Source organism: Ranitomeya imitator, chromosome 7 (assembly GCF_032444005.1).
Source record: "Ranitomeya imitator isolate aRanImi1 chromosome 7, aRanImi1.pri, whole genome shotgun sequence".
Lineage (NCBI taxonomy): Eukaryota > Metazoa > Chordata > Amphibia > Anura > Dendrobatidae > Ranitomeya > Ranitomeya imitator.
The window spans coordinates 224,277,587-224,348,613 of record NC_091288.1 but is presented as its reverse complement, the minus strand read 5'-3'; the positions used below and the strand labels follow the sequence as shown (position 1 = coordinate 224,348,613).

At 49.8% G+C, this 71,027-nt stretch overlaps 1 protein-coding gene across 1 annotated transcript; it reads right to left on the bottom strand.

Moving 5' to 3' along the window:
- Positions 1-32,085: 32,085 nt before the first annotated feature.
- Positions 32,086-56,980, bottom strand: PHGDH (phosphoglycerate dehydrogenase). The gene is made up of 12 exons (XM_069735183.1): positions 56,489-56,980; positions 51,041-51,192; positions 46,519-46,584; positions 46,397-46,451; positions 46,128-46,226; positions 45,555-45,687; positions 42,462-42,610; positions 39,465-39,617; positions 37,128-37,260; positions 36,838-36,962; positions 32,755-32,950; positions 32,086-32,291 (listed from the first exon to the last, which is right to left on the bottom strand). Exons 1-12 carry the CDS (start codon positions 56,756-56,758, stop codon positions 32,164-32,166), a joined length of 1,659 nt encoding a protein of 552 aa, XP_069591284.1. The 5' UTR covers positions 56,759-56,980; the 3' UTR covers positions 32,086-32,163.
- Between the last annotated feature and the right edge of the window lie 14,047 nt (positions 56,981-71,027).

Below are 71,027 nucleotides of genomic sequence, written 5' to 3'. Positions count from 1 at the left end.
GGGGTCTACGGACTGTGTACTCCCAGTATGGAGTCCTGTTATTAGTAGTATGGGGTTTACAGACTGTGTAGTCCCAGTATGGAGTCCTGTTATTAGTAGTATGGGGTCTACGGACTGTGTAGTCCCAGTATGGAGTGCTGTTATTAGTAGTATGGGGTCTATGGACTGTGTAGTCCCAGTATGGAGTGCTGTTATTACTAGTATGGGGTCTACGGACTGTGTAGTCCCAGTATGGAGTCCTGTTATTAGTAGTATGGGGTCTACGGACTGTGTAGTTCCAGTATGGAGTCCTGTTCTGAGTAGTATGGGGTCTGCGGACTGTGTAGTCCCAGTATGGAGTCCTGTTATTAGTAGTATGGGGTCTACAGACTGTGTAGTTCCAGTATGGAGTCCTGTTATTAGTAGTATGGGGTCTACGGACTGTGTAGTTCCAGTATGGAGTCCTGTTATTAGTAGTATGGGGTCTATTGGCTGTGTAGTCCCAGTATGGAGTGCTGTTATTAGTAGTATGGGGTCTACGGACTGTGTAGTCCCAGTATGGAGTCCTGTTATTAGTAGTATGGGGTCTACAGACTGTGTAGTTCCAGTATGGAGTCCTGTTATTAGTAGTATGGGGTCTGCGGACTGTGTAGTCCCAGTATGGAGTGCTGTTCTGAGCAGTATGGGGTCTACGGACTGTGTAGTCCCAGTATGGAGTCCTGTTATTAGTAGTATGGGGTCTACGGACTGTGTAGTTCCAGAATGGAGTCCTGTTATTAGTAGTATGGGGTCTATTGGCTGTGTAGTCCCAGTATGGAGTGCTGTTATTAGTAGTATGGGGTCTACGGACTGTGTAGTCCCAGTATGGAGTCCTGTTATTAGTAGTATGGGGTCTACGGACTGTGTAGTTCCAATATGGAGTCCTGTTATTAGTAGTATGGGGTCTACGGACTGTGTAGTTCCAGAATGGAGTCCTGTTATTAGTAGTATGGGGTCTACGGACTGTGTAGTTCCAGTATGGAGTCCTGTTATTAGTAGTATGGGGTCTACGGACTGTGTAGTCCCAGTATGGAGTGCTGTTCTGAGTAGTATGGGGTCTATGGACTGTGTAGTCCCAGTATGGAGTCCTGTTATTAGTAGTATGGGGTCTACGTACTGTGTAGTCCCAGTATGGAGTGCTGTTATTAGTAGTATAGGGTCTACGGACTGTGTAGTTCCAGTATGGAGTGCTGTTATTAGTAGTATGGGGTCTATGGACTGTGTAGTCCCAGTATGGAGTCCTGTTATTAGTAGTATGGGGTCTACGGACTGTGTAGTTCCAGTATGGAGTGCTGTTATTAGTAGTATAGGGTCTACGGACTGTGTAGTTCCAGTATGGAGTGCTGTTATTAGTAGTATGGGGTCTACGGACTGTGTAGTCCCAGTGTGGAGTGCTGTTATTATTAGTATGGGGTCTATGGACTGTGTAGTCCCAGTATGGAGTGCTGTTATTAGTAGTATGGGGTCTACGGACTGTGTAGTCCCAGTATGGAGTGCTGTTATTAGTAGTATGGGGTCTACGGACTGTGTAGTCCCAGTATGGAGTCCTGTTCTGAGTAGTATGGGGTCTACAGACTGTGTAGTCCCAGTATGGAGTCCTGTTATTAGTAGTATGGGGTCTATGGACTGTGTAGTCCCAGTATGGAGTGCTGTTATTAGTAGTATGGGGTCTACGGACTGTGTAGTCCCAGTATAAAGTCCTGTTATTAGTAGTATGGGGTCTACGGACTGTGTAGTCCCAGTATGGAGTCCTGTTATTAGTAGTATGGGGTCTACAGACTGTGTAGTCCCAGTATGGAGTCCTGTTCTGAGTAGTATGGGGTCTGCGGACTGTGTAGTCCCAGTATGGAGTCCTGTTATTAGTAGTATGGGGTCTACAGACTGTGTAGTTCCAGTATGGAGTGCTGTTCTGAGCAGTATGGGGTCTACGGACTGTGTAGTCCCAGTATGGAGTCCTGTTATTAGTAGTATGGGGTCTACGGACTGTGTAGTCCCAGTATGGAGTCCAGTTATTAGTAGTATGGGGTCTATTGGCTGTGTAGTCCCAGTATGGAGTGCTGTTATTAGTAGTATGGGGTCTACGGACTGTGTAGTCCCAGTATGGAGTGCTGTTATTAGTAGTATGGGGTCTACGGACTGTGTAGTCCCAGTATGGAGTCCTGTTATTAGTAGTATGGGGTCTACGGACTGTGTAGTTCCAGAATGGAGTCCTGTTATTAGTAGTATGGGGTCTACGGACTGTGTAGTTCCAGTATGGAGTGCTGTTCTGAGTAGTATGGGGTCTACGGACTGTGTAGTCCCAGTATGGAGTCCTGTTATTAGTAGTATGGGGTCTACGGACTGTGTAGTTCCAGAATGGAGTCCTGTTATTAGTAGTATGGGGTCTATTGGCTGTGTAGTCCCAGTATGGAGTGCTGTTATTAGTAGTATGGGGTCTACGGACTGTGTAGTCCCAGTATGGAGTCCTGTTATTAGTAGTATGGGGTCTATTGGCTGTGTAGTCCCAGTATGGAGTGCTGTTATTAGTAGTATGGGGTCTACGGACTGTGTAGTCCCAGTATGGAGTGCTGTTATTAGTAGTATGGGGTCTACGGACTGTGTAGTCCCAGTATGGAGTCCTGTTATTAGTAGTATGGGGTCTACGGACTGTGTAGTTCCAGAATGGAGTCCTGTTATTAGTAGTATGGGGTCTACGGACTGTGTAGTTCCAGTATGGAGTGCTGTTCTGAGTAGTATGGGGTCTACGGACTGTGTAGTCCCAGTATGGAGTCCTGTTATTAGTAGTATGGGGTCTACGGACTGTGTAGTTCCAGAATGGAGTCCTGTTATTAGTAGTATGGGGTCTACAGACTGTGTAGTCCCAGTATGGAGGGCTGTTATTAGTAGTATGGGGTCTACGGACTGTGTAGTTCCAGTATGGAGTGCTGTTCTGAGTAGTATGGGGTCTATGGACTCTGTAGTCCCAGTATGGAGTGCTGTTCTGAGTAGTATGGGGTCTACGGACTGTGTAGTCCCAGTATGGAGTCCTGTTATTAGTAGTATAGGGTCTACGGACTGTGTAGTCCCAGTATGGAGGGCTGTTATTAGTAGTATGGGGTCTACAGACTGTGTAGTTCCAGTATGGAGTCTTGTTATTAGTAGTATGGGGTCTATGGACTGTGTAGTCCCAGTATGGAGTGCTGTTCTGAGTAGTATGGGGTCTGCGGACTGTGTAGTCCCAGTATGGAGTCCTGTTATTAGTAGTATGGGGTCTACAGACTGTGTAGTTCCAGTATGGAGTGCTCTTCTGAGCAGTATGGGGTCTACGGACTGTGTAGTCCCAGTATGGAGTCCTGTTATTAGTAGTATGGGGTCTACGGACTGTGTAGTTCCAGTATGGAGTCCTGTTATTAGTAGTATGGGGTCTATTGGCTGTGTAGTCCCAGTATGGAGTGCTGTTATTAGTAGTATGGGGTCTACGGACTGTGTAGTCCCAGTATGGAGTCCTGTTATTAGTAGTATGGGGTCTACGGACTGTGTAGTCCCAGTATGGAGTCCTGTTATTAGTAGTATAGGGTCTACGGACTGTGTAGTCCCAGTATGGAGGGCTGTTATTAGTAGTATGGGGTCTACAGACTGTGTAGTTCCAGTATGGAGTCTTGTTATTAGTAGTATGGGGTCTATGGACTGTGTAGTCCCAGTATGGAGTGCTGTTCTGAGTAGTATGGGGTCTGCGGACTGTGTAGTCCCAGTATGGAGTCCTGTTATTAGTAGTATGGGGTCTACAGACTGTGTAGTTCCAGTATGGAGTGCTCTTCTGAGCAGTATGGGGTCTACGGACTGTGTAGTCCCAGTATGGAGTCCTGTTATTAGTAGTATGGGGTCTACGGACTGTGTAGTTCCAGTATGGAGTCCTGTTATTAGTAGTATGGGGTCTATTGGCTGTGTAGTCCCAGTATGGAGTCCTGTTATTAGTAGTATGGGGTCTATGGACTGTGTAGTCCCCTTATGGAGTCCTGTTATTAGTAGTATGGGGTCTACAGACTGTGTAGTTCCAGAATGGAGTCCTGTTATTAGTAGTATGGGGTCTATTGGCTGTGTAGTCCCAGTATGGAGTGCTGTTATTAGTAGTATGGGGTCTACGGACTGTGTAGTCCCAGTATGGAGTGCTGTTATTAGTAGTATGGGGTCTACGGACTGTGTAGTTCCAATATGGAGTCCTGTTATTAGTAGTATGGGGTCTACGGACTGTGTAGTTCCAGAATGGAGTCCTGTTATTAGTAGTATGGGGTCTATTGGCTGTGTAGTCCCAGTATGGAGTGCTGTTATTAGTAGTATGGGGTCTACGGACTGTGTAGTCCCAGTTTGGAGTCCTGTTATTAGTAGTATGGGGTCTACGGACTGTGTAGTTCCAATATGGAGTCCTGTTATTAGTAGTATGGGGTCTACGGACTGTGTAGTCCCAGTATGGAGTGCTGTTATTAGTAGTATGGGGTCTACGGACTGTGTAGTCCCAGAATGGAGTGCTGTTATTAGTAGTATGGGGTCTACGGACTGTGTAGTCCCAGAATGGAGTGCTGTTATTAGTAGTATGGGGTCTACGGACTGTGTAGTTCCAATATGGAGTCCTGTTATTAGTAGTATGGGGTCTACGGACTGTGTAGTTCCAGAATGGAGTCCTGTTATTAGTAGTATGGGGTCTATGGACTGTGTAGTCCCAGTATGGAGTCCTGTTATTAGTAGTATGGGGTCTACGGACTGTGTAGTCCCAGTATGGAGTCCTGTTATTAGTAGTATGGGGTCTACGGACTGTGTAGTTCCAGAATAGAGTCCTGTTATTAGTAGTATGGGGTCTATTGGCTGTGTAGTCCCAGTATGGAGTCCTGTTATTAGTAGTATGGGGTCTACGGACTGTGTAGTCCCAGTATGGAGTCCTGTTATTAGTAGTATGGGGTCTACAGACTGTGTAGTTCCAGAATGGAGTCCTGTTATTAGTAGTATGGGGTCTATTGGCTGTGTAGTCCCAGTATGGAGTCCTGTTATTAGTAGTATGGGGTCTACGGACTGTGTAGTCCCAGTATGGAGTGCTGTTATTAGTAGTATGGGGTCTACGGACTGTGTAGTCCCAGTATGGAGTCCTGTTATTAGTAGTATGGGGTCTATTGGCTGTGTAGTCCCAGTATGGAGTGCTGTTATTAGTAGTATGGGGTCTACGGACTGTGTAGTCCCAGTATGGAGTCCTGTTATTAGTAGTATGGGGTCTATTGGCTGTGTAGTCCCAGTATGGAGTCCTGTTATTAGTAGTATGGGGTCTACGTACTGTGTAGTTCCAGTATGGAGTCCTGTTATTAGTAGTATGGGGTCTACGGACTGTGTAGTCCCAGTATGGAGTCCTGTTATTAGTAGTATGGGGTCTATGGGCTGTGTAGTCCCAGAATGGAGTCCTGTTATTAGTAGTATGGGGTCTATTGGCTGTGTAGTCCCAGTATGGAGTCCTGTTATTAGTAGTATGGGGTCTACAGACTGTGTAGTTCCAGAATGGAGTCCTGTTATTAGTAGTATGGGGTCTGCGGACTGTGTAGTCCCAGTATGGAGTGCTGTTATTAGTAGTATGGGGTCTACGGACTGTGTAGTCCCAGTATGGAGTGCTGTTATTAGTAGTATGGGGTCTACGGACTGTGTAGTTCCAATATGGAGTCCTGTTATTAGTAGTATGGGGTCTACGGACTGTGTAGTTCCAGAATGGAGTCCTGTTATTAGTAGTATGGGGTCTATTGGCTGTGTAGTCCCAGTATGGAGTGCTGTTATTAGTAGTATGGGGTCTACGGACTGTGTAGTCCCAGTATGGAGTCCTGTTATTAGTAGTATGGGGTCTACGGACTGTGTAGTTCCAATATGGAATCCTGTTATTAGTAGTATGGGGTCTACGGACTGTGTAGTCCCAGTATGGAGTGCTGTTATTAGTAGTATGGGGTCTACGGACTGTGTAGTCCCAGAATGGAGTGCTGTTATTAGTAGTATGGGGTCTACGGACTGTGTAGTTCCAATATGGAGTCCTGTTATTAGTAGTATGGGGTCTACGGACTGTGTAGTTCCAGAATGGAGTCCTGTTATTAGTAGTATGGGGTCTATGGACTGTGTAGTCCCAGTATGGAGTCCTGTTATTAGTAGTATGGGGTCTACGGACTGTGTAGTCCCAGTATGGAGTCCTGTTATTAGTAGTATGGGGTCTACGGACTGTGTAGTTCCAGAATAGAGTCCTGTTATTAGTAGTATGGGGTCTATTGGCTGTGTAGTCCCAGTATGGAGTCCTGTTATTAGTAGTATGGGGTCTACGGACTGTGTAGTCCCAGTATGGAGTCCTGTTATTAGTAGTATGGGGTCTACAGACTGTGTAGTTCCAGAATGGAGTCCTGTTATTAGTAGTATGGGGTCTATTGGCTGTGTAGTCCCAGTATGGAGTCCTGTTATTAGTAGTATGGGGTCTACGGACTGTGTAGTCCCAGTATGGAGTCCTGTTATTAGTAGTATGGGGTCTACGGACTGTGTAGTCCCAGTATGGAGTCCTGTTATTAGTAGTATGGGGTCTACGGACTGTGTAGTCCCAGTATGGAGTCCTGTTATTAGTAGTATGGGGTCTACAGACTGTGTAGTCCCAGTATGGAGTCCTGTTCTGAGTAGTATGGGGTCTGCGGACTGTGTAGTCCCAGTATGGAGTCCTGTTATTAGTAGTATGGGGTCTACGGACTGTGTAGTCCCAGTATGGAGTGCTGTTATTAGTAGTATGGGGTCTACGGACTGTGTAGTCCCAGTATGGAGTCCTGTTATTAGTAGTATGGGGTCTACGGACTGTGTAGTTCCAGTATGGAGTCCTGTTCTGAGTAGTATGGGGTCTGCGGACTGTGTAGTCCCAGTATGGAGTCCTGTTCTGAGTAGTATGGGGTCTGCGGACTGTGTAGTCCCAGTATGGAGTGCTGTTATTAGTAGTATGGGGTCTACGGACTGTGTAGTCCCAGTATGGAGTCCTGTTATTAGTAGTATGGGGTCTACAGACTGTGTAGTTCCAGTATGGAGTCCTGTTATTAGTAGTATGGGGTCTATGGACTGTGTAGTCCCAGTATGGAGTGCTGTTATTAGTAGTATGGGGTCTACGGACTGTGTAGTCCCAGTATGGAGTCCTGTTATTAGTAGTATGGGGTCTACAGACTGTGTAGTTCCAGTATGGAGTCCTGTTCTGAGTAGTATGGGGTCTGCGGACTGTGTAGTCCCAGTATGGAGTCCTGTTATTAGTAGTATGGGGTCTATAGACTGTGTAGTCCCAGTATGGAGTCCTGTTCTGAGTAGTATGGGGTCTGCGGACTGTGTAGTCCCAGTATGGAGTCCTGTTATTAGTAGTATGGGGTCTACAGACTGTGTAGTTCCAGTATGGAGTCCTGTTCTGAGTAGTATGGGGTCTGCGGACTGTGTAGTTCCAGAATGGAGTCCTGTTATTAGTAGTATGGGGTCTATAGACTGTGTAGTCCCAGTATGGAGTCCTGTTATTAGTAGTATGGGGTCTGCGGACTGTGTAGTCCCAGTATGGAGTCCTGTTATTAGTAGTATGGGGTCTACAGACTGTGTAGTCCCAGTATGGAGTCCTGTTCTGAGTAGTATGGGGTCTGCGGACTGTGTAGTCCCAGTATCGAGTCCTGTTCTGAGTAGTATGGGGTCTACGGACTGTGTAGTCCCAGTATGGAGTCCTGTTATTAGTAGTATGGGGTCTACGGACTGTGTAGTCCCAGTATGGAGTCCTGTTATTAGTAGTATGGGGTCTACAGACTGTGTAGTTCCAGTATGGAGTGCTGTTCTGAGCAGTATGGGGTCTACGGACTGTGTAGTCCCAGTATGGAGTCCTGTTATTAGTAGTATGGGGTCTACGGACTGTGTAGTCCCAGTATGGAGTCCTGTTATTAGTAGTATGGGGTCTACGGACTGTGTAGTCCCAGTATGGAGTCCTGTTATTAGTAGTATGGGGTCTACAGACTGTGTAGTTCCAGTATGGAGTGCTGTTATTAGTAGTATGGGGTCTGCGGACTGTGTAGTCCCAGTATGGAGTCCTGTTATTAGTAGTATGGGGTCTACAGACTGTGTAGTCCCAGTATGGAGTCCTGTTCTGAGTAGTATGGGGTCTGCGGACTGTGTAGTCCCAGTATGGAGTCCTGTTATTAGTAGTATGGGGTCTACAGACTGTGTAGTTCCAGTATGGAGTGCTGTTCTGAGCAGTATGGGGTCTACGGACTGTGTAGTCCCAGTATGGAGTCCTGTTATTAGTAGTATGGGGTCTACGGACTGTGTAGTTCCAGTATGGAGTCCTGTTATTAGTAGTATGGGGTCTATTGGCTGTGTAGTCCCAGTATGGAGTGCTGTTATTAGTAGTATGGGGTCTACGGACTGTGTAGTCCCAGTATGGAGTGCTGTTCTGAGCAGTATGGGGTCTACGGACTGTGTAGTCCCAGTATGGAGTCCTGTTATTAGTAGTATGGGGTCTACGGACTGTGTAGTTCCAGAATGGAGTCCTGTTATTAGTAGTATGGGGTCTACGGACTGTGTAGTTCCAGTATGGAGTCCTGTTATTAGTAGTATGGGGTCTACGGACTGTGTAGTCCCAGTATGGAGTGCTGTTATTATTAGTATGGGGTCTATGGACTGTGTAGTCCCAGTATGGAGTGCTGTTATTAGTAGTATGGGGTCTACGGACTGTGTAGTCCCAGTATGGAGTGCTGTTATTAGTAGTATGGGGTCTACGGACTGTGTAGTCCCAGTATGGAGTGCTGTTATTATTAGTATGGGGTCTATGGACTGTGTAGTCCCAGTATGGAGTCCTGTTATTAGTAGTATGGGGTCTACAGACTGTGTAGTCCCAGTATGGAGTCCAGTTATTAGTAGTATGGGGTCTATGGACTGTGTAGTCCCAGTATGGAGTGCTGTTATTAGTAGTATGGGGTCTACGGACTGTGTAGTCCCAGTATAAAGTCCTGTTATTAGTAGTATGGGGTCTACGGACTGTGTAGTCCCAGTATGGAGTCCTGTTATTAGTAGTATGGGGTCTACAGACTGTGTAGTCCCAGTATGGAGTCCTGTTCTGAGTAGTATGGGGTCTGCGGACTGTGTAGTCCCAGTATGGAGTCCTGTTATTAGTAGTATGGGGTCTACAGACTGTGTAGTTCCAGTATGGAGTGCTGTTCTGAGCAGTATGGGGTCTACGGACTGTGTAGTCCCAGTATGGAGTCCTGTTATTAGTAGTATGGGGTCTACAGACTGTGTAGTTCCAGTATGGAGTCCTGTTATTAGTAGTATGGGGTCTATTGGCTGTGTAGTCCCAGTATGGAGTGCTGTTATTAGTAGTATGGGGTCTACGGACTGTGTAGTCCCAGTATGGAGTCCTGTTATTCGTAGTATGGGGTCTACAGACTGTATAGTTCCAGTATGGAGTGCTGTTCTGAGCAGTATGGGGTCTACGGACTGTGTAGTCCCAGTATGGAGTCCTGTTATTAGTAGTATGGGGTCTACGGACTGTGTAGTCCCAGTATGGAGTGCTGTTATTAGTAGTATGGGGTCTACGGACTGTGTAGTCCCAGTATGGAGTCCTGTTATTAGTAGTATGGGGTCTATTGGCTGTGTAGTCCCAGTATGGAGTGCTGTTATTAGTAGTATGGGGTCTACGGACTGTGTAGTCCCAGTATGGAGTGCTGTTATTAGTAGTATGGGGTCTACGGACTGTGTAGTCCCAGTATGGAGTCCTGTTATTAGTAGTATGGGGTCTACGGACTGTGTAGTTCCAGAATGGAGTCCTGTTATTAGTAGTATGGGGTCTACGGACTGTGTAGTTCCAGTATGGAGTGCTGTTCTGAGTAGTATGGGGTCTATGGACTCTGTAGTCCCAGTATGGAGTGCTGTTCTGAGTAGTATGGGGTCTACGGACTGTGTAGTCCCAGTATGGAGTCCTGTTATTAGTAGTATGGGGTCTACGGACTGTGTAGTCCCAGTATGGAGTCCTGTTATTAGTAGTATAGGGTCTACGGACTGTGTAGTCCCAGTATGGAGGGCTGTTATTAGTAGTATGGGGTCTACAGACTGTGTAGTTCCAGTATGGAGTCTTGTTATTAGTAGTATGGGGTCTATGGACTGTGTAGTCCCAGTATGGAGTGCTGTTCTGAGTAGTATGGGGTCTACGGACTGTGTAGTCCCAGTATGGAGTGCTGTTATTAGTAGTATGGGGTCTACGGACTGTGTAGTCCCAGTATGGAGTGCTGTTATTAGTAGTATGGGGTCTACAGACTGTGTAGTTCCAGTATGGAGTGCTGTTCTGAGCAGTTTGGGGTCTACGGACTGTGTAGTCCCAGTATGGAGTCCTGTTATTAGTAGTATGGGGTCTACGGACTGTGTAGTTCCAGTATGGAGTCCTGTTATTAGTAGTATGGGGTCTATTGGCTGTGTAGTCCCAGTATGGAGTGCTGTTATTAGTAGTATGGGGTCTACGGACTGTGTAGTCCCAGTATGGAGTCCTGTTATTAGTAGTATGGGGTCTACAGACTGTGTAGTTCCAGAATGGAGTCCTGTTATTAGTAGTATGGGGTCTATTGGCTGTGTAGTCCCAGTATGGAGTGCTGTTATTAGTAGTATGGGGTCTACGGACTGTGTAGTCCCAGTATGGAGTGCTGTTATTAGTAGTATGGGGTCTACGGACTGTGTAGTTCCAATATGGAGTCCTGTTATTAGTAGTATGGGGTCTACGGACTGTGTAGTTCCAGAATGGAGTCCTGTTATTAGTGGTATGGGGTCTATTGGCTGTGTAGTCCCAGTATGGAGTGCTATTATTAGTAGTATGGGGTCTACGGACTGTGTAGTCCCAGTTTGGAGTCCTGTTATTAGTAGTATGGGGTCTACGGACTGTGTAGTTCCAATATGGAGTCCTGTTATTAGTAGTATGGGGTCTACGGACTGTGTAGTCCCAGTATGGAGTGCTGTTATTAGTAGTATGGGGTCTACGGACTGTGTAGTCCCAGAATGGAGTGCTGTTATTAGTAGTATGGGGTCTACGGACTGTGTAGTTCCAATATGGAGTCCTGTTATTAGTAGTATGGGGTCTACGGACTGTGTAGTTCCAGAATGGAGTCCTGTTATTAGTAGTATGGGGTCTATGGACTGTGTAGTCCCAGTATGGAGTCCTGTTATTAGTAGTATGGGGTCTACGGACTGTGTAGTCCCAGTATGGAGTCCTGTTATTAGTAGTATGGGGTCTACGGACTGTGTAGTTCCAGAATAGAGTCCTGTTATTAGTAGTATGGGGTCTATTGGCTGTGTAGTCCCAGTATGGAGTCCTGTTATTAGTAGTATGGGGTCTACGGACTGTGTAGTCCCAGTATGGAGTCCTGTTATTAGTAGTATGGGGTCTATTGGCTGTGTAGTCCCAGTATGGAGTGCTGTTATTAGTAGTATGGGGTCTACGGACTGTGTAGTCCCAGTATGGAGTGCTGTTATTAGTAGTATGGGGTCTACGGACTGTGTAGTCCCAGTATGGAGTCCTGTTATTAGTAGTATGGGGTCTACGGACTGTGTAGTTCCAGAATGGAGTCCTGTTATTAGTAGTATGGGGTCTACGGACTGTGTAGTTCCAGTATGGAGTGCTGTTCTGAGTAGTATGGGGTCTATGGACTCTGTAGTCCCAGTATGGAGTGCTGTTCTGAGTAGTATGGGGTCTACGGACTGTGTAGTCCCAGTATGGAGTCCTGTTATTAGTAGTATGGGGTCTATGGACTGTGTAGTCCCAGTATGGAGTCCTGTTCTGAGTAGTATGGGGTCTACGGACTGTGTAGTCCCAGTATGGAGTCCTGTTATTAGTAGTATGGGGTCTACGGACTGTGTAGTCCCAGTATGGAGTCCTGTTCTGAGTAGTATGGGGTCTACGGACTGTGTAGTCCCAGTATGGAGTCCTGTTATTAGTAGTATAGGGTCTACGGACTGTGTAGTCCCAGTATGGAGTCCTGTTATTAGTAGTATGGGGTCTACAGACTGTGTAGTTCCAGTATGGAGTCTTGTTATTAGTAGTATGGGGTCTATGGACTGTGTAGTCCCAGTATGGAGTGCTGTTATTAGTAGTATGGGGTCTACGGACTGTGTAGTCCCAGTATGGAGTCCTGTTATTAGTAGTATGGGGTCTACGGACTGTGTAGTCCCAGTATGGAGTCCTGTTATTAGTAGTATGGGGTCTACGGACTGTGTAGTCCCAGTATGGAGTCCTGTTATTAGTAGTATGGGGTCTACAGACTGTGTAGTTCCAGAATGGAGTCCTGTTATTAGTAGTATGGGGTCTATTGGCTGTGTAGTCCCAGTATGGAGTCCTGTTATTAGTAGTATGGGGTCTACGGACTGTGTAGTCCCAGTATGGAGTGCTGTTATTAGTAGTATGGGGTCTACGGACTGTGTAGTCCCAGTATGGAGTCCTGTTATTAGTAGTATGGGGTCTACGGACTGTGTAGTCCCAGTATGGAGTGCTGTTCTGAGCAGTATGGGGTCTACGGACTGTGTAGTCCCAGTATGGAGTCCTGTTATTAGTAGTATGGGGTCTACAGACTGTGTAGTTCCAGTATGGAGTGCTGTTCTGAGCAGTATGGGGTCTACGGACTGTGTAGTCCCAGTATGGAGTCCTGTTATTAGTAGTATGGGGTCTACGGACTGTGTAGTTCCAGTATGGAGTCCTGTTATTAGTAGTATGGGGTCTATTGGCTGTGTAGTCCCAGTATGGAGTCCTGTTATTAGTAGTATGGGGTCTACAGACTGTGTAGTTCCAGTATGGAGTGCTGTTCTGAGCAGTATGGGGTCTACGGACTGTGTAGTCCCAGTATGGAGTCCTGTTATTAGTAGTATGGGGTCTACGGACTGTGTAGTTCCAGAATGGAGTCCTGTTATTAGTAGTATGGGGTCTACGGACTGTGTAGTTCCAGTATGGAGTCCTGTTATTAGTAGTATGGGGTCTACGGACTGTGTAGTCCCAGTATGGAGTGCTGTTATTATTAGTATGGGGTCTATGGACTGTGTAGTCCCAGTATGGAGTGCTGTTATTAGTAGTATGGGGTCTACGGACTGTGTAGTCCCAGTATGGAGTGCTGTTATTAGTAGTATGGGGTCTACGGACTGTGTAGTCCCAGTATGGAGTCCTGTTCTGAGTAGTATGGGGTCTACAGACTGTGTAGTCCCAGTATGGAGTCCAGTTATTAGTAGTATGGGGTCTATGGACTGTGTAGTCCCAGTATGGAGTGCTGTTATTAGTAGTATGGGGTCTACGGACTGTGTAGTCCCAGTATAAAGTCCTGTTATTAGTAGTATGGGGTCTACGGACTGTGTAGTCCCAGTATGGAGTCCTGTTATTAGTAGTATGGGGTCTACAGACTGTGTAGTTCCAGTATGGAGTCCTGTTATTAGTAGTATGGGGTCTATTGGCTGTGTAGTCCCAGTATGGAGTGCTGTTATTAGTAGTATGGGGTCTACGGATTGTGTAGTCCCAGTATGGAGTCCTGTTATTCGTAGTATGGGGTCTACAGACTGTATAGTTCCAGTATGGAGTGCTGTTCTGAGCAGTATGGGGTCAACGGACTGTGTAGTCCCAGTATGGAGTGCTGTTATTAGTAGTATGGGGTCTACGGACTGTGTAGTCCCAGTATGGAGTGCTGTTATTAGTAGTATGGGGTCTACAGACTGTGTAGTTCCAGTATGGAGTGCTGTTCTGAGCAGTTTGGGGTCTACGGACTGTGTAGTCCCAGTATGGAGTCCTGTTATTAGTAGTATGGGGTCTACGGACTGTGTAGTTCCAGTATGGAGTCCTGTTATTAGTAGTATGGGGTCTATTGGCTGTGTAGTCCCAGTATGGAGTGCTGTTATTAGTAGTATGGGGTCTACGGACTGTGTAGTCCCAGTATGGAGTCCTGTTATTAGTAGTATGGGGTCTACAGACTGTGTAGTTCCAGAATGGAGTCCTGTTATTAGTAGTATGGGGTCTATTGGCTGTGTAGTCCCAGTATGGAGTGCTGTTATTAGTAGTATGGGGTCTACGGACTGTGTAGTCCCAGTATGGAGTGCTGTTATTAGTAGTATGGGGTCTACGGACTGTGTAGTTCCAATATGGAGTCCTGTTATTAGTAGTATGGGGTCTACGGACTGTGTAGTTCCAGAATGGAGTCCTGTTATTAGTAGTATGGGGTCTATTGGCTGTGTAGTCCCAGTATGGAGTGCTGTTATTAGTAGTATGGGGTCTACGGACTGTGTAGTCCCAGTATGGAGTGCTGTTATTAGTAGTATGGGGTCTACGGACTGTGTAGTCCCAGTATGGAGTCCTGTTATTAGTAGTATGGGGTCTATGGACTCTGTAGTCCCAGTATGGAGTCCTGTTATTAGTAGTATGGGGTCTACGGACTGTGTAGTTCCAGAATGGAGTCCTGTTATTAGTGGTATGGGGTCTATTGGCTGTGTAGTCCCAGTATGGAGTGCTGTTATTAGTAGTATGGGGTCTACGGACTGTGTAGTCCCAGTTTGGAGTCCTGTTATTAGTAGTATGGGGTCTACGGACTGTGTAGTTCCAATATGGAGTCCTGTTATTAGTAGTATGGGGTCTACGGACTGTGTAGTCCCAGTATGGAGTGCTGTTATTAGTAGTATGGGGTCTACGGACTGTGTAGTCCCAGAATGGAGTGCTGTTATTAGTAGTATGGGGTCTACGGACTGTGTAGTTCCAATATGGAGTCCTGTTATTAGTAGTATGGGGTCTACGGACTGTGTAGTTCCAGAATGGAGTCCTGTTATTAGTAGTATGGGGTCTATGGACTGTGTAGTCCCAGTATGGAGTCCTGTTATTAGTAGTATGGGGTCTACGGACTGTGTAGTCCCAGTATGGAGTCCTGTTATTAGTAGTATGGGGTCTACGGACTGTGTAGTTCCAGAATAGAGTCCTGTTATTAGTAGTATGGGGTCTATTGGCTGTGTAGTCCCAGTATGGAGTCCTGTTATTAGTAGTATGGGGTCTACGGACTGTGTAGTCCCAGTATGGAGTCCTGTTATTAGTAGTATGGGGTCTATTGGCTGTGTAGTCCCAGTATGGAGTGCTGTTATTAGTAGTATGGGGTCTACGGACTGTGTAGTCCCAGTATGGAGTGCTGTTATTAGTAGTATGGGGTCTACGGACTGTGTAGTCCCAGTATGGAGTCCTGTTATTAGTAGTATGGGGTCTACGGACTGTGTAGTTCCAGAATGGAGTCCTGTTATTAGTAGTATGGGGTCTACGGACTGTGTAGTTCCAGTATGGAGTGCTGTTCTGAGTAGTATGGGGTCTATGGACTCTGTAGTCCCAGTATGGAGTGCTGTTCTGAGTAGTATGGGGTCTACGGACTGTGTAGTCCCAGTATGGAGTCCTGTTATTAGTAGTATGGGGTCTATGGACTGTGTAGTCCCAGTATGGAGTCCTGTTCTGAGTAGTATGGGGTCTACGGACTGTGTAGTCCCAGTATGGAGTCCTGTTATTAGTAGTATGGGGTCTACGGACTGTGTAGTCCCAGTATGGAGTCCTGTTCTGAGTAGTATGGGGTCTACGGACTGTGTAGTCCCAGTATGGAGTCCTGTTATTAGTAGTATAGGGTCTACGGACTGTGTAGTCCCAGTATGGAGTCCTGTTATTAGTAGTATGGGGTCTACAGACTGTGTAGTTCCAGTATGGAGTCTTGTTATTAGTAGTATGGGGTCTATGGACTGTGTAGTCCCAGTATGGAGTCCTGTTATTAGTAGTATGGGGTCTACGGACTGTGTAGTCCCAGTATGGAGTCCTGTTATTAGTAGTATGGGGTCTACGGACTGTGTAGTTCCAGAATAGAGTCCTGTTATTAGTAGTATGGGGTCTATTGGCTGTGTAGTCCCAGTATGGAGTCCTGTTATTAGTAGTATGGGGTCTACGGACTGTGTAGTCCCAGTATGGAGTCCTGTTATTAGTAGTATGGGGTCTACAGACTGTGTAGTTCCAGAATGGAGTCCTGTTATTAGTAGTATGGGGTCTATTGGCTGTGTAGTCCCAGTATGGAGTCCTGTTATTAGTAGTATGGGGTCTACGGACTGTGTAGTCCCAGTATGGAGTGCTGTTATTAGTAGTATGGGGTCTACGGACTGTGTAGTCCCAGTATGGAGTGCTGTTATTAGTAGTATGGGGTCTACGGACTGTGTAGTCCCAGTATGGAGTCCTGTTATTAGTAGTATGGGGTCTACGGACTGTGTAGTCCCAGTATGGAGTGCTGTTCTGAGCAGTATGGGGTCTACGGACTGTGTAGTCCCAGTATGGAGTCCTGTTATTAGTAGTATGGGGTCTACAGACTGTGTAGTTCCAGTATGGAGTGCTGTTCTGAGCAGTATGGGGTCTACGGACTGTGTAGTCCCAGTATGGAGTCCTGTTATTAGTAGTATGGGGTCTACGGACTGTGTAGTTCCAGTATGGAGTCCTGTTATTAGTAGTATGGGGTCTATTGGCTGTGTAGTCCCAGTATGGAGTCCTGTTATTAGTAGTATGGGGTCTACAGACTGTGTAGTTCCAGTATGGAGTGCTGTTCTGAGCAGTATGGGGTCTACGGACTGTGTAGTCCCAGTATGGAGTCCTGTTATTAGTAGTATGGGGTCTACGGACTGTGTAGTTCCAGAATGGAGTCCTGTTATTAGTAGTATGGGGTCTACGGACTGTGTAGTTCCAGTATGGAGTCCTGTTATTAGTAGTATGGGGTCTACGGACTGTGTAGTCCCAGTATGGAGTGCTGTTATTATTAGTATGGGGTCTATGGACTGTGTAGTCCCAGTATGGAGTGCTGTTATTAGTAGTATGGGGTCTACGGACTGTGTAGTCCCAGTATGGAGTGCTGTTATTAGTAGTATGGGGTCTACGGACTGTGTAGTCCCAGTATGGAGTCCTGTTCTGAGTAGTATGGGGTCTACAGACTGTGTAGTCCCAGTATGGAGTCCAGTTATTAGTAGTATGGGGTCTATGGACTGTGTAGTCCCAGTATGGAGTGCTGTTATTAGTAGTATGGGGTCTACGGACTGTGTAGTCCCAGTATAAAGTCCTGTTATTAGTAGTATGGGGTCTACGGACTGTGTAGTCCCAGTATGGAGTCCTGTTATTAGTAGTATGGGGTCTACAGACTGTGTAGTTCCAGTATGGAGTCCTGTTATTAGTAGTATGGGGTCTATTGGCTGTGTAGTCCCAGTATGGAGTGCTGTTATTAGTAGTATGGGGTCTACGGATTGTGTAGTCCCAGTATGGAGTCCTGTTATTCGTAGTATGGGGTCTACAGACTGTATAGTTCCAGTATGGAGTGCTGTTCTGAGCAGTATGGGGTCTACGGACTGTGTAGTCCCAGTATGGAGTCCTGTTATTAGTAGTATGGGGTCTACGGACTGTGTAGTCCCAGTATGGAGTGCTGTTATTAGTAGTATGGGGTCTACGGACTGTGTAGTCCCAGTATGGAGTCCTGTTATTAGTAGTATGGGGTCTACAGACTGTGTAGTCCCAGTATGGAGTGCTGTTATTAGTAGTATGGGGTCTACGGACTGTGTAGTCCCAGTATGGAGTGCTGTTATTAGTAGTATGGGGTCTACGGACTGTGTAGTCCCAGTATGGAGTCCTGTTATTAGTAGTATGGGGTCTACGGACTGTGTAGTTCCAGAATGGAGTCCTGTTATTAGTAGTATGGGGTCTACGGACTGTGTAGTTCCAGTATGGAGTGCTGTTCTGAGTAGTATGGGGTCTATGGACTCTGTAGTCCCAGTATGGAGTGCTGTTCTGAGTAGTATGGGGTCTACGGACTGTGTAGTCCCAGTATGGAGTCCTGTTATTAGTAGTATAGGGTCTACGGACTGTGTAGTCCCAGTATGGAGGGCTGTTATTAGTAGTATGGGGTCTACAGACTGTGTAGTTCCAGTATGGAGTCTTGTTATTAGTAGTATGGGGTCTATGGACTGTGTAGTCCCAGTATGGAGTGCTGTTCTGAGTAGTATGGGGTCTACGGACTGTGTAGTCCCAGTATGGAGTGCTGTTATTAGTAGTATGGGGTCTACGGACTGTGTAGTCCCAGTATGGAGTGCTGTTATTAGTAGTATGGGGTCTACAGACTGTGTAGTTCCAGTATGGAGTGCTGTTCTGAGCAGTTTGGGGTCTACGGACTGTGTAGTCCCAGTATGGAGTCCTGTTATTAGTAGTATGGGGTCTACGGACTGTGTAGTTCCAGTATGGAGTCCTGTTATTAGTAGTATGGGGTCTATTGGCTGTGTAGTCCCAGTATGGAGTGCTGTTATTAGTAGTATGGGGTCTACGGACTGTGTAGTCCCAGTATGGAGTCCTGTTATTAGTAGTATGGGGTCTACAGACTGTGTAGTTCCAGAATGGAGTCCTGTTATTAGTAGTATGGGGTCTACGGACTGTGTAGTCCCAGTATGGAGTCCTGTTATTAGTAGTATGGGGTCTACGGACTGTGTAGTCCCAGTATGGAGTGCTGTTCTGAGTAGTATGGGGTCTACAGACTGTGTAGTTCCAGTATGGAGTCTTGTTATTAGTAGTATGGGGTCTATGGACTGTGTAGTCCCAGTATGGAGTGCTGTTCTGAGTAGTATGGGGTCTACGGACTGTGTAGTCCCAGTATGGAGTGCTGTTATTAGTAGTATGGGGTCTACGGACTGTGTAGTCCCAGTATGGAGTGCTGTTATTAGTAGTATGGGGTCTACAGACTGTGTAGTTCCAGTATGGAGTGCTGTTCTGAGCAGTTTGGGGTCTACGGACTGTGTAGTCCCAGTATGGAGTCCTGTTATTAGTAGTATGGGGTCTACGGACTGTGTAGTTCCAGTATGGAGTCCTGTTATTAGTAGTATGGGGTCTATTGGCTGTGTAGTCCCAGTATGGAGTGCTGTTATTAGTAGTATGGGGTCTACGGACTGTGTAGTCCCAGTATGGAGTCCTGTTATTAGTAGTATGGGGTCTACAGACTGTGTAGTTCCAGAATGGAGTCCTGTTATTAGTAGTATGGGGTCTACGGACTGTGTAGTCCCAGTATGGAGGGCTGTTATTAGTAGTATGGGGTCTACAGACTGTGTAGTTCCAGTATGGAGTCTTGTTATTAGTAGTATGGGGTCTATGGACTGTGTAGTCCCAGTATGGAGTGCTGTTCTGAGTAGTATGGGGTCTACGGACTGTGTAGTCCCAGTATGGAGTGCTGTTATTAGTAGTATGGGGTCTACGGACTGTGTAGTCCCAGTATGGAGTGCTGTTATTAGTAGTATGGGGTCTACAGACTGTGTAGTTCCAGTATGGAGTGCTGTTCTGAGCAGTTTGGGGTCTACGGACTGTGTAGTCCCAGTATGGAGTCCTGTTATTAGTAGTATGGGGTCTACGGACTGTGTAGTTCCAGTATGGAGTCCTGTTATTAGTAGTATGGGGTCTATTGGCTGTGTAGTCCCAGTATGGAGTGCTGTTATTAGTAGTATGGGGTCTACGGACTGTGTAGTCCCAGTATGGAGTGCTGTTATTAGTAGTATGGGGTCTACGGACTGTGTAGTCCCAGTATGGAGTGCTGTTATTAGTAGTATGGGGTCTACGGACTGTGTAGTTCCAATATGGAGTCCTGTTATTAGTAGTATGGGGTCTACGGACTGTGTAGTTCCAGAATGGAGTCCTGTTATTAGTGGTATGGGGTCTATTGGCTGTGTAGTCCCAGTATGGAGTGCTGTTATTAGTAGTATGGGGTCTACGGACTGTGTAGTCCCAGTTTGGAGTCCTGTTATTAGTAGTATGGGGTCTACGGACTGTGTAGTTCCAATATGGAGTCCTGTTATTAGTAGTATGGGGTCTACGGACTGTGTAGTCCCAGTATGGAGTGCTGTTATTAGTAGTATGGGGTCTACGGACTGTGTAGTCCCAGAATGGAGTGCTGTTATTAGTAGTATGGGGTCTACGGACTGTGTAGTTCCAATATGGAGTCCTGTTATTAGTAGTATGGGGTCTACGGACTGTGTAGTTCCAGAATGGAGTCCTGTTATTAGTAGTATGGGGTCTATGGACTGTGTAGTCCCAGTATGGAGTCCTGTTATTAGTAGTATGGGGTCTACGGACTGTGTAGTCCCAGTATGGAGTCCTGTTATTAGTAGTATGGGGTCTACGGACTGTGTAGTTCCAGAATAGAGTCCTGTTATTAGTAGTATGGGGTCTATTGGCTGTGTAGTCCCAGTATGGAGTCCTGTTATTAGTAGTATGGGGTCTACGGACTGTGTAGTCCCAGTATGGAGTCCTGTTATTAGTAGTATGGGGTCTATTGGCTGTGTAGTCCCAGTATGGAGTGCTGTTATTAGTAGTATGGGGTCTACGGACTGTGTAGTCCCAGTATGGAGTGCTGTTATTAGTAGTATGGGGTCTACGGACTGTGTAGTCCCAGTATGGAGTCCTGTTATTAGTAGTATGGGGTCTACGGACTGTGTAGTTCCAGAATGGAGTCCTGTTATTAGTAGTATGGGGTCTACGGACTGTGTAGTTCCAGTATGGAGTGCTGTTCTGAGTAGTATGGGGTCTATGGACTCTGTAGTCCCAGTATGGAGTGCTGTTCTGAGTAGTATGGGGTCTACGGACTGTGTAGTCCCAGTATGGAGTCCTGTTATTAGTAGTATAGGGTCTACGGACTGTGTAGTCCCAGTATGGAGTCCTGTTATTAGTAGTATGGGGTCTACAGACTGTGTAGTTCCAGTATGGAGTCTTGTTATTAGTAGTATGGGGTCTATGGACTGTGTAGTCCCAGTATGGAGTCCTGTTATTAGTAGTATGGGGTCTACGGACTGTGTAGTCCCAGTATGGAGTCCTGTTATTAGTAGTATGGGGTCTACGGACTGTGTAGTCCCAGTATGGAGTCCTGTTATTAGTAGTATGGGGTCTACGGACTGTGTAGTTCCAGAATAGAGTCCTGTTATTAGTAGTATGGGGTCTATTGGCTGTGTAGTCCCAGTATGGAGTCCTGTTATTAGTAGTATGGGGTCTACGGACTGTGTAGTCCCAGTATGGAGTCCTGTTATTAGTAGTATGGGGTCTACAGACTGTGTAGTTCCAGAATGGAGTCCTGTTATTAGTAGTATGGGGTCTATTGGCTGTGTAGTCCCAGTATGGAGTGCTGTTATTAGTAGTATGGGGTCTACGGACTGTGTAGTCCCAGTATGGAGTGCTGTTATTAGTAGTATGGGGTCTACGGACTGTGTAGTCCCAGTATGGAGTCCTGTTATTAGTAGTATGGGGTCTACGGACTGTGTAGTTCCAGAATGGAGTCCTGTTATTAGTAGTATGGGGTCTACGGACTGTGTAGTTCCAGTATGGAGTGCTGTTCTGAGTAGTATGGGGTCTATGGACTCTGTAGTCCCAGTATGGAGTGCTGTTCTGAGTAGTATGGGGTCTACGGACTGTGTAGTCCCAGTATGGAGTCCTGTTATTAGTAGTATAGGGTCTACGGACTGTGTAGTCCCAGTATGGAGTGCTGTTATTAGTAGTATGGGGTCTACAGACTGTGTAGTCCCAGTATGGAGTCCTGTTATTAGTAGTATAGGGTCTACGGACTGTGTAGTTCCAGTATGGAGTGCTGTTCTGAGCAGTATGGGGTCTACGGACTGTGTAGTCCCAGTATGGAGTCCTGTTAGATACAAATGCCACTGATGCATCTCAGTACAACCTATTTACTGGGAAACACCCTATAATGGACCTGAACAGTAACAGGGCACTACTCCAATATACAATATATCCTACAGAAAACACTCCGGAGTATCAGAAAACCCGACAAGATATAAAAAATGTAACAAATTTTTATTAAATAATATACTCACAATATAATAATACATATTACAGACAAGGAACACGTGTAATACATGTACGGCAGATCACTACCACTGCAAATAGCACCATGGGTATACGAGAAGAGCAATAGCTCAATACTGGCTAAAAAAGCACATAGGTCTGTCACTACCTAATTAGTAAAGTGCATAGTGCCTCTGGGGTGCATACCAAGACCTCATGTCGCCATATATCTCTCATAATCAAACCTACAATAGGTGAATATAGCAATAGCCAGGGCTTTGCCCATCTTACCCAACATCTGATGGTGCCAGTGTGTGTCTGAAGGCCCCGACGCGCGTTTCGCGTAAGCTTCCTCGGGGGGTCATATGGAGTGCTGTTCTGAGTAGTATGGGGTCTGCGGACTGTGTAGTCCCAGTATGGAGTCCTGTTATTAGTAGTATGGGGTCTACAGACTGTGTAGTTCCAGAATGGAGTCCTGTTATTAGTAGTATGGGGTCTACAGACTGTGTAGTTCCAGTATGGAGTGCTGTTCTGAGCAGTATGGGGTCCACGGACTGTGTAGTCCCAGTATGGAGTCCTGTTATTAGTAGTATGGGGTCTACGGACTGTGTAGTTCCAGTATGGAGTCCTGTTATTAGTAGTATGGGGTCTATTGGCTGTGTAGTCCCAGTATGGAGTCCTGTTATTAGTAGTATGGGGTCTACGGACTGTGTAGTCCCAGTATGGAGTCCTGTTATTAGTAGTATGGGGTCTACAGACTGTGTAGTTCCAGAATGGAGTCCTGTTATTAGTAGTATGGGGTCTATTGGCTGTGTAGTCCCAGTATGGAGTGCTGTTATTAGTAGTATGGGGTCTACGGACTGTGTAGTCCCAGTATGGAGTGCTGTTATTAGTAGTATGGGGTCTACGGACTGTGTAGTCCCAGTATGGAGTGCTGTTATTAGTAGTATGGGGTCTACGGACTGTGTAGTTCCAATATGGAGTCCTGTTATTAGTAGTATGGGGTCTACGGACTGTGTAGTTCCAGAATGGAGTCCTGTTATTAGTAGTATGGGGTCTATTGGCTGTGTAGTTCCAGTATGGAGTGCTGTTATTAGTAGTATGGGGTCTATTGGCTGTGTAGTCCCAGTATGGAGTCCTGTTATTAGTAGTATGGGGTCTACGGACTGTGTAGTTCCAGTATGGAGTGCTGTTATTAGTAGTATGGGGTCTATTGGCTGTGTAGTCCCAGTATGGAGTGCTGTTATTAGTAGTATGGGGTCTACGGACTGTGTAGTCCCAGTATGGAGTCCTGTTATTAGTAGTATGGGGTCTACGGACTGTGTAGTTCCAATATGGAGTCCTGTTATTAGTAGTATGGGGTCTACGGACTGTGTAGTCCCAGTATGGAGTGCTGTTATTAGTAGTATGGGGTCTACGGACTGTGTAGTCCCAGAATGGAGTGCTGTTATTAGTAGTATGGGGTCTACGGACTGTGTAGTTCCAATATGGAGTCCTGTTATTAGTAGTATGGGGTCTACGGACTGTGTAGTTCCAGAATGGAGTCCTGTTATTAGTAGTATGGGGTCTATGGACTGTGTAGTCCCAGTATGGAGTCCTGTTATTAGTAGTATGGGGTCTACGGACTGTGTAGTCCCAGTATGGAGTCCTGTTATTAGTAGTATGGGGTCTACGGACTGTGTAGTTCCAGAATAGAGTCCTGTTATTAGTAGTATGGGGTCTATTGGCTGTGTAGTCCCAGTATGGAGTCCTGTTATTAGTAGTATGGGGTCTACGGACTGTGTAGTCCCAGTATGGAGTCCTGTTATTATTAGTATGGGGTCTACGGACTGTGTAGTTCCAGAATAGAGTCCTGTTATTAGTAGTATGGGGTCTATTGGCTGTGTAGTCCCAGTATGGAGTCCTGTTATTAGTAGTATGGGGTCTACGGACTGTGTAGTCCCAGTATGGAGTCCTGTTATTAGTAGTAAGGGGTCTATTGGCTGTGTAGTCCCAGTATGGAGTCCTGTTATTAGTAGTATGGGGTCTATGGACTGTGTAGTCCCAGTATGGAGTGCTGTTCTGAGCAGTATGGGGTCTACGGACTGTGTAGTCCCAGTATGGAGTCCTGTTATTAGTAGTATGGGGTCTACGGACTGTGTAGTCCCAGTATGGAGTCCTGTTATTAGTAGTATGGGGTCTACGGACTGTGTAGTTCCAGAATGGAGTCCTGTTATTAGTAGTATGGGGTCTACGGACTGTGTAGTTCCAATATGGAGTCCTGTTATTAGTAGTATGGGGTCTACGGACTGTGTAGTTCCAGAATGGAGTCCTGTTATTAGTAGTATGGGGTCTACGGACTGTGTAGTCCCAGTATGGAGTGCTGTTATTAGTAGTATGGGGTCTACGGACTGTGTAGTCCCAGTATGGAGTGCTGTTATTAGTAGTATGGGGTCTACGGACTGTGTAGTCCCAGTATGGAGTGCTGTTATTAGTAGTATGGGGTCTACGGACTGTGTAGTCCCAGTATGGAGTGCTGTTATTAGTAGTATGGGGTCTACGGACTGTGTAGTTCCAGTATGGAGTCCTGTTATTAGTAGTATGGGGTCTATGGACTGTGTAGTCCCAGTATGGAGTCCTGTTATTAGTAGTATGGGGTCTACGGACTGTGTAGTTCCAGTATGGAGTGCTGTTCTGAGTAGTATGGGGTCTACGGACTGTGTAGTCCCAGTATGGAGTCCTGTTATTAGTAGTATGAGGTCCACGGACTGTGTAGTCCCAGTATGGAGTGCTGTTATTAGTAGTATGGGGTCTACGGACTGTGTAGTTCCAGTATGGAGTCCTGTTATTAGTAGTATGGGGTCTATGGACTGTGTAGTCCCAGTATGGAGTCCTGTTATTAGTAGTATGGGGTCTACGGACTGTGTAGTTCCAGTATGGAGTGCTGTTCTGAGTAGTATGGGGTCTATGGACTCTGTAGTCCCAGTATGGAGTGCTGTTCTGAGTAGTATGGGGTCTACGGACTGTGTAGTCCCAGTATGGAGTCCTGTTATTAGTAGTATGGGGTCTACGGACTGTGTAGTCCCAGTATGGAGTGCTGTTATTAGTATTATGGGGTCTACAGACTGTGTAGTTCCAGTATGGAGTCCTGTTATTAGTAGTATGGGGTCTATGGACTGTGTAGTCCCAGTATGGAGTGCTGTTCTGAGTAGTATGGGGTCTACGGACTGTGTAGTCCCAGTATGGAGTCCTGTTATTAGTAGTATGGGGTCCACGGACTGTGTAGTCCCAGTATGGAGTGCTGTTATTAGTAGTATGGGGTCTACGGACTGTGTAGTTCCAGTATGGAGTCCTGTTATTAGTAGTATGGGGTCTATGGACTGTGTAGTCCCAGTATGGAGTGCTGTTCTGAGTAGTATGGGGTCTACGGACTGTGTAGTCCCAGTATGGAGTCCTGTTATTAGTAGTATGGGGTCCACGGACTGTGTAGTCCCAGTATGGAGTGCTGTTATTAGTAGTATGGGGTCTACGGACTGTGTAGTTCCAGTATGGAGTCCTGTTATTAGTAGTATGGGGTCTATGGACTGTGTAGTCCCAGTATGGAGTGCTGTTCTGAGTAGTATGGGGTCTACGGACTGTGTAGTCCCAGTATGGAGTCCTGTTATTAGTAGTATGGGGTCCACGGACTGTGTAGTCCCAGTATGGAGTGCTGTTATTAGTAGTATGGGGTCTACGGACTGTGTAGTCCCAGTATGGAGTCCTGTTATTAGTAGTATGGGGTCTACAGACTGTGTAGTTCCAGTATGGAGTCCTGTTATTAGTAGTATGGGGTCTATGGACTGTGTAGTCCCAGTATGGAGTGCTGTTCTGAGTAGTATGGGGTCTACGGACTGTGTAGTCCCAGTATGGAGTCCTGTTATTAGTAGTATGGGGTCCACGGACTGTGTAGTCCCAGTATGGAGTGCTGTTATTAGTAGTATGGGGTCTACGGACTGTGTAGTTCCAGTATGGAGTCCTGTTATTAGTAGTATGGGGTCTATGGACTGTGTAGTCCCAGTATGGAGTGCTGTTATTAGTAGTATGGGGTCTACGGACTGTGTAGTTCCAGTATGGAGTGCTGTTCTGAGTAGTATGGGGTCTATGGACTCTGTAGTCCCAGTATGGAGTGCTGTTCTGAGTAGTATGGGGTCTACGGACTGTGTAGTCCCAGTATGGAGTCCTGTTATTAGTAGTATGGGGTCTACGGACTGTGTAGTCCCAGTGTGGAGTGCTGTTATTAGTATTATGGGGTCTACAGACTGTGTAGTTCCAGTATGGAGTCCTGTTATTAGTAGTATGGGGTCTATGGACTGTGTAGTCCCAGTATGGAGTGCTGTTCTGAGTAGTATGGGGTCTGCGGACTGTGTAGTCCCAGTATGGAGTCCTGTTATTAGTAGTATGGGGTCTACAGACTGTGTAGTTCTAGTATGGAGTGTTGTTCTGAGCAGTATGGGGTCTACGGACTGTGTAGTCCCAGTATGGAGTCCTGTTATTAGTAGTATGGGGTCTACGGACTGTGTAGTTCCAGTATGGAGTCCTGTTATTAGTAGTATGGGGTCTATTGGCTGTGTAGTCCCAGTATGGAGTGCTGTTATTAGTAGTATGGGGTCTACGGACTGTGTAGTCCCAGTATGGAGTCCTGTTATTAGTAGTATGGGGTCTACAGACTGTGTAGTTCCAGTATGGAGTGCTGTTCTGAGCAGTATGGGGTCTACGGACTGTGTAGTCCCAGTATGGAGTCCTGTTATTAGTAGTATGGGGTCTACGGACTGTGTAGTTCCAGAATGGAGTCCTGTTATTAGTAGTATGGGGTCTATTGGCTGTGTAGTCCCAGTATGGAGTGCTGTTATTAGTAGTATGGGGTCTACGGACTGTGTAGTCCCAGTATGGAGTGCTGTTATTAGTAGTATGGGGTCTACGGACTGTGTAGTTCCAATATGGAGTCCTGTTATTAGTAGTATGGGGTCTACGGACTGTGTAGTTCCAGAATGGAGTCCTGTTATTAGTAGTATGGGGTCTATGGACTGTGTAGTCCCAGTATGGAGTCCTGTTATTAGTAGTATGGGGTCTACGGACTGTGTAGTCCCAGTATGGAGTCCTGTTATTAGTAGTATGGGGTCTACGGACTGTGTAGTTCCAGAATGGAGTCCTGTTTTTAGTAGTATGGGGTCTATTGGCTGTGTAGTCCCAGTATGGAGTCCTGTTATTAGTAGTATGGGGTCTACGGACTGTTTAGTCCCAGTATGGAGTCCTGTTATTATTAGTATGGGGTCTACGGACTGTGTAGTTCCAGAATGGGGTCCTGTTATTAGTAGTATGGGGTCTATTGGCTGTGTAGTCCCAGTATGGAGTCCTGTTATTAGTAGTATGGGGTCTACGGACTGTGTAGTCCCAGTATGGAGTGCTGTTATTAGTAGTATGGGGTCTACGGACTGTGTAGTCCCAGTATGGAGTGCTGTTATTAGTAGTATGGGGTCTACGGACTGTGTCGTCCCAGTATGGAGTCCTGTTATTATTAGTATGGGGTCTACGGACTGTGTAGTTCCAGAATGGAGTCCTGTTATTAGTAGTATGGGGCCTACGGACTGTGTAGTCCCAGTATGGAGTCCTGTTATTAGTAGTATGGGGTCTACGGACTGTGTAGTCCCAGTATGGAGTGCTGTTATTAGTAGTATGGGGTCTACGGACTGTGTAGTCCCAGTATGGAGTCCTGTTATTAGTAGTATGGGGTCTACGGACTGTGTAGTTCCAGAATGGAGTCCTGTTATTAGTAGTATGGGGTCTATTGGCTGTGTAGTCCCAGTATGGAGTCCTGTTATTAGTAGTATGGGGTCTACGGACTGTGTAGTCCCAGTATGGAGTGCTGTTATTAGTAGTATGGGGTCTACGGACTGTGTAGTCCCAGTATGGAGTGCTGTTATTAGTAGTATGGGGTCTACGGACTGTGTCGTCCCAGTATGGAGTCCTGTTATTATTAGTATGGGGTCTACGGACTGTGTAGTTCCAGAATGGAGTCCTGTTATTAGTAGTATGGGGCCTACGGACTGTGTAGTCCCAGTATGGAGTCCTGTTATTAGTAGTATGGGGTCTACGGACTGTGTAGTCCCAGTATGGAGTGCTGTTATTAGTAGTATGGGGTCTACGGACTGTGTAGTCCCAGTATGGAGTGCTGTTATTAGTAGTATGGGGTCTACGGACTGTGTAGTTCCAGTATGGAGTCCTGTTATTAGTAGTATGGGGTCTACGGACTGTGTAGTTCCAGTATGGAGTGCTGTTCTGAGTAGTATGGGGTCTATGGACTCTGTAGTCCCAGTATGGAGTGCTGTTCTGAGTAGTATGGGGTCTACGGTGTCACGATCTATGTTTGGATCTGTCCGAAGACTTACCGGTTGGAGTTACCCTCTGTAATGCCCATTCACAACTCATTCCACAGGTCGGCGCTCTGGAGATTTTGTGCAGCCTACGTTGTCATCTCCATCGTGCTGTGTTCACCGTAAACCTGAGGGTCAGGTGACTGAGGAGGTGAACTCTGGTGAATCGAGACGTTCTCACTGTAGGTTGTTTACTGGTGAGGTCCAGTGTTGAGGGTCCAGAGGCCCCTCATTGAAAGGGGGGTATTGTCATGATCTATGTTTGGATCTGTGGCAGATCTGGCTTCCTTCAGATTTAAACGTTTTTTCCTTTCTGGTCATTGGGGGTTAATGCAGTTTTCTCCCCCCGGTGGCCGCTGGTGTTATTGCATTGCTGCTGGGTCAGCTGATGTTTGTTACCACTCCCACCTTCCTTTAAAAGGTCACCTGGTGCATCAGCTGACTGTTGGTTATACAGGTCCTTTGGATACCAACCTTTCTGGAATTGCTGCTTGTTAAGTGCTTTGGTTCTGCAGCTGAATCCTGATTCCTGGAGCCTTACTCTGCTGTGCGGTGCATTGCAGCAGAGAAAGCTAAGTGTGCTGTTATTGTTTCGTTGTCCCTTTGTTGTGTAACTCTCCTTGCGTTGTATTAGTGCAGCGGTGGGACCAGTGATCTCACCTGCCAGTTCCCTACATGGGGATTAGAGCAGGGCAAGTGAGGGACAAGGTATCCTGGTCGGCGACGGGTTAAAAGAACCCGTATATGGACGATAGTAAGATCAGGGCACAGCCTCAGGTGAGTGCAGGGGGTGCCCATTCCCCGTTCCCTACCGTCAGGGCCCACCGTTGTTAAAGTGTCCCCGGTGTACCCTTGTGCGTTCCGTCGTTTTGTGACCAACCCGTCAGGTCGTCTTACACCAGGACAGTCACTTTGTGACATTATAACCAACCTTCACATTTTTTTTCTGGTGAGCTATGGCTCAAATGCAGGCCTTTGCCCAACTGCTTCAGACCCTCACCAACGAGTTTAAGGTGCTGCATGGTGAGGTGGAGCAGCAGCTACAGCAGTTGGTGGGGTTTTGGGCTACGGCCCAGGTTAATGCTCCACCTGAGCCCAAGTTATCTCTTCCTGACAGGTTCTCTGGTGGGAGAGATAAATTTTTGGTTTTTAAGGAGGCCTGTAAGTTATACTTCAGGCTCCGCCCTCGTTCATCAGGGAGTGAGGAACAACGGGTGGGAATCATCGTTTCCCTTCTTAAGGGTGATCCCCAATCCTGGGCCTTCTCCCTGTCGACCGGTTCTCAATCTCTACGGTCAGTGGACGAGTTTTTTGCAGCTCTGGCGCTGGTGTATGGTGACCCGGACGGCGTCTCCTTGGCGGAATCTCGTCTCCGTAAGATCACGCAGGGGGCTCGGCCGGCGGAGTACTGTTCAGAGTTCAGGAGGTGGGCCACTGACACACAGTGGAATGACCTGGCCCTTAGGAGCCATTTTGTGCAGGGTCTGTCCCCTAGGTTGCAAGATACTCTGGTACAGTACGCCGCCCCCAAGTCGTTGGAGGCCGCCATGTCCCTTGCCATCCGAGTGGATAGACGCTTGAGGGAGAGACATACACCAAATGTGCCCCCGGTAGTCCTTGCTAGGGAGGACACACCTGACCAGGTGGACGAACCCATGCAGGTGGGAGGAGTTGCTTCTCAAACGAGGTTGTCTGGGGTTCGCCGTGGTGTGGGGGCATGATTTTACTGTGGACAGACTGGTCATTATATCAATGTCTGCCCAGCTCGCGCCAAAAAACCTGTTCCATCTAAAAAGCCGTGTCCCCCTGGTTGTGTGGAAGGATGCGACCAGGAAGTGTATATTTCCTCCATTTTCTCGTCTCAGTGTACCTTACCTGCTGAGGTGGTTATTGGTGGGGTAACTGAGAATGTTCCGGTGCTTGTGGACAGTGGAGCAGGAGTCAATTTGGTGGATGCTCATTTTGTCCAGTCCCATGGCCTGATGAGTAGGTCGCTAGCGAAACCCCTAAGTGTCCAGGCCATTGACTCTGCCCCACTCAGCCATGGGAGCATTACCCAAGTCGTAGACAATATACATCTGCGTATAGGGGCTTGTCATGAAGAGTTCCTGTCATGTTACGTCTTGGGGGGAATACCAACTCCCATGGTCTTAGGTCTCCCTTGGTTGAAAAAACACAACCCGGTCATTGACTGGCAGTCCAGAGAAGTAGTCAGCTGGGGTCAGTCGTGTGAGGGCTGCTGCCCTGGAGCTACGATCTCAGCCGTCCTTCTACAACCTACCCCTTCTTCTCCAGTGGGGGCAGTAGAGGTGCTCGAAGGCAGTAAGAGCAAGACTCTACCCTCACTACGTTCTAACCCGATATGTCAAAGACCTCTCACGAGGAAGGGTCATAGGAGGGTAGTGGTTCCCTCGGTGCATAGTGGGGGTGTGAGTTTGGTGACACAGGGGGGCGCCTCTGTTGTCGGTTCTGTAAAGAGTTCACCATCTTGTGGCAGACGCATGCGTGAAAATAAACATCCAGGTCCGGACCTGTGTGTGAATGATTACGTATGGGTGTCCACCAAAAATATCAGGTGGAAGTGTGGAACTGGAATCTGGAGTTCGAGGGTAATCGGGCCATATTGGGTGTCAGCCACTGTCGGTCCGAAGACTTACCGGTTGGAGTTACCCTCTGTAATGCCCATACACAACTCATTCCACAGGTCGGCGCTCTGGAGATTTGTCCAGCCTACGTTGTCATCTCCATCGTGCTGTGTTCACCGTAAACCTGAGGGTCAGGTGACTGAGGAGGTGAACTCTGGTGAATCGAGACGTTCTCACTGTAGGTTGTTTACTGGTGAGGTCCAGTGTTGAGGGTCCAGAGTCCCCTCATTGAAAGGGGGGTACTGTCACGATCTATGTTTGGATCTGTGGCAGATCTGGCTTCCTTCAGATTAAAACGTTTTTTTTCCTTTCTGGTCATTGGGGGTTAATGCAGATTTCTTCCCCCGGTGGCCGCTGGTGATATTGCATTGCTGCTGGGTCAGCTGATGTTTGTTACCACTCCCACCATCCTTTATAAGGTCACCTGGTGCATCAGCTGACTGTTGGTTATACAGGTCCTTTGGATACCAACCTTTCTGGAAGTGCTGCTTGCTAAGTGCTTTGGTTCTGCAGTTGAATCCTCATTCCTGGTGCCTTACTCTGCTGTGCGGTGCATTGCAGCAGATAAAGCTAAGTGTGGTGTTATTGTTTCGTTGTCCCTTTGTTGTGTAACTTTCCCAGCGTTGTATTAGTGCAGCGGTGGGACCAGTGCTCTCACCTGCCAGTTCCCTACATAGGGATTAGAGCAGGGCAAGTGAGGGACAAGGTATCCTGGTCGGCGACAGGTTGAAAGAACCCATATAGGGACGGTAGTAAGATCAGGGCACAGCCTCAGGTGAGTGCAGGAGGTGCCCATTCCCTACCGTCAGGGCCCACCGTTGTTAAAGTGTCCCCGGTGTACCCTTGTGTGTTCCGTTGTTTTGTGACCGACCCGTCAGGTCGTGCTACACCAGGACAGTCACTTCGTGACATACGGACTGTGTAGTCCCAGTATGTACGCTGTAATCCCAGAATGAAATATAACCGGGCATAACAGGCGATCGTGGACCAGACACGTGTGACTACATCTGTCAGGACTGGTTTCCAGAGAAGACACATCTATTGTACATGGCGAGATGTCTACAGAACACAGTCTATCCATAGGGGCTGGAAACCTCCCATCTTGCTGTCCATCTGGAACATCACACAGCTTTCCGGAACCATCAAGCATTCTAGTACGATAATGGACAAGAGACTGAGATAAACTAGAACGTTTGTATTTAGGAGAGATCCGAGACAGCAAAATGTTAGAGACTAAGCGAGGACTTCAGGCAGGCAGTCAAAGAGTGATCTGCAGGCAGGACCCCAGGGTCGACACATCTGGGAGAGGAGCAGAGATTCCCGCCACGCTGTGTCCGCCCGACACGTGGAACGTCTGGAGCTGGATATTGGCGGCAGCAAGAACTTCTGGAATATAAGAGAAGAGGGTGAGGACAGAAACCAGGACTAAGAGTCACCAATGAGGAACGGGGACTGGCCATGGCATCACGCCGGCTCAGTGACTAGCACAGCGCACTGGCAGCGCACTGGGGTCCCGAGATGAAATCCCACCAAGGACAATATCTGCACAGAGTCTGAATGTTCTCCCAGTGTTTCCTCTGGTTTCCTTCCACAACCCAGGAACAGAGTGATGTGTGGATTGTGAGGACAGCAATGATGAGGTCTATAAAGCGCAGTGGTATATGTTGACGCTATGTAAGCAAATTAAATAATAAAGAGGAGACTGGACACATCAAAGAATCACAAAAACAGTCAACTTATAAGTTGCCCAACCAATTACCACACTGACGGTTTTCAAGAACTGCTGGTGGAGACTGTCTGTATGATGAGGGAATAGACCATGCACCACAAATGACCGAGTGTTACTCACCTACAAGGTTTGGGAGCTCCGTCTCGCCCATCCACACCAGTAATGTTCCATTCAGAGACACCGGACTTCTAAAGTGAGAGGTTCCAACCTGAATCAGGCAGGGGACATCACCAGTCAATCCCCCAACTAAACGCAGTCCTGCTCCTGACACTTCCAATCTCGTGTCTGCCAAGTCCCCGGAATATTGAGAATTCACCTGAAAGAGAATGCAGTGTGATGATGGCGGCGGAGCGACCATGGAGGGGTATCAAGGTTATTCTGGAGTCTGAGCCATATATCCTGAGGACACTATACTGCCGGACCCAACATACTGATGATGGCGGCTGAGGGACCATGGAGGGGTATCAAGGTTATTCTGGAGTCTGAGCCATATATCCTGAGGAGACTATACTGCCGGACCCAACATACTGATGATGGCGGCTGAGGGACCATGGAGGGGTATCAAGGTTATTCTGGAGTCTGAGCCATATATCCTAAGGACACTATACTGCCGGACCCAACATACTGATGATGGCGGCTGAGGGACCATGGAGGGGTATCAAGGTTATTCTGGAGTCTGAGCCATATATCCTGAGGAGACTATACTGCCGGACCCAACATACTGATGATGGCGGCTGAGGGACCATGGAGGGGTATCAAGGTTATTCTGGAGTCTGAGCCATATATCCTGAGGACACTATACCGCCGGACCCAACATACTGATGATGGCGGCTGAGGGACCATGGAGTCCAAGGTCATTCTGGAGCCTGAGCCATATATCCTGAGGACACTATACCGCCGGACCCAACATACTGATGATGGCGGCTGAGCGACCATGAAGGGTATCAACGCTATTCTGGAGTCTGAGCCATATATCCTGAGGACACTATACTGCCGGACCCAACATACTAATGATGGCGGCTGAGGGACCATGGAGGGGTATCAAGGTTATTCTGGAGTCTGAGCCATATATCCTGAGGAGACTATACCGCCGGACCCAACATACTGATGATGGCGGCTGAGGGACCATGGAGTCCAAGGTCATTCTGGAGCCTGAGCCATATATCCTGAGGACACTATACTGCCGGACCCAACATACTGATGATGGCGGCTGAGCGACCATGAAGGGTATCAAGGCTATTCTGGAGTCTGAGCCATATATCCTGAGGACACTATACCGCCGGACCCAACATACTGATGATGGCGGCTGAGGGACCATGGAGGGTATCAAGGCTATTCTGGAGTCTGAGCCATATATCCTGAGGACACTATACCGCCGGACCCAACATACTGATGATGGCGGCTGAGGGACCATGGAGTCCAAGGTCATTCTGGAGCCTGAGCCATATATCCTGAGGACACTATACCGCCGGACCCAACATACTGATGATGGCGGCTGAGCGACCATGAAGGGTATCAAGGCTATTCTGGAGTCTGAGCCATATATCCTGAGGACACTATACCGCCGGACCCAACATACTGATGATGGCGGCTGAGGGACCATGAAGGGTATCAAGGCTATTCTGGAGTCTGAGCCATTTATCCTGAGGACACTATACCGCCGGACCCAACATACTGATGATGGCGGCTGAGCGACCATGAAGGGTATCAAGGCTATTCTGGAGTCTGAGCCATTTATCCTGAGGACACTATACCGCCGGACCCAACATACTGATGATGGCGGCTGAGGGACCATGGAGGGGTATCAAGGTTATTCTGGAGTCTGAGCCATATATCCTGAGGAGACTATACCGCCGGACCCAACATACTGATGATGGCGGCTGAGGGACCATGGAGTCCAAGGTCATTCTGGAGCCTGAGCCATATATCCTGAGGACACTATACTGCCGGACCCAACATACTGATGATGGCGGCTGAGCGACCATGAAGGGTATCAAGGCTATTCTGGAGTCTGAGCCATTTATCCTGAGGACACTATACCGCCGGACCCAACATACTGATGATGGCGGCTGAGGGACCATGGAGGGGTATCAAGGGTATTCTGGAGTCTGAGCCATATATCCTGAGGACACTATACCGCCGGACCCAACATACTGATGATGGCGGCTGAGCGACCATGAAGGGTATCAAGGGTATTCTGGAGTCTGAGCCATTTATCCTGAGGACACTATACCGCCGGACCCAACATACTGATGATGGCGGCTGAGGGACCATGGAGTCCAAGGTCATTCTGGAGTCTGAGCCATATATCCTGAGGACACTATACTGCCGGACCCAACATACTGATGATGGCGGCTGAGGGACCATGAAGGGTATCAAGGTTATTCTGGAGTCTGAGCCATTTATCCTGAGGACAGTATACCGCCGGACCCAACATACTGATGATGGCGGCTGAGCGACCATGAAGGGTATCAAGGGTATTCTGGAGTCTGAGCCATTTATGCTGAGGACACTATACCGCCGGACCCAACATACTGATGATGGCGGCTGAGCGACCATGAAGGGTATCAAGGGTATTCTGGAGTCTGAGCCATTTATCCTGAGGACACTATACCGCCGGACCCAACATACTGATGATGGCGGCGGAGCGACCATGGAGGGTATCAAGGTTATTCTGGAGCCTGAGCCATATATCCTGAGGACACTATACTGCCGGACCCAACATACTAATGATGGCGGCTGAGGGACCATGGAGAGGTATCAAGGTTATTCTGGAGTCTGAGCCATTTATCCTGAGGAGACTATACCGCCGGACCCAACATACTGATGATGGCGGCTGAGGGACCATGGAGGGGTATCAAGGGTATTCTGGAGTCTGAGCCATATATCCTGAGGACACTATACCGCCGGACCCAACATACTGATGATGGCGGCTGAGGGACCATGGAGGGGTATCAAGGGTATTCTGGAGTCTGAGCCATATATCCTGAGGACACTATACCACCGGACCCAACATACTGATGATGGCGGCTGAGCGACCATGAAGGGTATCAAGGGTATTCTGGAGTCTGAGCCATATATCCTGAGGACACTATACCGCCGGACCCAACATACTGATGATGGCGGCTGAGGGACCATGGAGTCCAAGGTCATTCTGGAGTCTGAGCCATATATCCTGAGGACACTATACCGCCGGACCCAACATACTGATGATGGCGGCTGAGCGACCATGAAGGGTATCAAGGCTATTCTGGAGTCTGAGCCATATATCCTGAGGACACTATACCGCCGGACCCAACATACTGATGATGGCGGCTGAGCGACCATGAAGGGTATCAAGGCTATTCTGGAGTCTGAGCCATTTATCCTGAGGACACTATACCGCCGGACCCAACATACTGATGATGGCGGCTGAGGGACCATGGAGGGGTATCAAGGGTATTCTGGAGTCTGAGCCATATATCCTGAGGAGACTATACCACCGGACCCAACATACTGATGATGGCGGCTGAGGGACCATGGAGGGGTATCAAGGTCATTCTGGAGTCTGAGCCATATATCCTGAGGAGACTATACCACCGGACCCAACATACTGATGATGGCGGCTGAGGGACCATGGAGGGGTATCAAGGTCATTCTGGAGTCTGAGCCATATATCCTGAGGAGACTATACCGCCGGACCCAACATACTGATGATGGCGGCTGAGGGACCATGGGGGGTATCAAGGTCATTCTGGAGTCTGAGCCATATATCCTGAGGACACTATACCGCCGGACCCAACATACTGATGATGGCGGCTGAGGGACCATGGAGGGGTATCAAGGGTATTCTGGAGTCTGAGCCATTTATCCTGAGGACACTATACCGCCGGACCCAACATACTGATGATGGCGGCTGAGGGACCATGGAGGGGTATCAAGGTCATTCTGGAGTCTGAGCCATATATCCTGAGGAGACTATACCGCCGGACCCAACATACTGATGATGGCGGCTGAGGGACCATGGGGGGTATCAAGGTCATTCTGGAGTCTGAGCCATATATCCTGAGGACACTATACCGCCGGACCCAACATACTGATGATGGCGGCTGAGGGACCATGGAGGGATATCAAGGTTATTATGGAGTCTAGGCCACATATCCTTATGAGGCGATACCACCGGACCCAACATACTGATGATGGCACCCTATAGTGATATATCACCTGGATTCCGACTTCTTTGGTGAAGAGGCAGGCGTTCACTAGATTAACCTTCTTGTCTGGGTTATGGAGAAGTCCGATAGCGACGGCCGAGCAGAGGAATGAGCCTGAATTCTTCAGAGCGCCTCCTAGTGTTAGAAGAACATGTGGGATAAGCTGAGGGACTCATTGTCCAGCACCAAGCGTTCTCTGGTGACAGATCTGATGACAACGAGCCACGATCACTCCCTCTGCCTTCTGTGGTCTAGTCAGCAGATACGAGGCGACGTCTTGCGACCATGGAGGCTTCTCACCTGAAGTGATCACTTGGATCTCTCCGTGGACTTCTGGTGACAGGGAGCGAAGAAGACGACCCAGCGCTTCCCCCAACCTGACCCAGGGCTTGGTTTCTGGGGAGAAGGCCCTGGTGAGGGCCGGGGCATTGACCTGAGGAGACACAAACAGGTCGGTAGTAACTGAGGTTCACCCACCGATGACCAGTAACCCCGGCACCGGGTCACAGAGCACAAGCTGCCGAGTACCTGGGAATCATCATATGTAAACCGGGCGCCGCCCGAGAACACCAGGACACATGATGACACCATGATTACAAGAGAGGACAAAAGCAGAAGGCAATTAACTCATCACTGCTGAAATAATGAGCAAGAGGTCACATCCATCAGAGGAGGCCAAAAATATAAAAGCAGAAGGCGAAACATTTCCTCTTACTAAAGTCTACAGGAAACTCCTCTGCTCCTCCTAATACTGGACCGACGGACGCCACAGTCTGCTGCACAGGTATAACCACAAGTATAACCACGGACGCCACAGTCTGCTCCACAGGTATCACCACGGACACCACAGTCTGCTCCACAGGTATAACCACGGACACCACAGTCTGCTCCACAGGTATAACCACGGACACCACAGTCTGCTCCACAGGTATAACCACGGACACCACAGTCTGCTCCACAGGTATCACCACGGACGCCACAGTCTGCTCCACAGGTATCACCACGGACGCCACAGTCTGCTCCACAGGCATAACCACGGACACCACAGTCTGCTCCACAGGTATCACCACGGACGCCACAGTCTGCTCCACAGGTATCACCACGGACGCCACAGTCTGCTCCACAGGCATAACCACGGACGCCACAGTCTGCTCCACAGGTATAACCACGGACACCACAGTCTGCTCCACAGGTATAACCACGGACACCACAGTCTGCTCCACAGGTATCACCACGGACGCCACAGTCTGCTCCACAGGTATAACCACGGACGCCACAGTCTGCTCCACAGGTATAACCACGGACACCACAGTCTGCTCCACAGGTATAACCACGGACACCACAGTCTGCTCCACAGGTATAACCACGGACCCCACAGTCTGCTCCACAGGTATAACCACGGACCCCACAGTCTGCTCCACAGGTATAACCACGGACACCACAGTCTGCTCCACAGGTATAACCACGGACACCACAGTCTGCTCCACAGGTATAACCACGGACCCCACAGTCTGCTCCACAGGTATAACCACGGACCCCACAGTCTGCCCCACAGGTATCACTACGGACGCCACAGTCTGCCCCACAGGTATAACCACGGACGCCACAGTCTGCCCCACAGGTATAACCACGGACGCCACAGTCTGCTACACAGGTATAACCACGGACGCCACAGTCTGCCCCACAGGTATCACCACGGACGCCACAGTCTGCTCCACAGGTATAACCACAGGTATAACCACAGACGCCACGGTCTGCTCCACGGGTATAACCACGGACGCCACGGTCTGCTCCACGGGTATAACCACGGACGCCACAGTCTGCTCCACAGGTATAACCACGGACGCCACGGTCTGCTCCACGGGTATAACCACGGACGCCACAGTCTGCTCCACAGGTATCACCACGGACGCCACAGTCTGCTCCACAGGTATAACCACGGACACTACGGTCTGCTCCACAGGTATCACCACGGACGCCACGGTCTGCTCCACGGGTATAACCACGGACGCCACAGTCTGCTCCTCAGGTATAACCACAGGTATAACCACAGACACCACGGTCTGCTCCTCAGGTATAACCACAGGTATAACCACGGATGCCACAGTCTGCTCCTCAGGTATAACCACGGACACCACAGTCTGTCCCCAGGTATAACCACGGACGCCACAGTCTGCTCCACAGGTATCACCACGGACGCCACAGTCTGCTCCACAGGTATAACCACGGACACCACAGTCTGCTCCACAGGTATAACCACGGACCCCACAGTCTGCTCCACAGGTATAATCACAGACGCCACAGTCTGCTCCACAGGTATAACCACGGACACCACAGTCTGCTCCACAGGTATAACCACGGACGCCACAGTCTGCTCCACAGGTATAACCACAGACACCACAGTCTGCTCCACTCCCTATAGGGGGCACTAGAGACCCCGCTCTCCTCTGTGTGTGGGGGGGAAACTGTCAGCTTAGTCCACTGCCCCGATATAGCGCAAGGGGCTGCGTACCTCCTGCTCTGCCCTCTGCTGGACACGCTGAGATCTCACAGGACAGATTTGTTATTTCATCATTGGTTGTAGAACAACTGGATGAGAAAGAGATAAATCGGGGTCCAAGACCCTCAGATACTCACGGCCCCAACAAGAGCCCGCTCCTTCACCAGGTCCACAATCTGCGCAGCGATCTCCTCTCCGCAGCGGTTCTGAGCCTCGTGTGTGCTGGCCCCGAGGTGAGGGAGGCTGATCACTAGTGGGTGGTCTACAAGGGCCCGATCCCGAGGAGGCTCCTGAAAAACGTGCAGTAATGTCATGCGTCAGGATCTGGAGCACCTCGGTCGTCACTCTCCCGGATGTCAGTGTGGGCTGTGCCCTGATCAGGAGCGCTGGTTGTCGGGGTCAGGGGTGCCTCGGTTGTCAGGGTCATGAACGCCTTGGTTGTCGCTCTCCCGGATGTCAGTGTGGGCTGTGCCCTGGCTGTCAGGAGCACCTCAGTCGTCGAAGTCAGGGGCACCACGGTTGTTGCTCTCCCGTATGTCACTGTGGGCTGCGTCCTGGTTGTCGGGGTCAGGGGTGCCTCGGTTGTCAGGGTCAGGGGCGCCTCGGTAGTCAGGATCATGAACGCCTCAGTTGTCGCTCTCCCGGATTTCAGTGTGGGCTGCGCCCTGGTTGGCGGGTGCAGGAGCGCCTCAGTTGTCGCTCTCCCATATGTCACTGTGGGCTGTGCCCTGGCTGTCAGGAGCACCTCAGTCATCGGAGTCAGGGGTGCCTCGGTTGTCGCTCTCCCGTAAGTCACTGTGGGCTGCGTCCTGGTTGTTGGGGTCCGGAGCGCCTCGGTTGTCGCTTTCCCGTATGTCAGTGTGGGCTGTGCCCTGGTTGTCGGGGTCAGGGGCGCCTCGGTTGTCGCTCTCCCGTATGTCAGTGTGGGCTGCTCCCTGGTTGTCGGGGTCATGAGCGCCTCAGTTGTCGCTTTGCCGTATGTCAGTGTGGGCTGTGCCCTGGTTGTCGGGGTCAGGAGCACCTCGGTTGTCGCTCTCCCGTATGTCAGTGTGGGCTGTGCCCTGGTTGTCGGGGTCATGAGCGCCTCGGTTGTCGCTCTCCCGTATGTCAGTGTGGGCTGTGCCCTGGTTGTCGGGGTCAGGAGCGCCTCGGTTGTCGCTCTCCCGTATGTCAGTGTGGGCTGCGCCCTGGTTGTCGGGGTCAGGAGCACCTCGGTTGTCGCTTTCCCGATGTCAGTGTGGGCTGTGCCCTGGTTGTCGGGGTCAGGAGCGCCTCGGTTGTCACTTTCCCGGATGTCATTGTGGGCTGCTCCCTGGTTGTCGGGGTCAGGAGCGTCTCGGTTGTCGCTTTCCCGGATGTCAGTGTGGGCTGTGCCCTGGTTGTCGGGGTCATGAGCGCCTCGGCTGTCGCTCTCCCGGATGTCAGTGTAGGCTGTGCCCTGGTCGTCGGGGTCAGGAGCGCCTCGGTTGTCGCTCTCCTGGATGTCAGTGTGGGCTGCGCCCTGGTTCTCGGGGTCAGGAGCGCCTCGGTTGTCACTTTCGCGTATGTCAGTGTGGGCTGTGCCCTGGTTGTCGGGGTCAGGAGCGCCTCGGTTGTCGCTCTCCCGGATGTCAGTGTAGGCTGCGCCCTGGTTGTCGGGGTCAGGAGCACCTCAGTCGTCGGGGTCATGAACGCCTCGGTTCGTCACTCTCCTGTTGTGAATTCTGTGGCAGAGCTCCCTCCTGTGGTCGTGAGTGGTACTTCGGCTGGTTCTGTCCATGAGCTTCCTTTGGTGGATGTGAGTGGGGCTGCGGCTTCTGAGTTTCCTTCCTCAGGTGATGAGGTTAAGTCGTTAGGTGCTGCTCTATTTAACTCCACCTAGTTCTTTGTTCCTGGCCTCCAGTCAATGTTCTAGTATTGGTCTTGCTCTCTCCTGGATCGTTCTTGTGGCCTGTCTTCCCTGCATAAGCTAAGTTTTGCTTGTGTTATTTTTGTTTGCTATTTTTTCTGTCCAGCTTGCTATATTGGTTTTTCTTGCTTGCTGGAAGCTCTGGGACGCAGAGGAAGCACCTCCGTACCGTTGGTCGGTGCGGAGGGTCTTTTTGCCCCCTCTGCGTGGTTGTTTGTAGGGTTTTGTGTTGACCGCAAAGCAATCTTTCCTATCTTCGGTCTGTTCAGTAAGTTGGGCCTCACTTTGCTAAATCTATTTCATCTCTGTGTTTGTCTTTTCATCTCAACTCACAGTCATTATATGTGGGGGGCTGCCTTTTCCTTTGGGGTATTTCTCTGAGGCAAGGTGGGCTTATTTTTCTTTCTTAGGGCTAGCTAGTTTCTCAGGCTGTGCTCGAGGCGCATAGGACTGGTCAGGAGAGCTCCACGGCTACCTCTAGTGTGGTTGGATAGGATTAGGGATTGCGGTCAACAGAGTTCCCACGTCTCAGAGCTTGTCCTATGTTGTAATGTAATTGTCAGGTCACTTTGTGTGCTCTGAACTTCAAGGTCCATTGTGGTTCTGAATCACCTGTTCATAACACTCTCCTGGATGTCAGTGTGGGCTGTGCCCTGGTTGTCGGGGTCAGGAGCGCCTCAGTCGTCGGGGTCAGGAGCGCCTCGGTTGTCGCTCTCCTGGATGTCAGTGTGGGCTGTGCCCTGGTTGTCGGGGTCAGGAGCGCCTCAGTCGTCGGGGTCAGGAGCGCCTCGGTTGTCGCTCTCCTGGATGTCAGTGTGGGCTGTGCCCTGGTTGTCGGGGTCAGGAGCGCCTCAGTCGTCGGGGTCAGGAGCGCCTCGGTTGTCGCTCTCCTGGATGTCAGTGTGGGCTGTGCCCTGGTTGTCGGGGTCAGGAGCGCCTCAGTCGTCGGGGTCAGGAGCGCCTCTGTTGTCGCTCTCCTGGATGTCAGTGTGGGCTGCGCCCTGGTTCTCGGGGTCAGGAGCGCCTCGGTTGTCGCTTTTGCGTATGTCAGTGTGGGCTGTGCCCTGGTTGTCGGGGTCAGGAGCGCCTCGGTTGTCGCTCTCCCGGATGTCAGTGTAGGCTGCGCCCTGGTTGTCGGGGTCAGGAGCACCTCAGTCGTCGGGGTCATGAACGCCTCGGTTGTCGCTTTCCTGTATGTCAGTGTGGCCTGCCCCCTGGTTGTCGGGGTTCACTCTTCTCCACTGACCTCGGTGAAGACGTCCAGCCCGGCGCCCCCACACTGCCCGCTCTCCAGGGCTCGCAGTAATGCCGCCTCATCGATGATTCCCCCTCGGGCGCAGTTTATGACCTGGACCCCGCGCTTACACATGGAGAACGCAGCGTCATTAATGAGACCTGGAGAGATGTAGAAGTGTTCAGCCCGGGAGAGGAGCACAGTGCTGGAGACTGACAGCAGAAAGTCTACACACCCCAGGAACATTTCCACATTACAAACGGCTCATGTATGTTCTGTTATGGAGCAAAGTAACGAGTATTAATGACGGTAACAGAATAATCCAGGGTGTACTAATTATTGGGAACAAACCTCTCTCTGCCATTACTGCTGCAGTCTCTTGAAGTCTGTCTCTCCTCCTTTCTCTGCAGTCTTTTGGGGTCTGTCTCTCCTCCTTTCTCTGCAGTCTTTTGGGGTCTGTCTCTCCACCTTTCTCTGCAGTCTTTTGGGGTCGGTCTCTCCTCCTTACTCTGCAGTCTTTTGGGGTCTGTCTCTCCTCCTTTCTCTACAGTCTTTTGGGGTCTGTCTCTCCTCCTTTCTCTACAGTCTTTTGGGGTCTGTCTCTCCTCCTTTCTCTGCAGTCTTTTGGGGTCTGTCTCTCCTCCTTTCTCTGCAGTCTTTTGGGGTCTGTCTCTCACCTTTCTCTGCAGTCTTTTGGGGTCTGTCTCCTCCTTTCTCTGCAGTCTTTTGGGGTCTCTCCTCCTTTCTCTCCAGTCTTTTGGGGTCTGTCTCTCCTCCTTTCTCTGCAGTCTTTTGGGGTCTGTCTCTCCTCCTTTCTCTGCAGTCTTTTGGGGTCTGTCTCTCCACCTTTCTCTGCAGTCTTTTGGGGTCTGTCTCCTCCTTTCTCTGCAGTCTTTTGGGGTCTGTCTCTCCTCCTTACTCTGCAGTCTTTTGGGGTCTGTCTCTCCTCCTTTCTCTGCAGTCTTTTGGGGTCTGTCTCCACCTTTCTCTGCAGTCTTTTGGGGTCTGTCTCTCCTCCTTTCTCTGCAGTCTTTTGGGGTCTGTCTCTCCCACCCCAGCGCCTCGCGGTGAACTCCTTTCACCTCCCTAGGTTCTCATGCTGGCGGTGCTCTCAGAAAGGTCTTACGTCTTGTTGACACTCTCCATTACTAAACTCTGGGCTTGTTGCCCCCTGACTATACAAAGGTGACACCAACCCCCCTCCCCATTGTCACCCCACTTACCACCGCACCAGGGCAAGCGGGTAGAGCGAGGCTAAGTGCCAGAATTGGCAGATCTTGTGGATGCACCATTTCTGGGGAATATCCATGACACTTCCCAGCCTTTGCTGGTTATTAGGTATATGGGGACCCTACACCATCTTTGAGGGCTATCCCCCCATTTCAATAACTAGGAAAGACTAAATATACCGCTGTGAGCTGATACAATAGCCTGGGAAGCTCCATGTTTATTACTCCCTTCCCAGGCTCTAAACATCTGCCCCCAGCTGTCCGCTCTCCCTCTGCTGGTTAATAAAATGTCGGGGGATCCCATTTCAGTTTTTTCAGAAAGAAATGTATTAAACATTATTATATTTCTATCTATGTGTATATATCTTTTTGTACCTATCAATATATCTATCTAATCTCTCTCTTTATTATATATTTCTTGAAGAATATTTCCTTGGGAAACGATGTGTAAATGACAGAGAATTGCACGTCAGATGCTACGTGATGGGTTTGAGCTCTTATAGTCGTCCTGTGAACATGTTCCCCCCCCACCAACCTATGGATCTCGGCAGCTCCTCCAGTGACCATCAGCCTCTCCTGTTTCTCTGATTAGAGCTCTCCTTCCTCGGGATGTCAGGTTAGGTGGACGGCCATGTTTTGTTAAGTTTGCACTTACTACATTGTTGTGAATTCTGTGGCCAAGCTCCCTCCTGTGGTCGTGAGTGGTACTTCGGCTGGTTCTGTCTATGAGCTTCCTTTGGTGGATGAGAGTGGTACTGCGGCTTCTGAGTTTCCTTCCTCTGGTGATGAGGTTAAGTCGTTAGGTGCTGCTCTATTTAACTCCAGTCAATGTTCTAGTATTGGTCTTGCTTCCTCCTGGATCGTTCCTGTGGCCTGTCTATCCTGCATAAGCTAAGTTCTGCTTGTGTTACTTTTGTTTGCTATATTTTCTGTCCAGCTTGCTATATTGGTTTTTCTTGCTTGCTGGAAGCTCTGAGACGCAGAGGGAGCACCTCCGTACCGTGGTTGTTTGTAGGTTTTTGTGTTGACCGCAAAGCTATCTTTCCTATCCTCGATCGATTCAGTAAGTCGGGCCTCACTTTGCTAAATCTATTTCATCTCTGTGTTTGTATTTTCATCTCTACTCACAGTCATTATATGTGGGGGGCTGCCTTTTCCTTTGGGGAATTTCTCTGAGGCAAGGTAGGCTTATTTTTCTATCTTCAGGGCTAGTTAGTTTCTCAGGCTGTGCCGAGTTGCATAGGGAGCGTTAGGCGCAATCCACGGCTACCTCTAGTGTGGTGTGATAGGATTAGGGATTGCGGTCAGCAGAGTTCCCACGTCTCAGAGCTCGTCCTATGTTTTTGGTAATTGTCAGGTCACTTTGTGTGCTCTGAACTTCAAGGTCCATTGTGGTTCTGAATTACCTGTTCATAACACTACATACTCCTTCCATGCTTGGATGATTGATGCTCCGTGAGATGTTCAGAGCTTGGGCTATTTTCTATAACCTAACCCTGCTTTCCTCTTCTCCCCCACTTTATCCCTGACCTGTCTGGCGGGCTCCTTGGTTTTCATGATGCTCTTCGATCCCTAATCTTCTCACACAAACCTCTGAGGCCATCACAAAGCAGCTGTAGTTCTACAGAGGAGAGATCACACCCAGGGGGACACAATGTACCAATTATGTAACTTCTGGGGGCGACTGGTCACTTAAGATTTTTTTTTAAGGGGTTCAATTTACAAATGTATATTTTTGCAATAATTAATAAACCTTTACACGTCACAGATACTCGCTACTTTGTGTTATCATATAAAATTACAATAAAATACATTTAAGTTTGTTGAAAAACAATGTGGAAACATTCACGGGGCATGATGACTTTTTTGTATATACCTGTGGTGGAGGGCAGGAGAGGCGTGTGCACAGTGATGTAATCGCACCGACCCCAGATTTCTTCTAGAGGAAACTGTTGAACCCCAAACTCCGCTGTGACTTCTGGGGGGATTATGGGATCGTATCCAATGGTCTGCGGAAGTGAAAAGAAAATAATGGACAGGAAGAAGGAACGGAATAAAACAGAGAGGGAATAAAAGTCACCTAGGAGGAACATCATGGGCAGGGGCAACGACGAGGCCTGGGAGTCAGGCAAGGGTGACGGCAAGGGTGACAGCAAGGCCGGGCAAGGGCAACGGCGGGAAAGTCGGGTAGGGGTGAAGGCGAGGCCGGGAAAGTCGGGCAGGGGCGACGTCAGGGAGTCGGCACAAGGGCGACGGCGAGGCCGGGTAGTTGGGCGGGAGATGGCGGGGAGTTGGGCAGGGGTGATGGTGAAGCCTAAAAGCATTGCTAGCAGGCGGTATGGGATAAGAAGGGACTGGCAGAACCTTGGGCGGGGAGATCTGTGGTAACCTCAGAGGGTGGCTCCTCTGCTTTGGGGACATGGTGGAGTACCGAATGACAGTTCCGCACCTTCATCTGGAATGATTGCATCCTTGTTGCCACTTCTTTCCCGATCCGTCCAAGCCCCAGGATTCCCAGCGTTTTCCCGTGCAGCTCGGAGCCCATGTACTGGGGGACACAGGATGGTTAGTAAAAGTTCTGACTGGTTTCTCTCACCCTCCAGTGTGTCTGGCTGGTGACCCCCCCCCCCCACCACCACATCATTTTCTGACCCTCCTGCTCCTCCTCGACATCATTACCCAGAGTGTCATTGAAACCAACTGCTTTGAGATTCATACCTTCTTCCTGTCCCATTTCCCCTGCTTCATTGAAGACGCAGCTTGAGGAACCTGCCTGAAAACAGATGATTAAATGAAGAAGGGATCACACCACTATCACATGCATAAGTAAGTACACCCACCTGGAGAGGCTGAGGATGAGGCCACATGTCAGCTCCGCGGCACTAATACTGTTTCCGGTGGGTGTGCTGCATGTAAAGGGGGACAAATGAATGTCATATAGCAGAAAAAAGGACAGACCAACAGCTGAACTTCTCTAATACAAAGCACAGGAGAAGAGCGGACCGTGCGGAGGGTGAAGAACGAAGCCGAGAAGGGATAGTGACACTGACAGTGGCCGGGCCAGCCTGCTGAATCTAACAGTATCACACCAGAAGTAATGTATGTACACAGCACCAGCAGAATAGCGAGTGCAGCTCTGTTAATTGTGGGTGCGGTCGCCACTGATCCTGCTGTGTGCTCCAGAGAACCATCACCTCTCCATCGGGGGACTTGCTCTCTCTCCTAGGGAGGGGGGAGTGGGTTTCCTGGGATGAGTGAAGGAACCTGGCCAGGAGGAGGAGGACTGGAGGAGACTGAGCCCCTTATGCCTGATGATGCGGAGGTCAAAATGTCACCTCCTCTTGTCACTGGTCCAGCAGGAGTGAATATGGTGGTGGGTATGGATGAGGAAAATGCTTTGTCTAGTGGTGTGGTTGCTAGTCTGGAGGAGGGTGAGGGGGTTATGGAGGTGGGTAATAGTGATACTGGTGGTGTAGATGTGGTCACTGGCCCGGTTGTCCCCCCTTCCAATGGTGGCAGAACCCCTCAGGAGTTATGCCACCGTCACCTCCGGGGGAAGTAGGGCGTCCTCCTCGTCTCCAGGGACGGCATGTTGCAGCAGCGTCTCCTGGAGGCTCTAAGAAGGGGGAGAGATCACTAATGGTAGAGGATTGAGAGGTTTATCTATCCTTCTGGATATAGAGGCATGGCCTTGGGGCCCTCCGAGAGCAAAGAGGGGGGATGGGGGGGGGAAACAATGTGGTCCCTCTCAACAGCTGGGCCTGGTAGTGCGCGCAGGAATGTGGTCCATCTTCGGTGGAGGGGCAGTGATACGTGTCCTAAGGTTGTGGAGCTCCAGCTGAAGATGAACTTCAAGGCGATTGACATGTACGCCTTGATACATCCCTATTCCATGCTTAGTTTGATGTCAGCTTTGTTCAGCCAGAGGGGCTTGAGCTCTTCTGGTCGAATTATGAGTTGGCAAAAAATAAGCCCAGCTGGCGAGACTTTACCATTCATGCGGTGTCTCGCCAAAACCAAATCAAGAAAGTGACAGTGATGGCTTGTAACAAGTCGCTTTCTTGTTATGACATGACGTGACTTGGCAGATATGGAGAGGTGGTGGAGATGCCAAAGAAAAACCGTGATGAGTTTGGTATCTGGTCAGGGGCCTGGACATTTATGGTAAAACGTAATTATTCAGGTGGTACGGTTGCCCACATTCCATCATCTGCCTTCCTGGGTAGGGATCGTATCCTGGTCTTCTACCTGGGGCAACCGAAGCTCTGTCACAGGTGCGGCGACCCACACACTTCAGTGCAGACTGCACGGTGCAGAAATATGCATTGTGTGGGGATATCGGCCATCTCGCTGCATCTTGTGAGGAGATTAGGCGTCACCTGTGTGGTGAGTTAGGTCACCCATTCAGCCGTTGTCCTCGCTCCTTCGCTAATTCAGTCGTGACCCCGGTGGGAGAAAGCTGTGAGGCTGATTCTGCTGGGGAAGGGACTAGCAGGGGTGGGGGAGCGGAGGGGCCAAGGAAGAAAAGCAATAAAAAGACACCTGCCCAGCTAAGGCGTCTAGACAAGCGCAGACAGGATAGGGAGCTGGGCGAGCCTCGGGCTACTGGGGCGGCCCATGTCCTGAATGCCAGTCTTGCTGCCGAGGCCCCGAGGGATGATGAGTTGGATGAGGAGGTCAGGAAGATCCACAGGGAGGAAAGTGCCACTGGCTCCGAATCCTCCAATTATGAAAGTATGGATGAGGATAATAGGCAGCAGCTAGAGGACAAGCGTAAGCTCGGCACCAAAAAGAAGAGAAAGAAGGGAGATAAAACATTGTCTCCCGTTCTGACCAAGGTACCTAAGGAAGGAAAAACTGACTTCCCTCTGGATAGTCTTTCTAACCGGTTCCAAGCCCTTCAGAACATCTCTTCCTCTGAGGAGGAAGCTGAGGGTGAGGTTCTGGCTTCAGCGGGGCTCACAGGGGACGCCGAGTCTCCTCCTTCTGGGAATGTAAGGTCCTTGGAGGGAGGGACTGGCCCAGAGTCCGGAGACGAGGATGATAAAAAGAAAAAACTTGTGGGAATTTACACCTCTGTGTCATTAGAGAGGCAGAAGTATTCCTCCTCTGAGGCAGAGGATAAGGGCAGTGGGAAGAAGAAAGCCATCTAACAATCACCAGTGATGGCGGTACTCATTCCATTGACGCTGGAGTCCATTAATGTCCCCAGCATAAAGTCAAATACAGACAGATTTGTGGCCTTTGATTTTCTCAGCCGGGTTGAAGCTGACATTTTCTTTTTGCAAGAGACCAGGCTGCCAAACATGGGAGATGTGTTTAAAGCTAAGAGGGAGTGGAGACTCGGGCCCTCCTATTGGTCTCTTGCGGCCGAGCCGTATTGCGAAGTGGCGGTCCTTTTTACCGCACCGGTGGAATGCCGACGGGTTATTGAGTTAGAAATGGGGAGGTGCCTGATCTTAGATGTCCTCATGAAGGGGCAAGAGCTCCGGCTCATTAACATTTATGGTCCCCAATCTAAGTGGGACCGGAAGTGTCTCTTTATGAGGATCAAGCCCTACCTTTTTACAAGTCGGCCGGTTGTCTTTGGAGGGGACTTCAATGCTGTCACGAGGCCCCGAGATAGAGGAGGTTCCAGAGACAAGCTGACTTATGATAGCGTCGCCCTTAATAGTATAGCTAGTGAGGCTCGCCTGGTGGATGTCCACATTCGGCACACCCCAGGCCACGAGGGGTTCACCTATCATAGAGGTAACTGTAGGTCCAGAATAGATAGGTTTTATTTAAAGGAGGAAGCTGTCTCTTCAGCAGTGTCTGTTGTTGAGGTGGAGTTCTCCGACCACTGTTTAATTTGTTTTTTTCTGAATGTTACAGAGACCCTCCGGATGGGAAGAGGCTTTTGGAGGCTCAATTCATCTCTCTTGGAAGAAGCGGAGATAAGACAGTCCTTTGAGGATTTTCTTCAGAGCCAGGTACCATTACTGGATCTTTGTAGTAGTAAGTCAGAGTGGTGGGAGATGTTCAAGGAAAGGGTGGCGAGATTAATTCGCCAGCAACTTGTAAAGGCCCCGTCACACTGGACCATATCGCTAGCGATCCGTGACGTTGCAGCGTCCTCGCTAGCGATATCGTCCAGTGTGACAGGCAGCAGCGATCAGGCCCCTGCTGGGAGATCGTTGGTCGCTGAAGAAAGTCCAGAACTTTATTTCGTCGCTGGATCTCCCACTGACATCGCTGAATCGGCGTGTGTGACGCCGATTCAGCGATGTCTTCGCTGGTAACCAGGGTAAACATCGGGTTACTAAGCGCAGGGCCGCGCTTAGTAACCCGATGTTTACCCTGGTTACCATCGTTAAAGTAAAAAAAAACAACCACTACATACTTACCTACCGCTGTCTGTCCCCGGCGCTGTGCTTCTCTGCTCTGGCTGTGAGCGCCGGCCAGCCGGAAAGCAGAGCGGTGACGTCACCACTGTGCTTTCCGGCCGCTGTGCTCACAGCCAGAGCAGAGAAGCACAGCGCCGGGGACAGACAGCGGTAGGTAAGTATGTAGTGGTTGTTTTTTTTACTTTAACGATGGTAACCAGGGTAAACATCGGGTTACTAAGCGCGGCCCTGCGCTTAGTAACCCGATGTTTACCCTGGTTACCGGCATCGTTGGTCGCTGAAGAGCTGTCTGTGTGACAGCTCTCCAGCGACCAAACAGCGACGCTGCAGCGATCCGGATCGTTGTCGGTATCGCTGCAGTGTCGCTTAGTGTGACGGTACCTTTAGTTGTCAGTACGATAAACACGCATCTTTGGTTTCTGAGAGGGATTACGGGAAGTACCACTCGCCCGACCCTTACAGAAACTGCAAGATGTCAGTGAATACTAATGTAATTACAGGACTGGCTGACACTACGGGGTCCCTGAGACGATCCAGATCAGGAATCCTGGAGGTTGTCAGATCCTTCTACTCGCACCTCTTGGGGAAAAGGGATCTTGATTGGGATCAGATGTTGGCTTCCTGGCTGAAGCCGTCCCCAAACCAGAGATAGACCCCTCTCTTTATGACAGAGATGATCAGTGAAGAGAAAGAGAAAGTTAAGTTCGCGATTGAGTTTGTGTATAGTATTGTTTGCTATAATTTTGTTATTTTTTTGGTGACCAGACCAGAAGGTGAAAGTAGTAATTATTAGTTATTATTCTGTAAATGTAGAATGTGAGAGGACAATGAGCGCCTGGACCACTGTTCATTATACTGATTATTTTTCTGGCTGATATTTCTGCTTTGTTTCTATTTATTATTGTTATGTTTTTCATTTTTTATAATAAAAGATCTACGGGATGTAACTCCGTTACACGATACATGAGACTCTTACTTCATTACAATGATCCCGTTCTTGGTAGCAGCTTCCACATCCACATTGTCCACTCCAGTTCCTGCTCGTCCCACCACCTTCAGCCTCGTTCCTGCAGTCAAAACGTCTGAGGAAACCTTGGTGGCTGAACGGACAATAAGCCCATCATAGTCCTGTGGGGTCAGAGATCACAGCCAATGAAAAGCACCAGGGGATAATGGGCCCCTCATACTTCATACATGGATGGTTGCAAATCACTACTGTTCTCACTGGTAGTGCAACCTGCTGCGCGTGCCCCAGCCGCCTCCAGACAGGGCTAGCCGCTGCGCGTGCCCCAGCCGCCTCCAGACAGGGCTAGCCGCTGCGCGTGCCCCAGCCGCCTCCAGACAGGGCTAGCCGCTGCGCGTGCCCCAGCCGCCTCCAGACAGGGCTAGCCGCTGCGCGTGCCCCAGCCGCCTCCAGACAGGGCTAGCCGCTGCGCGTGCCCCAGCCGCCTCCAGACAGGGCTAGCCGCTGCGCGTGCCCCAGCCCCCTCCAGACAGGGCTAGCCGCTGCGCGTGCCCCAGCCGCCTCCAGACAGGGCTAGCCGCTGCGCGTGCCCCAGCCGCCTCCAGACAGGGCTAGCCGCTGCGCGTGCCCAAGCCGCCTCCAGACAGGGCTAGCCGCTGCGCGTGCCCAAGCCGCCTCCAGACAGGGCTAGCCGCTGCGCGTGCCCCAGCCGCCTCCAGACAGGGCTAGCCGCTGCGCGTGCCCCAGCCGCCTCCAGACAGGGCTAGCCGCTGCGCGTGCCCCAGCCCCCTCCAGACAGGGCTAGCCGCTGCACGTGCCCCAGCCGCCTCCAGACAGGGCTAGCCGCTGCACGTGCCCCAGCCGCCTCCAGACAGGGCTAGCCGCTGCGCGTGCCCCAGCCGCCTCCAGACAGGGCTAGCCGCTGCGCGTGCCCCAGCCGCCTCCAGACAGGGCTAGCCGCTGCGCGTGCCCCAGCCGCCTCCAGACAGGGCTAGCCGCTGCGCGTGCCCCAGCCGCCTCCAGACAGGGCATCAAGTGATACAAATAATAGAAAGGAAAAGCATCCAGTCCAGGTGATGAAAAAAACAACAACAAAAAAAACCCCTTTATTCTGCCATGATACGACGTTTCGCCCACAATGGGTCTTTATCAAGTGTACACAAAGCATAAAATGGCAGCCGTATACAGTGTGGTGGCACATGCCCACCGATCACAAACAAGGTACTGCCCAATTTACATCATTACAAAATCACTAAATACACAATTAGTTATACATTAACAAGTGCGATATAAATATCCGATCAGTTTATACGCCAATAATATGTTTGTACAGAACCCGCCCCATAATTACAAACCAATCATATCATGGCATCACGGTTGTTATAGCGACTGCACTTTGATCTCCCGACCCATGACGGACGCACACACAGAAGCCCCTGACCAATAGGCGCATGTATAAGTGTTGGCGCCAGAAATCGGCCTCACTAGCTAATCACAAGTACTGACACTACCGCAGGGAACCCGGAGCCGGAGTCCGATCACGTGACCAAGTCACATGACCACACCCGCAGGTCCTCCACACAGTGCGCGCGCTCACAGGGCAGAATGCAGAGGAGCCGAATTAGTGATTCCTATGACCACATGCTGAGATCCTAATCCCGCACTACTGTATATAATCACTTCATTAATTACTAGCACCTAATTAGACCAGGGACAAAACTATACATACAAAGCATATCACCTGACACCAAGGGGGGAACAGGGGCTCTGGGGAATAACCAACTACCAGACAAATAGCATGTACATACCGGAGTTTTCAGGTTATAAGACGCACTTTTCCCCCAAATTTGAGGGGACAATGGGGGTGCATCTTATAATGTGGATATACCTTACCGGTACTGATGCTGCAGGTTGGGATGAGGGGGCGTCTGATTGGATTGGAGTGCAGTCGCTATAACAACCGTGATGCCATGATATGATTGGTTTGTAATTAATATAAGATTTGTAGGTTATTGGCGTTTTTTCTTAAACTGATCGGATATATATTTTGCCCTGGAGCTCACATCAGCTGATATCGCGCCTGCGTGTCGCGGACGCCCGAGACGCCACAGTGTGTTGTGCTTTGCTCACACTACAGGCCGGGATCTGGCGCTGTGCGCAGGCGCGATCAGCTTACACCACCTGATGTAAGTTCAAGGGCAGCACGCACGGCGCATGCCCGAAAAATGAGAGCACAGCGCAGGCGCCATGAGTACAAACAGAGGAGGCGGCACTGAGGGAATGATGGACGGCTTGGAGGCGGTTGAGTCCGGGGGGGAAAAAAACGTACCCCCCCAGACTCAATACAGGCATGGTGCGCTATTTATAAAACTGAAAATGTCAGTGTTATTAGGGAGAAAAAACATAAAAGCCACCTTCACGGAATGCAGCCTTAGTGCTGCAGAAGGAGGCACTTTTACTTAAAACGCCTAGGGGGGGGGGGGGGGGGGGGGGGGGGGGGGGGAGTGACAGGTTCCCTTTAATATCTGCCTTTCTGAAGTCCACTCTTACTTAGTCTGAGTCCTCGCTAGTCTTCCTCCTCTTCTAATCCAAAATGAGAGTATAGCACGATCCCTGCCTCCTAAATTCCCAGCCACATTTATTTCCTCAACTCTTACCAAGAGGGGGGAAATGGTTAAGTCCAAGATTGCAGATCCTCTCGTTCTTTTCTACCTTTTGAAAGCTAAAATGGTCAGCAAGAGCAAATAAGAATTTTCTGGACCCATTACTTTTGCCTGACATTCCCAACAAATATCTGGATAGATAAAATCTCCCCATGATCACGATGTCGCACTTTTTCGAGAACAGAGACATCTGATATAATAAGAGTTCATCCATGTCTTCAGTCTGTCCAGGTGGCCTATAGTAAACACCTACAATAGTGTCAGTTCTTCTCTGCTTGTATTCTTACCCAGACAGTTTCTACAGAGCTACCAGTCTCTAGAGCTTGGATCTCTGTGTAAATATATGTTTTCATAACATACCATGCAACACCTCCTCCCTTTTTGTTAAGCCTGTTTCTAATAAGTTGTATCCTTCAAGGTTTGTATTCCAAGCATTTGTATCATCCCACCAAGTTTAAGTGATGCCTATCCTATGACATCATATCTCTCTTCCTGTGTTAGAAGCTCCAATCCTCCTTGTTTCCAGTGCTCGGTGCATTTGTATAGACACATTTTAGTTTGAAGTCAGTTTCTCTTGCTCCTCTATTTTCATTCAGAGTTTGTTGTTTTTGTTCTTTATTTCCACTTCTAATATGAGGGTTCTCGAAATAATTCATTAGCTGCATATTTCTTCCTGGCCGTATATTTCCCATCCCATATAAGCTCTCCTGATGGGTGTAGTAAGGCGTCTACCAAATATGTGTTTTCCTGTATTCATAAGATACAACTCATCTCTAGCAAGGAATCCATCATACAGGTAATTCACTCCATGGTCAAGAAACCCAAAATGTTGTTCACGGCACCACCGACGTAGCCAGTCGTTCACCTGTAGAATCCTGATCAACCTCCTTGGTCCATGTCCATCCACTGGGAGGATGGATGAGAAGACGCCCTGCGCTACCAGCTCCTTCACTTTCCGGCCTAGGTCTTCTTAGTCTCTGCATATAGTTTCTCGGTCCTTTCTCGCTGGGTCATTTGTTCCTACGTGTATTAGCAGACATCTTTATAGACTGCAGCAGGTCTATTCATCTTGTGGAGACGCTCAGCCCCCAGAAGTATCACCGTCTGTGTATAGGATGCGGTGATTCTGCGCAGTTCACCACCGTGTACAAGAGCCGGCAGCGCCATGGATGGGGCGGGTGTCCGGTACGCCACATGGAAACACGGCCCAGTGCTGTATACCTGCCCCGCTCCCACCTGGAAGATAAGAAAGATAACTTATTATACTCCCCTGAGGGGCGGTCCGGGGGACGTCGCAGGTCCGGGGTCTCCCATCATCTGATGGCCTCATGGCTGCCCGGCTCCTGTGCAGGCGACTGATCTGCCCTGATGAGGGGACGGCAAAGTACTGCAGTGTGCCGGGAGCCATGAAGCCATCAGGAGGGCGGCGGTCATAAGACGATGAGACCCTGGACCTGCGACGTCCATCTGACCGCCCCACAGGGGAGTATAACAAGTTATCTTTCTTATCTTCCAGGTGGGATCGGGGGCTAATCTACCTTATACCTCAGCCCACCCTCCTCCTCCTCCTGCTGGGGGACACCTCAGCCCACCCTCCTCCTCCTGTCGGACACCCCAGCCCACCCTCCTCCTCCTGTCGGGACACCCCAGCCCACCCTCCTCCTCCTCCTGCTGGGGGACACCTCAGCCCATCCTCCTCCTCCTGTCGGACACCTCAGCCCATCCTCCTCCTCCTGTCGGACACCTCAGCCCATCCTCCTCCTCCTGTCGGACACCTCAGCCCATCCTCCTCCTCCTGTCGGACACCTCAGCCCATCCTCCTCCTCCTGTCGGACACCTCAGCCCATCCTCCTCCTCCTGTCGGACACCTCAGCCCATCCTCCTCCTCCTGTCGGACACCCCAGCCCATCCTCCTCCTCCTCTTCGGCTCCTCCTCCTCTCCTGACACTTTTTGCTTCTCTTGCATCAGACTTTGCAATGAATGAGATTTTCCCTGAGCGGAGCCTGCAGAGCATTGCACCTCACAGCGGGTCGCACAGCACAGGGCTGCAGACTATCACTCCTGAGCAGTGTACAGAAACCATCCTCCCTGCAGAGCATTGCACAGACTGTATCACAGGAACTAGAGAGCACTATCTGCAGAACATCTCACTATGTAGCCATGGATTGTGGAGGGGCATGCCTTGTACAGAGGTCGGTCCAATCAGCAGAGCATTGCTCCTCAACATTGTGCAGATGGTTACTACTCTGCTGAGGCTCATCCAATGAAGGCCCTGCTCTATACTGCAGAGCATTGCATCACCCTATACTGCAGAGCATTGCACTATACTGCAGAGCATTGCATCACCCTATACTGCAGAGCATTGCACTATACTGCAGAGCATTGCACTATACTGCAGAGCATTGCATCACCCTATACTGCAGAGCATTGCACTATACTGCAGAGCATTGCATCACCCTATACTGCAGAGCATTGCATCACCCTATACTGCAGAGCATTGCACTATACTGCAGAGCATTGCACTATACTGCAGAGCATTGCACTATACTGCAGCGCATTGCATCACCCTATACTGCACACTATACTGCAGAGCATTGCATCACCCTATACTGCAGAGCATTGCACTATACTGCAGAGCATTGCACTATACTGCAGAGCATTGCATCACCCTATACTGCAGAGCATTGCACTATACTGCAGAGCATTACATCGTGTTACACTGCAGAGCATCGCTCTGCACACCGGCCGGCTCCGCACACACCGCCCCTCCCCCGCACATGCCCACCGCTCTCCTACCTTTATCTTGGAGATGAGCTCCTGGGGGCTCAGTCCGGGACTTTCCGTCACCTCTATGCCCCCCTGAGAGCGCAGAATCTCCTCACAAGCCGGAGCCAGGAGGTCACTGATGAGGACTCGTCTGATGTCTGACAGCGCCGCCATGTCCGAGGGCTCTGCTCTCCGTGCTGACAATGCAGCAATGGCTCCAATCAGCCACACTCCTTCCCTCACATTTACTGAATCAGTGAGTTCAAATCTCCTCCCTCTCCTCACAGTCCTTCCCTTCATCCTCCCTCTCTCCTCACAGTCCTTCCCTCCATCCTCCCTCTCTCCTCACAGTCCTTCCCTCCATCCTCCCTCTCCTCACAGTCCTTCCCTCCATCCTCCCTCTCTCCTCACAGTCCTTCCCTCCATCCTCCCTCTCCTCACAGTCCTTCCCTCCATCCTCCCTCTCTCCTCACAGTCCTTCCCTCCATCCTCCCTCTCCTCACAGTCCTTCCCTCCATCCTCCCTCTCTCCTCACAGTCCTTCCCTCCATCCTCCCTCTCCTCACAGTCCTTCCCTCCATCCTCCCTCTCTCCTCACAGTCCTTCCCTCCATCCTCCCTCTCTCCTCACAGTCCTTCCCTCCATCCTCCCTCTCCTCACAGTCCTTCCCTCCATCCTCCCTCTCTCCTCACAGTCCTTCCCTCCATCCTCCCTCTCTCCTCACAGTCCTTCCCTCCATCCTCCCTCTCTCCTCACAGTCCTTCCCTCCATCCTCCCTCTCCTCACAGTCCTTCCCTCCATCCTCCCTCTCTCCTCACAGTCCTTCCCTCCATCCTCCCTCTCCTCACAGTCCTTCCCTCCATCCTCCCTCTCTCCTCACAGTCCTTCCCTCCATCCTCCCTCTCTCCTCACAGTCCTTCCCTCCATCCTCCCTCTCTCCTCACAGTCCTTCCCTCCATCCTCCCTCTCTCCTCACAGTCCTTCCCTCCATCCTCCCTCTCTCCTCACAGTCCTTCCCTCCATCCTCCCTCTCTCCTCACAGTCCTTCCCTCCATCCTCCCTCTCTCCTCACAGTCCTTCCCTCCATCCTCCCTCTCCTCACAGTCCTTCCCTCCATCCTCCCTCTCTCCTCACAGTCCTTCCCTCCATCCTCCCTCTCTCCTCACAGTCCTTCCCTCCATCCTCCCTCTCTCCTCACAGTCCTTCCCTCCATCCTCCCTCTCTCCTCACAGTCCTTCCCTCCATCCTCCCTCTCTCCTCACAGTCCTTCCCTCCATCCTCCCTCTCTCCTCACAGTCCTTCCCTCCATCCTCCCTCTCTCCTCACATTCCTTCCCTCCATCCTCCCTCTCCTCACAGTCCTTCCCTCCATCCTCCCTCTCTCCTCACAGTCCTTCCCTCCATCCTCCCTCTCTCCTCACAGTCCTTCCCTCCATCCTCCCTCTCTCCTCACAGTCCTTCCCTCCATCCTCCCTCTCTCCTCACAGTCCTTCCCTCCATCCTCCCTCTCTCCTCACAGTCCTTCCCTCCATCCTCCCTCTCTCCTCACAGTCCTTCCCTCCATCCTCCCTCTCTCCTCACAGTCCTTCCCTCCATCCTCCCTCTCTCCTCACATTCCTTCCCTCCATCCTCCCTCTCCTCACAGTCCTTCCCTCCATCCTCCCTCTCTCCTCACAGTCCTTCCCTCCATCCTCCCTCTCTCCTCACAGTCCTTCCCTCCATCCTCCCTCTCTCCTCACAGTCCTTCCGTCCATCCTCCCTCTCTCCTCACAGTCCTTCCCTCCATCCTCCCTCTCTCCTCACAGTCCTTCCCTCCATCCTCCCTCTCCTCACAGTCCTTCCCTCCATCCTCCTCCTCTCCTCACAGTCCTTCCCTCCATCATCCCTCTCTCCTCACAGTCCTTCCCTCCATCCTCCCTCTCTCCTCACAGTCCTTCCCTCCATCCTCCCTCTCTCCTCACAGTCCTTCCCTCCATCCTCCCTCTCTCCTCACAGTCCTTCCCTCCATCCTCCCTCTCTCCTCACAGTCCTTCCCTCCATCCTCCCTCTCCTCACAGTCCTTCCCTCCATCCTCCCTCTCTCCTTACAGTCCTTCCCTCCATCCTCCCTCTCTCCTTACAGTCCTTCCCTCCATCCTCCCTCTCCTCACAGTCCTTCCCTCCATCCTCCCTCTCCTCACAGTCCTTCCCTCCATCCTCCCTCTCCTCACAGTCCTTCCCTCCATCCTCCCTCTCCTGTTGTGAATTCTGTGGCAGAGCTCCCTCCTGTGGTCACAAGTGGTACTTCGGCTGATTCTCTCTATGAGCTTCCGTTGGTGGAGGAGAGTGGTACTGCGGCTTCTGAGTTTCCTTCCTCAGGTGATGTGGTGAAGTCGTTAGGTGCTGCTCTATTTAACTCCACCTAGTGCTTTGATCCTGGCCTCCAGTCAATGTTCTAGTATTGGGCTTGCTTCCTCCTGGATCGTTCCTGTGGCCTGCTGCTCTGCATAGATAAGTTGCTCTTCTGTTATTTTTGTTTGCTGTTTTTTCTGTCCAGCTTGCGTATTTGGTTTTTCTTGCTTGCTGGAAGCTCTGGGACGCAGAGGGTGTACCTCCGTGCCGTTAGTCGGTACGGAGGGTCTTTTTGCCCCCTTTGCGTGGTTGTTTGTAGGGTTTTGTGTTGACCGCAAAGTTACCTTTCCTATCCTCGCTCTGTTCAGAAAGTCGGGCCTCACTTTGCTAAATCTATTTCATCTCTACGTTTGTCTTTTCATCTTAACTCACAGTCATTATATGTGGGGGGCTGCCTTTTCCTTTGGGGTATTTCTCTGAGGCAAGGTAGGCTTTTTTTTCTATCTTCAGGCTAGCTAGTTTCTCAGGCTGTGCCGAGTTGCATAGGGAGCGTTAGGCGCAATCCACGGCTGCCTCTAGTGTGGTTGGAGAGGATTAGGGATTGCGGTCAGCAGAGTTCCCACGTCTCAGAGCTCGTTCTATGTTTTTGGGTTATTGTCAGTTCACTGTATGTGCTCTGACTTCTATGTCCATTGTGGTACTGAATTACCTAATCATAAAATCATAACAGTACTGGAGGCCCAAAGTACTAATGATTCTCAATAGAGGGAAAAAAGAAGTTCTGAGACCATTTTTTTTTCTCTGCACTGTGTTTTGCCTTTTTTTTCCCCTAGACATTTGGGTGGTTCAGGACACAGGTGTAGCGATGGACATTAAAGGTCTGTCTTCATGTGTGGATCAGCTCACGGCAAGAGTACAAAATATTCAAGATTTGGTGGTTCAGAATTCTATGTTAGAACCAAGAATTCCTATTCCTGATTTGTTTCTTGGAGATAGAACTAAATTTCTGAGTTTCAAAAATAATTGTAAACTATTTCTGGCTTTGAAACCTCGCTCCTCTGGTGACCCAGTTCAACAAGTTAGGATCATTATTTATTTTTACGTGGCGACCCTCAGGACTGGGCATTTTCTCTTGCGCCAGGAGATCCTGCATTATGTAATATTGATGCGTTTTTCCTGGCGCTAGGATTGCTGTACGATGAACCTAATTCGGTGGATCAGGCAGAGAAAAATTTGCTGGCTCTGTGTTAGGGTCAGGATGAGATAGAGGTATATTGTCAGAAATTTAGAAAGTGGTCCGTACTCACTCAATGGAATGAAGGTGCGCTCGCAGCGATTTTCAGAAAGGGTCTCTCTGAGGCCCTTAAGGATGTCATGGTGGGATTTCCTATGCCTGCTGGTCTGAATGAGTCTATGTCTTTGGCCATTCAGATCGGTCGACGCTTGCGTGAGCGTAAATCTGTGCTCCATTTGGCGGTATTATCTGAGCATAAACCTGAGCCTATGCAGTGCGATAGGACTTTGACCAGAGCTGAACGGCAAGAACACAGACGTCAGAATGGGCTGTGTTTCTACTGTGGTGATTCCACTCATGCCATCTCTGATTGTCCTAAGCGGTTCGCTAGGTCTGCCACCATTGGTACGGTACAGTCTAAATTTCTTCTGTCCGTTACCTTGATCTGCTCTTTGTCATCTTATTCTGTCATGGCATTTGTGGATTCAGGCGCTGCCCTGAATTTGATGGACTTGGAGTATGCTAGGCGTTGTGGGTTTTTCTTGGAGCCCTTGCAGTGTCCTATTCCATTGAGAGGAATTGATGCTACGCCTTTGGCCAAGAATAAGCCTCAGTACTGGACCCAGCTGACCATGTGCATGGCTCCTGCACATCAGGAGGTTATTCGCTTTCTGGTGTTGCATAATCTGCATGATGTGGTCGTGTTGAGGTTGCCATGGGTACAAGTCCATAATCCAGTATTAGATTGGAAATCTATGTCTGTGTCCAGCTGGGGTTGTCAGGGGGTACATGGTGATGTTCCATTTCTGACTATTTCGTCATCCACCCCTTCTGAGGTTCCAGAGTTCTTGTCTGATTACCAGGATTTATTTGATGAGCCCAAGTCCGTTACCCTACCTCCGCATAGGGATTGTGATTGTGCTATCGATTTGATTCCTGGTAGTAAATTCCCAAAAGGTCGACTGTTTAATTTATCTGTACCTGAGCACGCCGCTATGCGGAGTTACGTGAAGGAGTCCTTGGAGAAGGGGCATATTCGCCCGTCATCGTCGCCATTGGGAGCAGGGTTCTTTTTTGTGGCCAAGAAGGATGGTTCGCTGAGACCTTGTATAGATTACCGCCTTCTAAATAAGATCACGGTTAAATTTCAGTACCCCTTGCCGCTGTTATCCGATTTATTTGCTCGGATTAAGGGGGCTAGTTGGTTCATCAAGATAGATCTTCGTGGTGCGTATAATCTTGTGCGTATTAAGCGAGGCGATGAATGGAAAACTGCATTTAATACGCCCGAGGGCCATTTTGAGTACCTAGTAATGCCATTCGGACTTGCCAATGCTCCATCGGTGTTTCAGTCCTTTATGCATGACATCTTCCGAGAGTTCCTGGATAAATTCCTGATTGTGTACTTGGATGATATTTTGGTCTTCTCGGATGATTGGGAGTCTCATGTGAAGCAGGTCAGAACGGTGTTTCAGGTCCTGCGTGCTAATTCTTTGTTTGTGAAGGGATCAAAGTGTCTCTTTGGTGTTCAGAAGGTTTCATTTTTGGGGTTCATTTTTTCCCCTTCTACTATCGAGATGGACCCTGTTAAGGTCCAGGTCATCCATGATTGGACTCAGCCGACATCTCTGAAAAGTCTGCAAAAGTTCCTGGGCTTTGCTAATTTTTATCGTCGCTTCATCTGCAATTTTTCTAGTATTGCTAAATCATTGACCGATTTGACCAAGAAGGGTGCTGATGTGGTCAATTGGTCTTCTGCTGCTGTGGAAGCTTTTCAAGAGTTGAAGCGTCGTTTTTCTTCTGCCCCTGTGTTGTGTCAACCGGATGTTTCGCTTCCATTCCAGGTCGAGGTTGATGCTTCTGAGATTGGAGCGGGGGCTGTTTTGTCGCAGAGAAGTTCTGATTGCTCGGTGATGAAACCATGCGCCTTCTTTTCCAGGAAGTTTTCGCCTGCTGAGCGAAATTATGATGTTGGCAATCGAGAGTTGCTGGCCATGAAGTGGGCATTCGAGGAGTGGCGTCATTGGCTTGAAGGAGCTAAGCATCGCGTGGTGGTCTTGACTGATCATAAGAACTTGACTTATCTCGAGTCTGCCAAGCGGTTGAATCCTAGACAGCTCGTTGGTCGCTGTTTTTTGCCCGTTTTGACTTTGTGTTTTCGTACCTTCCGGGCTCTAAAAATGTGAAGGCGGATGCCCTGTCTAAGAGTTTTGTGCCCGACTCTCCGGGTTTATCTGAGCCGGCGGGTATTCTCAAAGAGGGAGTAATTGTGTCTGCCATCTCCCCTGATTTGCGGCGGGTGCTGCAAAAATTTCAGGCTAATAAACCTGATCGTTGCCCAGCGGAGAAACTGTTTGTCCCTGATAGGTGGACGAATAAAGTTATCTCTGAGGTTCATTGTTCGGTGTTGGCTGGTCATCCTGGAATCTTTGGTACCAGAGAGTTAGTGGCTAGATCCTTTTGGTGGACATGTCTGTCGCGGGATGTGCGTTCTTTTGTGCAGTCCTGTGGGATTTGTGCTCGGGCTAAGCCCTGCTGTTCTCGTGCCAGTGGGTTGCTTTTGCCCTTGCCGGTCCCGAAGAGGCCTTGGACACATATCTCTATGGATTTTATTTCAGATCTCCCCGTCTCTCAAAAGATGTCGGTCATTTGGGTGGTTTGTGATCGCTTCTCTAAGATGGTCCATTTGGTACCCTTGTCTAAATTACCTTCCTCCTCTGATTTGGTGCCATTGTTCTTCCAGCATGTGGTTTGTTTACATGGCATTCCAGAGAATATCGTTTCTGACAGAGGTTCCCAGTTTGTTTTGAGGTTTTGGCGAGCCTTTTGTGCAAGGATGGGCATTGACTTGTCTTTTTCCTCGGCTTTCCATCCTCAGACTAATGGCCAGACCGAACGAACCAATCAGACCTTGGAAACATATCTGAGATGCTTTGTTTCTGCTGATCAGGATGACTGGGTGTCCTTTTTGCCTTTGGCTGAGTTCGCCCTTAATAATCGGGCCAGCTCGGCTACCTTGGTTTCGCCGTTTTTCTGCAACTCTGGGTTCCATCCTCGTTTCTCTTCAGGGCAGGTTGAGTCTTCGGACTGTCCTGGTGTGGATACTGTGGTGAAGATGAATGAAACTTGGCACTCAATTTTTGAGAAGAAAAGCTTCTTAGTTTATTGATGCATCCAGACAAACAAAACCGCTAAACGTCGCTCTCCTCTGCTCTGCACTACTAGCGCTCAGGATCCAGCGCCGTTACTCCCTCCAGGCTTTGTGCCTCTCCTCTGGCGCTTCACCTTCCTTTGTGATCCTGCAGCAGACTGCAGCTCCTATATCCCGTGCTCTGGCTGACGCTCATTCAGGCTCATTAGCTTCCTCATCCAGTCAATGTCTAAGAAACGCTCTGACGAAGGTCCGGTGTGGACCGAAAACGTTTAGCGGTTTTGTTTGTCTGGATGCATCAATAAACTAAGAAGCTTTTCTTCTCAAAAATTGAGTGCCAAGTTTCATTCATCTTTAATATACGGGGTGGACACCCTACTTGAGCACCGCCAACCCTCATATCTACTGAGTGCCGTGTTTCCTTACCGTGGATACTGTGGTGGACAGGTTGCAGCAGATTTGGACTCATGTAGTGGACAATTTGACCTTGTCCCAGGAGAAGGCTCAACGTTTCGCTAATCGCAGACGCTGTGTGGGTCCCCGACTTCGTGTTGGGGATTTGGTTTGGTTGTCTTCTCGTCATATTCCTATGAAGGTTTCCTCTCCTAAGTTTAAACCTCGTTTCATTGGTCCGTATAGGATTTCTGAGGTTCTTAATCCTGTGTCTTTTCGTTTGACCCTTCCAGATTCTTTTTCCATCCATAACGTATTCCATAGGTCATTGTTGCGGAGATACGTGGCACCTATGGTTCCATCTGTTGATCCTCCTGCCCCGGTTTTGGTGGAGGGGGAGTTGGAATATATTGTGGAGAAGATTTTGGATTCTCGTGTTTCAAGACGGAAACTCCAGTATCTGGTTAAGTGGAAGGGTTATGCTCAGGAAGATAATTCCTGGATCTTTGCCTCTGATGTCCATGCTCCCGATCTTGTTCGTGCCTTTCATATGGCTCATCCTGGTCGTCCTGGGGGCTCTGGTGAGGGTTCGGTGACCCCTCCTCAAGGAGGGGTACTGTTGTGAATTCTGTGGCAGAGCTCCCTCCTGTGGTCACAAGTGGTACTTCGGCTGATTCTCTCTATGAGTTTCCGTTGGTGGAGGAGAGTGGTACTGCGGCTTCTGAGTTTCCTTCCTCAGGTGATGTGGTGAAGTCGTTAGGTGCTGCTCTATTTAACTCTACCTAGTGCTTTGATCCTGGCCTCCAGTCAATGTTCTAGTATTGGACTTGCTTCCTCCTGGATCGTTCCTGTGGCCTGCTGCTCTGCATAGATAAGTTGCTCTTGTGTTATTTTTGTTTGCTGTTTTTTCTGTCCAGCTTGCGTATTTGGTTTTTCTTGCTTGCTGGAAGCTCTGGGATGCAGAGGGTGTACCTCCGTGCCGTTAGTCGGTACGGAGGGTCTTTTTGCCCCCTTTGCGTGGTTGTTTGTAGGGTTTTGTGTTGACCGCAAAGTTACCTTTCCTATCCTCGCTCTGTTCAGAAAGTCGGGCCTCACTTTGCTAAATCTATTTCATCTCTACGTTTGTCTTTTCATCTTAACTCACAGTCATTATATGTGGGGGGCTGCCTTTTCCTTTGGGGTATTTCTCTGAGGCAAGGTAGGCTTTTTTTCTATCTTCAGGCTAGCTAGTTTCTCAGGCTGTGCCGAGTTGCATAGGGAGCGTTAGGCGCAATCCACGGCTGCCTCTAATGTGGTTGGAGAGGATTAGGGATTGCGGTCAGCAGAGTTCCCATGTCTCAGAGCTCGTTCTATGTTTTTGGGTTATTGTCAGGTCACTGTATGTGCTCTGACTTCTATGTCCATTGTGGTACTGAATTACCTAATCATAACACTCTCCTCACAGTCCTTCCCTCCATCCTCCCTCTCTCCTCACAGTCCTTCCTTCCATCCTCCTTCTCCTCACAGTCCTTCCTCCATCCTCCCTCTCTCCTCACAGTCCTTCCCTCCATCCTCACTCTCTCCTCACAGTCCTTCCCTCCATCCTCCCTCTCTCCTCACAGTCCTTCCCTCCATCCTCCCTCTCTCCTCACAGTCCTTCCCTAAATCCTCCCTCTCTGTTCACAGTCCTTCCCTCCATCCTCCCTTCTCACAGTCCTTCCCTCCATCCTCCCTCTCTCCTCACAGTCCTTCCTCCATCCTCCCTCTCTCCTCACAGTCCTTCCCTCCATCCTCCCTCTCCTCACAGTGCTTCCCTCCATCCTCCCTCTCCTTACAGTCCTTCCCTCCATCCTCCCTCTCTCCTCACAGTCCTTCCCTCCATCCTCCCTCTCCTCAGTCCTTCCCTCCATCCTCCCTCTCCTCACAGTCCTTCCCTCCATCCTCCCTCTCCTCACAGTCCTTCCCTCCATCCTCCTCCTCTCCTCACAGTCCTTCCCTCCATCCTCCCTCTCCTCACAGTCCTTCCCTCCATCCTCCTCCTCTCCTCACAGTCCTTCCCTCCATCCTCCCTCTCTCCTCACAGTCCTTCCCTCCATCCTCCCTCTCTCCTCACAGTCCTTCCTTCCATCCTCCCTCTCCTCACAGTCCTTCCTTCCATCCTCCCTCTCTCCTCACAGTCCTTCCCTCCATCCTCCCTCTCTCCTCACAGTCCTTCCCTCCACCCTCCCTCTCTCCTCACAGTCCTTCCCTCCATCCTCCCTCTCTCCTCACAGTCCTTCCCTAAATCCTCCCTCTCTCTTCAGTCCTTCCCTCCATCCTCCCTTCTCACAGTCCTTCCCTCCATCCTCCCTTCCCACAGTCCTTCCCTCCATACTCCCTCTCCACACAGTCCTTCCTCCATCCTCCCTCTCTCCTCACAGTTCTTCCCTCCATCCTCCATCTCTCCTCACAGTCCTTCCCTCCATCCTCCCTCTCTCCTCACAGTCCTTCCTCCATCCTCCCTCTCTCCTCACAGTCCTTCCCTCCATCCTCCCTCTCCTCACAGTCCTTCCCTCCATCCTCCCTCTCCTCACAGTCCTTCCATCCATCCTCCCTCTCCTCACAGTCCTTCCCTCCATCCTCCCTCTCCTCACAGTCCTTCCCTCCATCCTCCCTCTCTCCTCACAGTCCTTCCCTCCATCCTCCCTCTCCTCACAGTCCTTCCCTCCATCCTCCCTCTCCTCACAGTCCTTCCCTCCATCCTCCCTCTCTCCTCACAGTCCTTCCCTCCATCCTCCCTCTCCTCACAGTCCTTCCCTCCATCCTCAGTCTCTCCTCACATTCCTTCCCTCCATCCTCCCTCTCTCCTCACAGTCCTTCCCTAAATCCTCCCTCTCTCTTCAGTCCTTCCCTCCATCCTCCCTTCTCACAGTCCTTCCCTCCATCCTCCCTTCCCACAGTCCTTCCCTCCATACTCCCTCTCCACACAGTCCTTCCTCCATCCTCCCTCTCTCCTCACAGTTCTTCCCTCCATCCTCCATCTCTCCTCACAGTCCTTCCCTCCATCCTCCCTCTCTCCTCACAGTCCTTCCCTCCATCCTCCCTTCCCACAGTACTTCCCTCCATCCTCCCTCTCTCCTCACAGTCCTTCCTCCATCCTCCCTCTCTCCTCACAGTCCTTCCCTCCATCCTCCCTCTCCTCACAGTCCTTCCCTCCATCCTCCCTCTCCTCACAGTCCTTCCATCCATCCTCCCTCTCCTCACAGTCCTTCCCTCCATCCTCCCTCTCCTCACAGTCCTTCCCTCCATCCTCCCTCTCTCCTCACAGTCCTTCCCTCCATCCTCCCTCTCCTCACAGTCCTTCCCTCCATCCTCCCTCTCCTCACAGTCCTTCCCTCCATCCTCCCTCTCTCCTCACAGTCCTTCCCTCCATCCTCCCTCTCCTCACAGTCCTTCCCTCCATCCTCAGTCTCTCCTCACAGTCCTTCCCTCCATCCTCCCTCTCTCCCTCACAGTCCTTCCCTCCATCCTCCCTCTCTCCTCACAGTCCCTTCTCCATCCTCCCTCTCTCCTCACATTCCCTCCTCCATCCTCCCTCTCTCCTCACAGTCCTTTCCTCCATCCTCCCTCTGTCCTCACATTCCCTCCCCCATCCTCCCTCTCTCCTCACATTCCCTCCTCCATCCTCCCTCTCTCCTCACAGTCCTTCCCTCCATCCTCCCTCCTCACAGTCCTACCCTCCATCCTCCCTCTCTCCTCACAGTCCTTCCCTCCATCCTCCCTCTCTCCTCACAGTCCTTCCCTCCATCCTCCCTCTCCTCACAGTCCTTCCCTCCATCCTCCCTCTCCTCACAGTCCTTCCCTCCATCCTCAGTCTCTCCTCACAGTCCTTCCCTCCATCCTCCCTCTCTCCTCACAGTCCTTCCCTCCATCCTCCCTCTCTCCTCACAGTCCCTTCTCCATCCTCCCTCTCTCCTCACAGTCCTTTCCTCCATCCTCCCTCTGTCCTCACATTCCCTCCCCCAAAATCCCTCTCTCCTCACATTCCCTCCTCCATCCTCCCTCTCTCCTCACAGTCCTTCCCTCCATCCTCCCTCCTCACAGTCCTTCCCTCCATCCTCCCTCCTCACAGTCCTACCCTCCATCCTCCCTCTTTCCTCATAGTCCTTCCCTCCATCCTCCCTCTCTCCTCACAGTCCTTCCCTCCATCCTCCCTATCCTCACAGTCCTTCCCTCCATCCTCCCTCTCCTCACAGTCCTTCCCTCCATCCTCCCTCTCCTCACAGTCCTTCCCTCCATCCTCCCTCTCTCCTCACAGTCCTTCCCTCCATCCTCCCTCTCCTCACAGTCCTTCCCTCCATCCTCCCTCTCCTCACAGTCCTTCCCTCCATCCTCCCTCTCCTCACAGTTCTTCCCTCCATCCTCCCTCTCTCCTCACAGTCCTTCCCTCCATCCTCCCTCTCCTCACAGTCCTTCCCTCCATCCTCAGTCTCTCCTCACAGTCCTTCCCTCCATCCTCCCTCTCTCCTCACAGTCCTTCCCTCCATCCTCCCTCTCTCCTCAGTCCTTCCCTCCATCCTCCCTCTCTCCTCACAGTCCCTTCTCCATCCTCCCTCTCTCCTCACATTCCCTCCTCCATCCTCCCTCTCTCCTCACAGTCCTTTCCTCCATCCTCCCTCTGTCCTCACATTCCCTCCCCCAAAATCCCTCTCTCCTCACATTCCCTCCTCCATCCTCCCTCTCTCCTCACAGTCCTTCCCTCCATCCTCCCTCCTCACAGTCCTACCCTCCATCCTCCCTCTCTCCTCACAGTCCTTCCCTCCATCCTCCCTCTCTCCTCACAGTCCTTCCCTCCACCCTCCCTCTCTCCTCACAGTCCTTCCCTCCATCCTCCCTCTCTCCTCACAGTCCTTCCCTAAATCCTCCCTCTCTCTTCAGTCCTTCCCTCCATCCTCCCTCTCTCCTCACAGTCTTTCCCTCCATCCTCCCTCTGTCCTCACATTCCCTCCCCCATCCTCCCTCTTTCCTCACATTTCATCCTCCCTCTCTCCTCACAGTCCTTCCCTCCATCCTCCCTCCTCACAGTCCTACCCTCCATCCTCCCTCTCTCCTCACAGTTCCTCCTCCATCCTCCCTCTCTCCTCACAGTCCCTCCTTCATCCTTCCTCTCTCCTCACAGTCCTTCCCTCCATCCTCCCTCTGTCCTCACAGTCCCTCCTCCATCCTCCCTGTTTCCTCACAGTCCTTCTCTCCTCACAGTCCTTCCCTCCATCCTCCCTCTCTCCTCACAGTCTCTCCTTCCATCCAGAAAATATTAACATTTCTGAATCCACTCGTCATTGGGGCATTCACCCCCTTCCCTTCTCATCTAACATGGAATTGCAGTAGCAAAAATAGCTGACAGTCTGAGTCTGCTAGAATTAGACTGGCAGGAAATTAGGTTCAGCTGGATTGTAACATCTTATTTAACATGCAGGCAGCTTCCTCCATCGATGGGGACATTACTTCCCTCTACTTCTCTATCTATGGGGACATTACTTCCCTCTACTCCTCTATCTATGAGGACATTACTTCCCTCTACTCTTCTATCTATGAGGACATTACTTCCCTCTACTCCTCTATCTATGGGGACATTACTTCCCTCTACTCCTCTATCTATGGGGACATTACTTCCCTCTACTTCTCTATCTATGAGGACATTACTTCCCTCTACTCCTCTATCTATGAGGACATTACTTCCCTCTACTTCTCTATCTATGAGGACATTACTTCCCTCTACTCCTCTATCTATGAGGACATTACTTCCCTCCACTTCTCTATCTATGGGGACATTACTTCCCTCTTCTCTATCTATGAGGACATTACTTCCCTCTACTCTTCTATCTATGAGGACATTACTTCCCTCTACTCCTCTATCTATGGGGACATTACTTCCCTCTACTCCTCTATCTATTAGGACATTACTTCCCTCTGCTCCTCTATCTATGTGGACATTACTTCCCTCTGCTCCTCTATCTATGAGGACATTACTTCCCTCTACTCCTCTATCTATTAGGACATTACTTCCCTCTACTCATCTATCTATGGGGACATTACTTCCCTCTACTCTTCTATCTAGGAGGACATTACTTCCCTCTACTCCTCTATCTATTAGGACATTACTTCCCTCTTCTCTATCTATGAGGACATTACTTCCCTCTACTCCTCTATCTATTAGGACATTACTTCCCTCTTCTCTATCTATGAGGACATTACTTCCCTCTACTCTTCTATCTATGAGGACATTACCTCCCTCTACTCTTCTATCTAGGAGGACATTACTTCCCTCTACTCTTCTATCTAGGAGGACATTACTTCCCTCTACTCCTCTATCTATTAGGACATTACTTCCCTTTACTCCTCTATCTATGAGGACATTACTTCCCTCTACTCCTCTATCTATTAGGACATTACTTCCCTCTACTCTATCTATGGGGACATTACTTCCCTCTGCTCCTCTATCTATGGGGACATTACTTCCCTCTATCTATGGGGATACTACTTCCCTCTACTGCTCTATCTATGGGGACATTACTTCCCTCTACTCCTCTATCAATGGGGATATTACTTCCCTCTACTCCTCTATGAGGACATTACTTCCCTCTACTCCTCTATCTATGGGGACACTACTTCCCTTTACTCCTCTATCTATGAGGACATTACTTCCCTCTACTCCTCTATCTATGGGGAGATTACGTCCCTCTACTCCTCTATCTATGAGGACATTACTTCCCTCTACTCTATCTATGATGACATGACTTCCCTCTATTCCTCCATCTATGAGGACATTACTTCCCTCTACTCCTCTATCTATTAGGACATTACTTCCCTCTACTCCTCTATCAATGGGGATATTACTTCCCTCTACTCCTCTATGAGGACATTACTTCCCTCTACTCATCTATCTATGGGGACATTACTTCCCTCTACTCTTCTATCTAGGAGGACATTACTTCCCTCTACTCCTCTATCTATTAGGACATTACTTCCCTTTACTCCTCTATCTATGAGGACATTACTTCCCTCTACTCCTCTATCTATTAGGACATTACTTCCCTCTACTCATCTATCTATGGGGACATTACTTCCCTCTGCTCCTCTATCTATGGGGACATTACTTCCCTCTATCTATGGGGATACTACTTCCCTCTACTGCTCTATCTATGGGGACATTACTTCCCTCTACTCCTCTATCTATGGGGATATTACTTCCCTCTACTCCTCTATGAGGACATTACTTCCCTCTACTCCTCTATCTATGGGGACACTACTTCCCTTTACTCCTCTATCTATGAGGACATTACTTCCCTCTACTCCTCTATCTATGGGGAGATTACGTCCCTCTACTCCTCTATCTATGAGGACATTACTTCCCTCTACTCTTCTATCTATAAGGACATTACTTCCCTCTACTCTATCTATGATGACATGACTTCCCTCTATTCCTCCATCTATGAGGACATTAC

Excerpts from the sequence above, each read along its gene's own strand:
- PHGDH (XM_069735183.1), bottom strand. The coding sequence starts at position 56,758 with ATGAAGGGAAGGACTGTGAGGAGAGGGAGGAGATTTGAACTCACTGAT. Across the intron at positions 51,193-56,488 it reads AGCTCATCTCCAAGATAAAG|GACTATGATGGGCTTATTGT; the intron begins GTAGGAGAGCGG and ends CTGACCCCACAG. Across the intron at positions 45,688-46,127 it reads TGCAATCATTCCAGATGAAG|ACCATTGGATACGATCCCAT; the intron begins GTGCGGAACTGT and ends TCACTTCCGCAG.